Below are 71,772 nucleotides of genomic sequence, written 5' to 3' on the forward strand. Positions count from 1 at the left end.
CGTTAACATGTCTGAACGCATGTCTTTTGTAGCAAGAAGGGACAAGATTAACAACTAGAAATGGAACAAAAAAATAAAATCACAATCATCACCTTATCACCCTTGACAGACTAACTAATAAGCAAACAATCATAGCCCCTCAATATCCCGAACGAACATCCTCCACAGATACGAGTTGTGTGATCTCTTTGATAAAAATGAGTTAATGAGCACCTTGATACATATACTGATTATTACATTATGAAACCGGTCTAGGCAAAAAGTCCCAAATCAAGGCCACATACATGCCTTCCAGTCTACTCTACATGTTTCGAACCAAAATCTGTCCTACAGAATGAGATTTTCGATATGGGTCCTATATAGCCTCAGTTATATGTGCATATCATCCTCGGAAAAGACCAGCATATATCCAATGCCTTCAAAGGAACAAAAAGTGAGTTGGAAGTAAAATATGGTGAATTATGTTGTACACTGCCATGAAATGTTCCTGATATTATAATGGTCTCATTGCTACTGCTGCTAGGATCCTAGTTAACGAGGGTGCCCAAACTCATATTCGTTCAGGTAAAAGTTGTTATGGAATAAGTATCTAATATAACATAAGTACCACAGTTGCGGAAAGTTTCCAGCCCTGAATCCACCATGAATGGAAGTTATACACCTTTAAGGACACAACACAGTTCTCAGAGAAATAAACCGCACCACCTATTAATAGGTCAGCTCTTTATCAAACGTGAAGTAGGGGCACTAAAAAAGACCTTCAAAAGACACACACACCAAGCTCTCTGTTTATTTGGTTCCCAGGTAAGAGAAAAGTGAGAAGATGAAAATGAACTATGTTAAACCTTGACCATACAGTTATAATTTCAGTTGGAGTAAACTAAAACCCATAAAAGAGTTGAAGGAACTCAGAATTGTATCCTTTTCCTAAAAATTGTCAGCACGAAGAAAACTAAAAGTGTAAGAGAAAATATGGAGAGTAAATTGAAGAAGATAAAATACCTTGTAAGAAGTGGGATTGGGAGGGCTTGCTAGTGAGCTGTTAATGATGGAGATGTTTAAACTACCAAATGAAGATACCCATGAGAGTGAATTTGGCTTGCTGGTACGAGTTGAGTGAGTAGAGAAAGGTTCTTTAGAGATAAGGGACCTAGTTGAAGCAGCAGAACAAGACATCACACACGCCATCTGCTCTGCAAATGAAGAGCACTAAATAAGATCTTCAAAAGACGAACACAAAACGTCCTTTTTTAGTTGTCAGGAAAGAGAGAAAGAGGAAAATAAAGAGAGAAAAATGTTAAACCTTGACCAAAACAGAATCACAAATTTCAGTTGAGGCAACTATCAAGTTGGAAACTAAAACCCATAAAAAGAAAAGAAACACAAAAATTGAAGCCAACAAAAAAATTTCAGCCCTACGAAAACCAAAATGCAATAGAAAAATAGCTAGTTGAACTCCATGACCATAACATCCATTAGATAATTCTTCCTATACTTTTTCAGAACCTGAAAAAATATATACAAAAATTAAAATCTCAAACTACTATAAATAAACTTCAAATGTAGAAATGAAATTGCTCTATTAGTGCACTCCAGTAATTATCTATCTCCCTATTTTGAAACTTGAATTCAACAGCCATTATTTACATAAGATTCACTTGTAGGCAAGTGGGGTCGATTTGTTTTCCGGAGCAATATTCCCGGCATCACTATCTCCTTTCTTACTTTTTTGTCTAAATATTAAAGTTTAATTGGCGAGGGCGAGCCTTGGCGCAACGGTAAAAACGTTGTTGCCGTGTGACCTGAGGTCACGGGTTCGAGTCTTAGGAGCGGCCTCTTGCCAATTAAATTGGCAAGGGAAGGCTTGCCCCCAATACACCCTTGTGGTGGGACCCCTCCCCGGACCCTCGCTCAGCGGGGACGCGTAATGCGACCGGGCCGCCCTTTTTTTTTTTTTTTATTAAAGTTTAATTGGCAGGGGAAGGCTTGCCCCCAGTACACCCTTGTGGTGGGACCCCTCCCCGGACCCTCGCTCAGCGGGGACGCGTAGTGCGACCGGGCCGCCCTTTTATTAAAGTTTAATTTAAATATATTTGACAAATATTCGTATGACTCACTCAATTCAATCATCTCCTTCTCATTAAACAAATGTTACTTCCTTCTCTTCTCTCCCTCTGGTAAACATGTTAAGTTATTGCAATTATGTAAACCCCTTTGCTGTTCTTGGATGATCCAATTCTATTCTTGTCAACTACTTAATCAGGCTACATGTTTGGAAGGAAAGGATAGTATGGTAGATGTATTGCAAGTCTGCAATCAATAAGAATGAAGCCAATTTTTTTACTCTTTTTTTTAAACTTAGATTTATATACCAATGTGGGAAAATTCATTCTCAAGAGATAGAAAATTCAGAAAAGAATTAGGCATTACATTGGTTTGGATCATCTCCTCCATTTCATGTATTTCCACATAAAATCGAAACCAAACTTTTGGTGAGTAATCATTAGATAAAATGCAAGAAATTAAAAGAATCATCATTTTATTCAATAAGCCTTTTCCTTCATTTTCTTACAATACAAACTGTTTCCCCCCTTCTTTCTATTAAACAAATCTATAATTTTTGTGAATGCTCAGTCAGAATGGATATTCATCTGGATCCTATATCTGATAAGCATTAACATAAGAAAAGAAAGTTCTAACATTGCACATCCTACCACATATCTCTGTACACATTTAACCAAAGGATGTAAAGAGCAGATAAGAAAATTTTAAATCAATCTTCAACAAAATCAATCTAGAAGCTAGGGAACAAGCTCAACTTCTCCAAGGTATGAACTAAAGTAAACAGAAAGCAAAAAATAACAAACAGAGAGAACAAGCTAAACCAAGAAAACTGAAGAAAAAAGAGTTCTCGTCAAAACAGAAATTTCACAAATCACAGCAAATACCAGACAGAAGTAGCAGACAATTGCTTGTAAACAGAAGAATTGATAGCAAACAGATGTCAATAGATGACAAAAAATGACCAATTTGAATTTTTTTAGTTCACACAATGTAAACAGAATATTTTACAACAGATACGAAGGAAGGGATTACGATTGAGGAACCTTTTAGAACGACGGGATGGAACGGCGACGATGAAACCCTGGAACGGCGACGATGGGACTGCGCGAAAATGAAACGGTGATGAAATTGTAATGGCTGAAGTTGGAGTCTTGACGCAAGGAGTAGGAGTGGAGTGACTGAGGCTGGAGATTGGATAACTTTGGATGAAATTGACAATCAAATAGAAATAGGTTTTCTAGGAATTGGCTTTTCAAAGTCACAATATATAGTCAATTAAAACTACGTAGTTTCGTGGTTAAAATAAAAATAAGTTACAAAATTAGTCGTACGATTATCCGAAAAGAATGAATTGGGAAAAGGTATAAAAGTACCCCTAACATTTACCGTCAGGAGTAATTTTACTTTTAATGTCTAAAATGATGCAATTTTACCTCTAACATTGGCAATCAAAAGCAATTTTAGCTCTAACGTTGTGAAGTTGGATCAATTTCAGACATTATTATAAAACACAAATATTTTGTTCCCTATTCTGCATCGATTGCATATCAGTTTGTTTTGAAAAAAAAAATCATATTTTCTATGATTTAATAATATAATTTGAGATTAATATCTATAAATTCGGTGAAATATTTTGAATTTTTTTATCAAACTCGTACAATAGACAGTATATTTTTTTAATTTTTCTTTACAATTTTTTCAAGGTTAATTACAAATCTGGAACAATTTGAAAGCTCATTTACATATTTAGCCTAGTTCTCTAATTTCTTACCAATCTAGACACTTTAACCTTATTTAGACAAAAATACCCCCATCTTTCTCATTCTCCCTTTAGTGTAGACAAAATCAAAGAACGGGTTTCCCTCTTCCCTTCTTCTCGTTTTCCCTCTCCCCTCCTTTTCTTTCTCATCATTTTCTACAACAATTTAGACAATATCCGAAGAACAATACAATACAATCCAAGAGGGAAAGCTTTGTTTATCCAACATTCCAATTCGAAAATCACGTAAGTTTTGTGTTGATCCTTACCTACATTTCAATTTCAAGTTCATACAATATAGTAAGATGATGAATCCTTGATGTATATGTCAAATGCAAATGAAATTAGCTTAGTTAACAGTAATGTCGAACCCAGATTTTGCTGTTTGAATTCGCATTGTCGTTGAAAATGACGTATATCAGTACGTCTCTGCAATTCCCGACACTTGCTGTGTTGTCGCGTTGAAATGTTGTGACCTAACGTGATAATGTGGAGAAGTGATTTCAATATTGTCGCATTATATTATAACGCGACAAACGTCAGTAGCCAACAGACTGTCGCGTTATATCATACACAAAAATACCTGCTGATTAAAATATTTTCGCATTATGAGATGAATGATGAGGACATATCCACTACGAGAGTGACAAGGGGAGCTAAAACGATGAAGGGGACAGAACCTGAGTGACACACCGTGTCACTTCAGCTCGACGTGCGGAGCTCGTGCGAAAAAACAGCGAAATATATGCGAGAGACTAGAACTGGACTCACACGTCGTATGGGTTATATGGCATGACGCGTGGCGTGGGGTCCATTGAGATGCCTTCTTCGCTAAGCTGATTTGAGGAGACAAAAGCTGCCATCAATTTATTTACTGTTTTGTCACCCCACTATTTACTGTTATGCCATTAGCTCTATTTTCCTTACTGCCATTTACATCAATCATCTCATTCTACCCCTATTCTCTTCTGCTTAAATTGTAACCCTAATAGGGGTATTTTAGTATCTTTATCTAACCTAAAGGGAGGTATATAATCCTCTTATATTCTAATGAAATATAACATTTATGAAATGAATATTTCTAGCCTCATTGTTGAGAGCTTTTATCAAAAACTCTTGGAATTAACTCCTTCAAGTATAGGCTTGAGAAAAAGTTATGTGTGGATTTAAAAAATCCTCACTTGGAAACCAATCAGTATCATTGGGATAAAGTATAAATTTAATTATATGATTATTAGAAGTTAATTTAGTCTTTACCTATGGTGTAAATTTGAGCCAAACATTTGCCACCTAGTGTAATTTCAAACCTAATTAATGGAATATAAGTTTTTTGTTTGTTAACGTAGCCAAAACGTTGGAGGTTAAAGGGTTATCGGAACATGAAATTTCACATATAAAAATTTATTTTCCATTGCCCTGATACGTACCTTAATCTTGACTGCTATCTTATACTTCTTACTTAGAATGTTTATCTTTTTTCAGTTTATACATCATTTTCCTTTCCTTTATTGTGTATTATTTAATTGCAGCGGGCTCTAAGTTAGTTAGAAGTTTAGTAAGTGAGCCCTAAAAAAACAGAATTTTTGTTTTAGTAAGTGACCCCATTTCAACAGGAAAAAACCAGCAAACCGGAGTCAGACCGGTAAACCGGAGTGAGTTCTTTAATATTAATAGTTAATGCAAGTATGTGTAAAATTGGTCCTTCCAACGGATCAATCCTGTATTCGTCACTGTCCGTTATTAATCCAATTTGATGTCCGGTCCGGATTTTAAAACATTGTTGTTTAAGGTCGAACAACTATCATCATTGGTGGGAAATTGGTCTCGCATGCATGTCGATGAATATGTTCTGAGGAATCATGGTGTTGGAAAAATGTGGTAGAGGAGTAAACTCAGTCAGTTCAATTCGCATGTCACGTACTTTATTGGTAAAACCAGCTCCTGACGCACATCTTATGAATTATGATCATGCCAGTAAACTATATTATTATATTTGCATAATAGAATTGGTGAGCTGCTATATACCGCCATTAAATTCCTTTTCACCGTCACTTTTGGACTTTTTTGCCTTTCTCATAATTTTGATCAAAAACTGAAAATTCTCTCTCCAAAATCATAAACCCGGACAACAATAATTGAAATTATGAAAATAATTGATATGTGACAATCGAAAGTGGATGATTACGAGTCGGAAGCATTAAGATTTACATCTTTTTATCAAAGAACTCATGAAAATAATACATATTTTTCATGACTATTTTGCATTTTTCATCACAAAAAATAGGAAAATTTTTAATTTTTCGTCACAAAAAATTGAACGATTTAGTATTTTTCGTCACTAAAGTTTTTACAATTTTGCATATTTCAAAATTTAGTCTAAACGGATGCGGCATACCATCCCCACCATGGTGGGAACGGATGCGGCATTCATTCCCGACATGGTGGGAATGGTATGCCGCATCAGTTCCCACCATGGCTGGAACGGATGCGTCATACTATTCCCACCATGGCGGGAATGGATGTCGCATACCATTCCCACCATGACGGGAACGGATGCCGCATCCGTTTAGGCTAAATTTTGAATTTTCTCTCAAAAAAAATTTTCCAATTTTGACAAAAATTTTATGCCAAGGGCAAAATGGTCCAATGGGTACGATGATAAGGAATTTGGGTGCGGTATATAGCAATACCCTAGAATTGCTATAATGATTGGTAAAACTTACACATCAATACAAAATAGATTATTTTATCTTTTCTCTCATCATAGTTATTAGACTCGTACGAGTCGACAATTTAGGAGGATTTCGAGTCGACTCTATGGTCTGACTCGAAACCTTCCTGAATCGGCCTTGGCCGAATCGTTGGTGACTCGGCCGAGTCGGTTGAGTAATGGCACTGCTTGAAAAAAAAAACTTACAGACACGGGTGGAGCCAGAGGGGGCGGGAAGGGTCGACAGACCCTTCGGTGCCGGAAAACCCCATGGAAGGGAGCTTTACTAGGTCTGTCATGGCTGGATCCAACCATGGTTATGTTTCGAAGAAAATGAATTGGCGAGAGGAGGAAGAAGAAGAGGCTGTTTAAATTTCTCTTTTCTTGGCAATTGACCATTATATCCCTTAATTGTTTTGTAATTTATTACTTTCTAATTTAAAGTTAACCAACCAGTGGTTTAGACTTGAATATAACGTACAATAGATAGGTGTAGCTCCTTTATTTCAAATTTAATAGAGTACAGATAAAATTAGCTCCTATTTTATATGGCTGCTTTTTAGGAAGGAGAGATAGCTTTAATTTGAATTTTAATTTAAATATTTAAATGATAACTTGATATAATTTCTATTTAAATATTAAAATTTCATTTTTAGGTTCATATTTAAAGTTAAATATGGTTAATATTTTATTATTTTATAATATTTTAAAATTGATCCGTATCTTACGATTTGATTCATGAGTCTTGATTCACAAAATGAGATTTCGAGTCACGAGTTGTATCTCAATTTAACAACTATGCTCTCATCTACATTACTTTTAGCAATATTTAAAAAAAATATTGTAATACTAATCAACTCTAAAAGTTGCTACCATAAGCATTTTTTTATATTAAAAAAGGAAAAAAAAAATAAGGGTGTCAAAGAGGTGTCAAAAATTGGTAATATTGTCATAATCACTTTGACCATCTTTGTTATTTTAATGCAAGACACTCTTTCAAGCACCCTCCACCTCATCGAACATATTTTTAAGGACCTTGCATTAGAGATGCTCTAACAGCCGCTTTAGTAAGTCCATCTTTGTTGTTAATAATGCAATTATTTAAAATGAATATAAAATTAAGGCTTAATACATCATTTGCCCTATGAACTTATCCAAAAAGGTTGATTGACCTTCTGAACTTTCAAAATGTCCTGATAACCCCCTCAACTTAATAAAATATTCAATTAGCTCCTTGAACTTATGTAAAATGTAACTAATTAATCACTCGTTCGCAAAAAAATAAGTTAAATGCGGAAATATATTTCACGCATTATAAGAATGTTTACATAATTCAAAAATAGATTAAAAATAAAGTTATTGTTTGCTCAACTATACAACTTGTCTTCTCTAATATTAGAACCATATACCTCGATTTTGGACGTTTTTTTTTATTAAAGATTGGTTAGCGAGGAAGGGTAAGCGGCGGACATCCCAGCTATGCTGGCACCCCCACCACAGACCCAAAAAATCCCCGAACCAAATTTATTAAAAGAGTAAATAAATGTCATAATACAAAAAGAAAAAAGAATAAAATGAAGCTAAAAAATTAGGAAAAGCGATAAACGCAACGTCCTACACGATCATGAAAAAAGACCGATCCACAAAAATCTGGGACAACATCCCACCAAGTCGAAGCTGTTGCCGTCCGTCCATAATTTGCAAGCGAATCCGCAACATGATTTCCTTCACGAAAAATATGAGACACCACAAAAGCCACAGAATCGGTCTGATTTAAACAATTGAACCATTTTTGTCTAAGCAACCAAGGGACCGAACAAGATTTAGATTTGAACATCTGCACAACATACATTGAGTCGCTTTCAAGCCAAATTTTCCACCAACCTTTGCTGATAGCCATGTCAATGGCGTAAATAGCAGCAGATAGTTCAGCAAGATAAGCAAAGGAACTTTCAATCGAAAAGGCAAACGCACCAAGGCACATGCCAGTATGCGAGCGATAAATACCTCCGCAACCCGCAGGACCAGGAGCACCCATGACAGACGCATCAGTATTGATCTTAATCCAATCCCTCGGAGGTGGTTGCCAAAAAATCGAAGTAATGTGCGGAGCCTTAGCAAGACGCTTTTCAATCCCGAGCTCACCTAAGATTTGAAGTTCAACTAGCGAATTCCAAACGGAGCCCCGTCCAGTGTGAGCAGATTCACGAACAGCTCCCCAAATCCGTCTCAGCGTGATGGAAGTATCAACCCTCTCATCCTCAAAAATGGACCTATTACGAGCAAGCCATAGAGCCCAAATTGTATTAACAATTGCAGCCGCCCATAAATCAGCGATTTGAGTACTGAAACGTTGAATAACAACATGATCAACTAGATTCTTAAGAGTCGAGTCTGTGTTAATTCGTCTTCCAAACAATGAGCTAACACCATGCCAAATAAATTTAGAAAACCGACAGGAGACAAAAAGGTGGTCCAACGTTTCAGAATCTAATAAGCACAAACTGCAACGAGAAACAACTTGACAGCCACGCAACTGAAGCTGATCATGTGTTGGCAAATACCCAAGATAAGCCCGCCATCCAATAAGCGAGTGTGCAGGAGGAACACTCTGACACCTTAAAAAACGACTCCAAGGCTGTTGAGTAGGAGGAAATCTAAGCCAAGCGTACAAGAGCTTAACAGTTAAAACCCCACTCGTAGCAGGCTTCCAAACACAAATATCAACATCGTCCCTACCCCGCCTAATATTCCGCAATCTATTCTCCACATCCGCAGGTAACACGGGCAGATTGTGCCAATTATTACCATCCAAATAATCCTCCACCAAATCAAAACAACGACGCTGTTGACTAGCAGATAGGCCAACCTGTGCAGCCAGTGAAGGATGCATCCAGGCCCCATTCCAAAAATTAAGTTCAGAGTGCTGACCAATCCACCAAAAACAGTGATGCTCAACTTCAGAATAAATGGATTTTATCGAGCCCCAAATAGAAGAATTCATGATATAATGTCGTGACTGTCCCGCTTTATTGAGAAAACGAGTTCTAAGTAAGTTAAAGCAGAGAGACTTTTCTTGAAGAAGACCCCAAGCCATCTTTCCATTCAATGCTTTGTTTAGAATAGATAGATTCTTGATTCCAAGACCTCCATCCTTGAAGTTTTGACAACAAATTTTCCAAGGGACGGTGACAAGCTTCTTGCAATTAATGGACCCAGACCAAATAAAATTCCTCATATGCCTAGTCATACGTGTAAGCAGCGCAGAGGGCCACTTATAAATGCTAAAAGAGTGAATGGAGCTACCAGTAATTACAGAATTTACCAGAGCCACTCTCCCAGCCATAGACAAACAATGCCCTTTCCATTTAGCAAAGTGAGCAAGCACCCTATCCATCAAACTAGTCAGATGTCGTGTCTTTGGTAAACCAAAAAACAAAGGGACTCCAAGATAGCGAAATGGAACAGACCCTTGACGAATACCAATAATATCAGCAAGACGATTACCACGTCCAGAAGAAACAAAGGAGCCCAGAAATAATTCAGATTTGTTCCAACTAACACACTGACCCGAGATAGATCCATACAACTCAAATACACCTTTAATAACAGCTAGATTACTCGAAGAGGCTCTGCAGAAGAGAAGAATGTCATCAGCATAAAATAAATGAGTCGGAAACACCTTTGCAGAAGTATATTGCATTGGAGCAAGTCGCCCAGTATCCACGAGGTGAAGCAACCAACGACTAAGAAAGTCCTCGGTAATACCAAACAATATAGGAGACAGCGGATTGCCTTGTCGAACCCCTCTTGAACATCTGAAATATCCACTAATGGCTCCATTGTTCAAAATTGAAATCCGAGATGCAGATAAAACATTCAGAATCCAGTCTCTGAATTGAATAGAGAAACCAAAAGCGTCCATCACGGCAAGTAAAAAATTCCAATTTAAAGTGTCAAAAGCTTTCCTGATGTCAACCTTCAAGGCTAAGTTCCCTCCAAAACACTTTTTACGAAGCATATTAGTGCCTTCAGAAGCAAGCGAAATGCATTGGTGAATACTTCGTCCAGGAATAAATCCAAATTGATTCTAAGAAACAATGCGAGATGCAATAGAAGCGAGTCTATCAGCCAAATTTTTTGCAATTATTTTATAACTAAAGTTGCTCATTGCAATAGGCCTATACTGATCAAGAGATATCGCACCCTCCACCTTCGGGATAAGGACCATAATACTGGAGCACAGGCCATGATGTATCATGCCACTCATAAAGAAGCTTTTGACAACAGCAAACACATCAGCACCAACAATATCCCAAAAAGACTGAAAAAAGACCCCAGAAAACCCATCAGGTCCAGGAGAACTACTGCTATCCATTGCAAAGACTGCCATACGAACTTCATTCATATCCGGACAACGAGTAAGCAAATCATTATCCAAGTCAGAGACAAGATGTGGAACAACCTCATAAACTAGATCATAATTCTGCGGTAAGACCTCGTCATTTTTAAAAAGACTTGAATAAAATTCAGCAATATGCGCCCCAATTTGATTCGGATTGAAGACCAGCTCATCCTCAATTTGAAGCACCGAAATCCCAGAGGCAGCAGCTCGAATAGATGCCATACGATGGAAGAAGCTGGTATTTCGATCTCCCTCCTTAAGCCATCTAACTCTGCTCTTGTCACGCAAAAAAGCCTCCTTTCTATGCAAAATATTATCCAAGTGTGCATGAGCATTCATCTCCTCATGATGTAGTTCAGGAGTAAACCTATTCTTAGAGATTTCTGCCTGCACACGGGCTAGATCCGTCTCAGCATCAGTGAGACACATATCAATGTTACCAAAAACCACTTTATTCCAGTGACGAAGCACCGACCGAAGTTGCCTGAGTTTATCGCATAAAGCTTGCATAGGAGGTAAGCTAAGATGCATTCCATTCCAAAAATCAGCAATCACCTCCCTAATCCCCGGATGCAGAATCCACATAGACTGAAATCTGAATCTAGAGATAGGGCGATTCCCCTTGGAGCAGCTAAACATCAAAGGGCAATGGTCAGAGTGATGTCGCGGCAAAGCCAAACTGCAAATCGATTCCCAGAAGTCCGACAATAAAGTAGATAATAAAACTCTATCCAGCCGACATTCAACCCGCGTAGAGCCAAACCTACCATTAGACCAAGTAAAGAAGGCCCCATGAGTAGGACCATCAACAAAAGAACCAGAATCAATAAAATCACGAAACTCCCTACAAGGACGCAAAGCAGGAGCCCGTCCCGATTTCTCATGAGATCCAAGGACAGAATTAAAATCTCCAAGAAGCACCCAATGCCCATTCAACCTATTTTGATGAGCCAAAATATCATCAAACATAGTGACACGTCTATTTGCCCAAATGCTCCCGTAAACAAAGCAGACAAAAGTATTTAAATTAGACAAACTCAGAATAACAAATTGTTCATGTCTGAAACAAATATTGGTAACCATGGAAGAATTAATCTTTGCAAAAACCCATAGAGTTGGAAGCTCCTTATTGTTCATAGCAATTAAAGACAAACCAAGCCTTCTCCAGAAGGCCTCATTAACAGAACTGAACTCCACCATAGGCTCAGCTAAACAAAGAAAATCCGGTTTATGAAGAGAACACAAATGATGCAAGTAACCCTGAGTATCCCTATTAAGAATACCCCTACAATTCTAGTAAAGAAAGATCATTTAAAACGGACCGGAGGTTTACTGGCTCGTTTGTTTCGAGCTGGCAAATTCTCCGTTGTTGTCATAATTTTTTCCCTCCGCCTTACTTTCTTAGTGCTAATTGTGTTCCAGCTATTGTCATCCTCCTCTGCCATATCAGCCCAGGATTTAGTACGGGATGATGATTCAGATGCTGAATCAGCTCCCTCATATCTAGTGAGAATATTGTCCATTCCAGGTGAATCTGGCCTATCAGTTTTATCACAACTGAATTCATCCTCCTTCCTAAGTTGCGGGCTGCCAGGTAGAACAACCTCCACCACACAACCAGTATCAACAGGAGGCCTAAGCTCAGAAACAATCCGTGAAGTGGCATGTTGAACAGGCACCTCGGTCTGAATTGCATTAGGCTTTTTCACAAACTTCCTCTCCTGTGAAACCATTGTACGTTTTTTTTCAATAACCGGAGCCTCTAGAACCTTTTCCAATGGTTTTTTATTTTTCCTGCAGTCATAAGCCATGTGGCCAATGTTTGAACAAACTTTACAGAAGCTTGGTAATCTCTCATACACCACATCAATCCAAATTTGTTTTCCTTCTCTCTCAATACCCATTTTAATAGGAAGCTCATTCATCAAATCCATATCAATTAACATTCTAGCATAATGACCAAACTCACCTTCAAGAGTGGTATTATCAAATCGTATAAGCCCTCCAATACCCTTTGAAATATCTGAAAGAATTTGAGGATCCCAATACTCCCATGGAAGAGAATATAATCTAACCCAAACCTGAGCATTTGTAGACTTCTCAGCATAGGGGTCAAAGTCCGGAACCCATGGTTGCAAACGGAAAGTACCTGGCTTAGTATTGATAATGCCCCGTGCTAACAACTGATTCTTGATCTCCTGGGATCCCAAAACCACATGAAAAAAGCCTCTCCCGATAGATATCAGTCGCCAAGAATCCTTCAAACCCCAAACCTTTGTTAAAGTTTCCTTAAGAGAAAGAACCTTCCATGGGGCATCTCCTTTGTTTAAGATTAACCTGCCAATCAGAGATGAGGAGCAAAGGGCCGTACGCCTATCATAGGCAGATTGAGAAATTCTAACCGACCGAAGACCGCCAATATCAGAAATCACAGCAGACGAGCAAGGAGTCGGATCTAGATTCCCAGCAAGGACCTTCGCAAATGACTTGCCCTGCACCGCCAAATTAGGCTTTCTCAAAGGATCCTGTGAAATCGAAGCAATCTGTGGTTGCGGGATACGCGATTGCGAATTATGAAAAGGGGCCTTTGGATTAAAGAGAACCTCTATACCGAGGTAGTTATCTAGATAATCCATGGTGAATATTTTTTTTCTTTTTTTTACAATACATATTCCGCATTTAACATACTTTTTTTACAACTGACACTAGTGGAAAAATGGACATTTACATTAACCCTTATAAAGTACGATGAAAAAGATTTATTTGCATCAGCCCTTTATTTGAGACCAATACAAATATCATGATATTTAGTATTTGCATCGGTCTTTTAACAAAAACCGATATAAATAACTGTTTTATTTGTATCGGCTCTTTTTTTTTTTTTTTGGTAGAAAAGGAAAAGAAAAATGAATAACAACAAACTACCCAGGAATTAGCCTAGGGAAGCTAACCCCAATCCTATCTTCTAAGAGAAGATGAGAGATGAAACTAGGGGAAACAGGAAGGGTAGTAACGCCTAACGTCCCTTCATGGCCCGCCGCCGCCAAGCGATCAGCAACACGATTCTGCTCTCTAAAAATGTGTCTGAATTCTACGAACTCAAAGGAGGAGCAAAGCCTTATAATAGCTTTGATGAGGTTGCGACTGTTAAGACCCATAGAATGATTCTCAGAAATCATTTTGATTGCTTCCAAATTATCAGACTCCACAGAGAGCCTCTTAACACCCAGCCTTTTAGCAAGATTGATTCCAGTAAGAATAGCCCAGAGCTCCGCAGAAAAGGAAGAACCCAACCCTAAATTCTGGGAGAACCCAGAAAGCCAGACGCCCCCTACATCTCTAAGCACACCTCCAGCCGCAATCTTACCGTTACTGAGGCAGGAACCATCAGTATTCAGCTTCACAACCCCCTCTCTTGGCCTGCTCCATCCCACGAGATGGACATCACAACACTGAGAGGCTCTGGCAAGGGACTCTCCTTTGAAACTATCGATAATAGAGAAAAGTTTTTTCGAGAAGAAATCAGCTAAGTTTGTCATAAAAACAGTTTTATCTCCAAAAATCTCCTCGTTTCTCCATTTCCAAACTTGGTGACAGATAATAGCAAAGAAAATGTCACCATGCTCCATGTATGGAAGCAACTTTCCTCTAACACCATCAGAGAACCAGTCGACCTCAGAATGTGCCATGAAGGAAGAGAAAATATGGTGTGGGAGAATTTTCCTCCAAACCTCTTTACTATTAGAGCAATCTCTAAGAGCATGGCACAAAGTCTCAACATGGCCTCTGCATCTACTGCAAGCTCCAGAATCAGCCAAGTGCCTTCTGTGCCTATCCGAATTAGTAAGAAGCCTGTCCTTAACGCCCAGCCACAGGAAACTCCTAATACGGAAAGGAACTTTAAGGGTCCAAATCGACTTCCACACATCCGAGGGAGGATCAGATCTAAAGAGAGAGAAAGCTTCAAAGGCCGATTTGCAAGAATAAACTCCATTGTTAGTCAGCGCCCAACAGTGCCTATCCAAGTCTTCCTCTTGATTACTCACCTTCACTCCCCGCATTCTAAGGAGAGTCTCAAGGCTAAAGAAAGTATCAAACTTTGACCAGATCCAGTCCCCTTCCGAGTCAACCACATCGACAATCCTCCAGTTGCGTATATCACTAGGCGGGGGGGAAGAACACACCTCAATTAACGGTTTATCCCCAATCCAGTTATCAAACCAGAAACTAATGGACTTACCATTCCCCACCTCCAGGCCAACTCCCGAGCAGAACTCATCAAACACAGCACTAAGTCCTTTCCAGAGGAAGGAACAATTAGCAACTCTCTCTTTCGGGCCCCCGAAGATTTGGTCTTTCCGATACTTACCACAAAGGAGGCGAACCCAAAGAGAGGAGGGGTTTTGCCACATACGCCAAAGGAGTTTCATTAATAAAACTTTATTATTGTCCTTTGCTTTCCTAATACCCAGACCCCCAGAATCTTTAGGCTGGCAAACCTCACTCCAAGGCACAAGATGGATCTTCCTGCCCTCCGCAGCTTCCCCCCACAGGAACCTACGGTTAATCTTGTCAAGATCATTAAGCACAGGATCCGGAAGCTTACAAGCCTGCATGATGTGATTGGGAGCAGCACAATTAACAGATTGAAATTAACGTGAGGCGGCCAGCGAGAGACAGAGTCTTGGCTTTCCAAGTGGCACACTTCGAATTAGCTTTATCCAAAGTCTCTTTGAAGGAGCCTTTAGACACACGCTCACTATGGAGGGGAACGCCCAGATACTTCCCAAGAGAATCAGTAAGAGGAATACCTGAGAGATCACTTAATCTCTTACAGACTCTCTGATTCATATTCTTAGAGCACATCATCCTAGATTTCTGGATATTAAGCTTCTGCCCAGAGGCCGAACAAAAACAATCCAGAATATCCATAATGACTCTCAACTGCTCCTCATTACCCTCAAGAAAGATAAGGACATCATCTGCAAAGAATAAGTGAGTCACCTGAGGACAGAAGCTGTTGATCGCCACAGGGTGGAAACTCCCATTAAAAAGACCGATACAAATATCAATCGAATCATTTGCATCGACTCCTTAAAAGAGACGGATGCAAATAATGCAAATAATACAATTATTTGTATTAGTGAATCATTTGCATCGTGGACCGATGCAAGTGTTTTTTAAATATAAATTTGGATTTTAGGTTTAATTTTTCTGGTTTGAAGCCGCCTCCCACCTCCCTCTTCTCCTCACAATACGGAAACCCAACTCCCTTCCATTGCTGTGTTTTCCACCTCCGACTACCTCATTCTGTTCTCCGTTCTCCTGCTCATCTTCCGGCTTTGAGTCTCCTCCTAGCGACGGTGTTTTCCTTCGGCGATGGTGACTCCGGTAAGAAATAACTATTTGAGTTTGAGTTTGCATATCTATGAAAAATTTGATTTCCAAAATTCTTTCGTAAGACGTTGCTCATTCTCGCGCCTTAGCTTTCTTTCTCAGATGACCTCTCTCTCTCTCTTCAAGAATCCATTTTATGTAGTGGTTCGATTCTAGGGTTCCCTGGCAGAAATCCAGGTCCATTTCTGGTTTTGAGATGTGAAAATTCAAGTGATTGAAGCATAATTTAGGTGAACCCTGTCAATCTCTCTCTGAATTGAAAGTAAAGGTGTGTATTTCTCTTCTTTCTCGTCCGTCTTCAGCCTCCTTACTTTAATTTTAGGAACTTGCTTTCAAAGTTTTATTTCTCTAGTATGATTATGTTATTGTCACTAAGTAGTGCACTACTACATTCTGTTGCAGATGGAAGCTCTGTATGCTAAACTCTACAACAAGTACGATATTGTAAAGGTTTCTCCTTAATTTTTTAGTTAGAGCAGCTTCTATCATAATATTGTTTTGAGTTGTTCTCATTTTGGATTTTAAGCGAGTTTTTTGGGGTTCAGTGTCTAGTTAATTTAAATCTTCTTTTTCTTCATCTTCTTTAGTTTTCCCGTCTACTGCTACGCCTGCATGTAATGTTGACTGTGCCAATCTTAAGTTTGCTTTCTATCTTGACATTGTATTTATGTTAATTACTGCATTTATAAGCATTACGGCAGCCCAAGAAGTGCCTTTGGGTTTGTCCAATAGATCTCCACTCATTGCTGATGAAGCATCAGGACAGACAAATCATGTAGAATAGGCTTTCCTCTAGGAGCTGTTTGGGACATTTAAATATTTCACATGGCCTGTATGGACAATATTGTTGGTAACTGCTCTAAATTGGGAAAAAAATAAAGGAAAAAAATTATGGCAAAAAGGCCAGATGTTAGTGCTAAGAATACAGACATCATCTGTGCTGCAGTGTCTAGCTTAGATAAGTTTAACGATGATGGGAGCTTTATGGGCAAAATTGTTTCACAGCATGATAATGATCCTGCTGGTTCAACTAACCAAGATGAAAATGTGGAGTCAAAAGTCATCACTTCTGAAATGAACAAACCTACTGAAAGCATTTCAACAGTTAATGAAACATCAAGTGCAAACCAGTTGGCAGCTAAGGCCTTGCAGCTTCGTATGAAAGGGACGCATGAAAAAGCTGACAAACTTATGGTAAAACTAATCACAATTTTACATTTCTTCTCTTATTTTTTGGATTGCTAACTATCACTATGAAAGCCACACATTGATGAACACTCTCTTTACTATATCCGAGTTTTTTTAAAATCGAGATGTACAATCTTTAACTTTGAACTATGGATGTATAAAACTGAATGTGAAAACTTCATTTTTTTTGTGCTTTTGATGCTATAACGTTTAAAATCATAAGTTTTCCCTTAGGTTAACAATTGTTTCTTGGTTGATTTGTGCACTATGATGTATTATTGAGGTAGGAAGAAATCCGTTGTTTCTTGTTAAAATGAATAATATCATGGATTTGGTACTGCTTGTTTCTGTTTCTTACTCAATATTGAATTACAGAGAACTGCAAATATAGTTTAGCTAGTGACTTAAGCCTTAGGACTCGTGAGCTCTGTTACTGAAAATATTTTAAAAGTTGAACAACATAATTGCATTACTGTTGTATGAAAGTGGTCATTATCTGAAACAGACTTTGCAACTACTATTTCAACTCATGCATGAGCCTTTGACTTTATTGACTGGTTGGAGAAATTTCCATTTGCTTGTTTTTCTTTAATAGCAAGAAGCTGAGAGAATAAAAGGAAAGCAGGCTGCTGGAGAAAATTCAAGCAGACCTCAACACGTTGGGAGAACCAACATGTAATCTCAGATATTCTAGTTTTCATACCTTTTCTGTATTTAACATGGATGTCATCTTTGCTTGTATTGTTAGTTTTGGATGGAGTGACGCAAGTGGATGTTGATATCGATTAGTAAACATGTATCATAATGCATCCTTTTTTTGCTTTTGTTTGATTTTGAATTGGCTGTTTGGTTTCTTAGTGCAACTCCTAGAATATTCACTTTTTTTTTTCTTTTCACCTGGCTCACTGCCTTAAAAAATTGTACCATTTCCAATTTCTAATGTTCTCCCTCACTCTCTGGCTATTTTGCAATTCTTGTACTGTGGTGCCATAATTTTTTTCCTTGATTCTTTTTAGGAATGTTGCTTATAACCTCCTATGTGGCATACCACATTGGCTATATAGGTCATGATCCACCATCAACTGGCATTCTAATTGCAGCAGTAGTGATATTTGCCGTTCTTGGTGTCCCATTGGCTGTAAGTTGCTTACTTTGCCACATTTCAGCATATATGGTCTTCTAATAATTTTTCTAGTCACATTTAAGTCGGTATTCAAGAAACAGAAAAGAACAAAAACAAAGAAAGATACAAGACGTGAAATCATACAGATCCTCTGTTATTAAATATGATGCTACTCTAAGTATCACATTTTTAATGGTTTTGGTTTCAATATTGTTAATTAATCCCCTTTCAAGAAGGCCCAAATTATGGACTATCTTGTGCTCTAGGTTTAATATGCCCAGGAAGTCCTTGAAATTAGGGGTAGAAAAGTTAGAATATACTGATTGGCCTTAAAATTCATCTCATAGAATAACTGCTTGTTCTTGAGTCTTCTGAGCATGCTCTGTCCAGGGGATTATTTGTTATATGCTTGTCCAAGTATATCCTTTCAGAGTCTTACATAACGGAAGCTGATTTCATGTATTAGTTTTTGTAGATTAATTACAGTGTTGCAAATGAATGTGCTATCTACCAAATGGTTTCATCATCAGTACTCAATACACAATAGATAGAATGAGTATTTTTGAAAAGTTAAGGTAATATGCAGATTTAAAGTTAAGGCTTGGATTGATGAACAAACGCCTGCTCCAACTAGGCCTGGACATGGCTTACCTGTTGCTTTTAAAAAACTTAAAGCTGATGCTTTACAAGGTCATATGGAGTGGATGGTAAGTTACTTAATTACCTTTTTCTTTATTATTCAAATATTCATTTGGATTGGAAACCTAGCTAATTGTTGTTAATTCAATTGTATATAGTCAGAAGTAAATCATCTGGGTACCTTTTCTTTTTATTATTCAAATATTCATTTGGATTGGAAACCTAGTTAATTGGTGTTAATTCAATTGTATATAGTCAGAAGTTAATTCAATTGTTGTTAGTAAGCATATATATATATATATATATATATATATATCCAAAAGAAATTAGTAGAGGTAGATAGGAGGTTCAATCCCTTGATATTCAATTGCAATTAAAAGACAATTTATAGTAAGAATGAAGTATTTAGAGGAACAGAGTATTTTGGTACTTTTGTCATTGTGTCTTACTTTGAGTCACAAATGCTCATTAGAGTATGTTTAATCATTACAGAATTGGATCCCATTTCGGATAAGTTGTGTTTAATCATTATTTAATGGTGTCTAGTAAGTGTCATGAAAGAAACGAGTTTGTTGCTATGCTACTTTGTCATTGGAGCTCCATTCAATCCAAATTATTATTTTTTTAAATGAAAAACCATCGTATGCGTCGGCCCTATAAATGCGCGACACAAATGGTCGAAGTATTTGCAACGGCCCTTTAAAAAAGGTTGATGCAAATGAAGGGCCGATGCAAATTTGCATCAATCCGACGCAAATGCAGCCTCATTTGCATCAGCCCTCTTAAAGGAGCGATGCAAATGTAGCCTCATTTGCGTCGGCCCTTCTAAAGGGCCAAGGCAAATGCTTCAACCATTTGTGTCAAGAGCTTTTGTATCGCTCAAAAAGCGACGCAAATGGTCCTAAATAGCCGATGCAATTGACCAATTTTCCACGAATGATCAATTGATTACAATTTGTGCAAGTTTAGGGGGCTAAATGAACATTTTATGCAAGTTGAGGGGGCTATCGGGATACTTTGAAAGTTCAGGTGGCCAATCATGCTTTTTGGACAAGTTCAGGCGTAAATGATGTATTAAGCCTAAAATTAAAGGTTTGCTTTTATCATAATCATTAGGATAAGTAGTAGATGGTGTTGAATCTTGATGTGTCAAGTACAAGGATGCACGTTTCCCCAAAATATTATGTTGAATCTTCTTGTTCAGGAGAATATATTCTATCTACTTATATAGAGTTAATAATTAATTAGTGGCTTAACATGAAATGTATAACAAATTCCATAAATCCAACAACTTTTGCTCATCTCAATTATAAATTTCATCGGATCTAATTGACTTCGAATCTCACAATCCTGAAATCAAAATGGAAGTTGAAAGAATTAGTGAGATGTTAATTAAGCCTAGTTCATCAACTCCTCCTCATCTCAGAACTTACAAAATTTCTCTTTTAGATCAATTTATGCCACCCATTTACATTCCCATCATTCTTTTCTATCCCAATCAACTACTTCCTAATAACACTTCATTACTGCTAAAGCAATCCTTGTCCGAAACCCTAACTCGATTTTACCCTCTTGCAGGAAAGATCAAAGACGATCACCTCATCGACTGCAACGACGAAGGTTCGTACTACGTTAATGCCAGAGTCAATAACATTTCTCTATCTGATTATCTCAACCCGTCTGATCCGACACCAACATTGCATAAACTATTGCCAAAACAAGTCCGGCTTCAAGAAGCAAGTCCGGGATCATACGTTTCTATGATACAAGAGACACGTTTTCGTTGCGGCGGGATAGCCATTGGTGTACAATTCTCACACATGGCTATGGATGGAGTAGCAGTAGCTTCCTTTCTAAAAACTTGGGCTAAAGTGGCTAATAAATCAGTAGAAGCAGCACATGTTTTACCATATTTTGATGCTGTATCTGTGTTTCCACACTATGATGAGTTTCCGCGAGAGGTGATGCTATCGAGCAACAAATTGTTGATGAGACTCGGGAAAGTTGTCACGAAAAGGTTTATGTTCGAGCCATCATCGCTCGAGTTGCTTAAAGTTAAAGCAACGAGTTCAAGCGTCGAAAATCCAACCCGAGTCGAAGTTGTTTCTGCACTTCTCTGCAAATCCATGAAGGGTATTCATGTTAATAAGACGATGGCACTTACAGTCTCTGTGAATCTACGGACAAGAGCGAACCCTCCATTCCCGGAATGTTCAATGGGAAACATTCTGTGGCCTACAACAGCAATGTTACCAAATGAAACTGAGGTGAAGAGCTTAGTTGAGTCCATAAGAGGAACAATTAGGAAAATAGATTCAGAATCTGTGAAGAACATACAAGGAATTGGAGGTTTTGTGAAACTTGCAAGTCATATGTCCAAGGAGTTGGGAAGTGGGAAATCATTGGAACATGTTGTTTGTACTAGTTGGTGTAATTTTGGGTTGTATGGTGTTGATTTTGGATGGGGGAAGCCATTGTGGGTTTCTTGTGCTGGTTCAGAAAGTAATTCTGAAGCTCCATACTTCAATTCAATAGTTTTAATGGATGCAAAAATGGAGAAAGGAATAGAGGCATGGGTGTATATGGATGAGGATGAGCTTTCTTTAATGGAGAAAGATGAGAATCTTCTTGCTTATGCTTCAGTTAATGCCAGTCCACTAAAACATGGTTTGTGATCTGAATCTGCATTAGTTTTTTTGCTTCTCAGAAATGAAACTATCTTTGAAGAGAAGCATCACAGCAACTTTTTTTTTCATGTGTTAATTTTTCATTTGTAATATGGTGGGTAGGGACCGATATTCAAATGATGTCATATCAGTTGTTGGGATGAGAGATGATGAGACATCATCTGAGTAGAAAACGGTTCTTGAAATCCGTAGAATTTTTCTATATATTATGTACTCTTGTAATTTTTAGTGGAACTTGGTGAAACATGGGTTTCATCAAGTATTCAATAAGTTTTAGCAAGTCCTCCCAACTTTGGATGAGTTGACCATTCATTAAACGAGTTGGATTTCTCTTATTTTGGTCAACTCATCATTTCATCATTTCCATTGCATTGAAATTAGGGTTTCAGTGTTAAATTCACGCCGAGGTTTTGAATTTGAAAAAACCTACAGATAAAATGAATTAGAGAGCAAGGATTTAGAGAGACGTTTTAGTAATTGCATAAGGGTTAAATGTGTTTTAATAATTGCATGAGAAGTGGGTATTACTTTTTTAAATTGGTAGAATGAAAAACACTAATGTGACGCGTTGATTTTGGATTGATCGATCATAATTACCAGTTGTACATTGTACAGTACGACGTACACTAAAATATGAAAGATGTTAATATTATACATCACGTATGCAATTTACTCATGTTTCTTATGCAATTTACTCATGTTTCTTATTGATGTCTAAATTTCAACTAACTTGTAATGTTATACCATCAATTTTACTATTTTTAACATTCTAAGCAAAATTACTATATTGATTAATAATGTTAGGATATTTTCGCTCCTTATTCTTCTAATTATATAGGATAAAGTTCAAATTTGACCATATCCGTTTTTAGGAAGTGCAATTACCGTTAATGTACAAAATTATCTAATTTTACTCCTATTGTTTTCAATCAAGATCAGTTGTATAGACAACAACAACAACAAAGCCTTAGTCCCGAAATGATTCGGGATCGGCTAACATGAACCATCATATAAAACCGTCAAATCAAGTCGTGTCAGCGACACAAATTCGCTCCCTCCACTCCGTCCTATCCACTACCATATTTTCCTCAATTCCCAGTAAACTCATATCACTCCCGATCACCCTCCTCCAAGTTTGCTTAGGTCTTCCCCTACCCCTTACCACTACATCCCTTTGCCACTCTTCGGTTCTCCTAACCGGCGCATCAAGCGCTCTACGTCTCACATGGCCAAACTACCTTAGTCGGTTTTCTCTCATTTTATTCTCAATAGATGTGACCCCTACTTTTGTCCTAATTATTTCATTACTCACTCGATACTTTCTCGTATGACCACACATCCATCTCAGCATACGCATCTCCGCCACCGACATCTTATGGGTGTGGCAGTGTTTCACTGCCCAACACTCCGTACCATATAACAATGTTGGTCTAATTGCCGTCCGATAGAATTTTCCCTTCAATCTATTAGGCATGCCGGGGTCACAAAGGAAACCCGTAGCACTCTTCCACTTCGACCAACCAGCTTTAATCCTATGAGCAACATCTCTATCTACTTCTCCATCCGTTTGGATAATAGATCCTAAATACCGGAAGCAATATGAGGCCTGAACAACTCTCCCATCTAGGGTGATTGTCCCTGCCTCCCTTCTCCTATGGCCGCTAAACTTACACTCCAAATATTCTGTCTTACTTTGGCTCAACTTAAAGCCTCTAGATTCTAGAGTTTGTCTCCATAGTTCCAACTTTCTCTCCACTCATTCTTTCGTCTCATCAACCAACATAATATCATCTGCAAACAGCATGCACCATGGTATACCATCTTGAAGTGAACTTGTTAGTTCATCCATAACGATGGCAAAAAGAAATGGGCTTAGTGCGGAACCTTGATGCACTCCAATCGTAATAGGAAACTCTTCAGTCTTTCCAACACTAGTACGTACACTCGTGCATGCTCCCTCATACATGTCCTTTATGATGTCAATATATTTCCGCGAAATGCCTTTCCTTATCAAGGCCCACCAAAGTACTTCCCTTGGTACCTTATCATATGCTTTCTCCAAGTCAATGAAAACCATATGCAAGTCTTTCTTCTTATTTCGATAGTGCTCCATTAATTGTCTCATTAGATGGATGGCTTCCATAGTTGATCTTCTCGGCATAAAGCCAAACTGGTTTTCCGAGATCTTCACCGTCCTCCTTAGCCTTTGTTCGATCACTCGCTCCCAAAGTTTCATAGTGTGACTCATTAATTTGATTCCCCGATAGTGTGCACAATTTTGGACATCGCCTTTGTTCTTATACAAAGGGATTAAGATACTTTTACTCCATTCTGATGGCATCTTATTGCTTCTCCAAATTTTGTTGAAGAACGTCGTCAACCATTCGATTCCTCTTTCTCCCAAACATCTCCAAATCTCAATAGGGATGCCATCAGGTCCTACTGCTTTCTTCAACTTCATCTTACTTAATGCCATTTTGACTTCACACTTTTGAATTCTCCGCAGGCATTCATGATTTATCATATCGTGATGGATACTTATATCTCCAACATCTTGTCTGCGATCTCCATTAAATAAGTCATCAAAATAGGACCTCCGCCGTTCCTTGATATCCTTATCTCCAACTAGGACTTTCTGGTCCACATCCTTCACACATTTAACTTTTCCGAGATCTCGCATCTTCCTATCTCTCATCCGAGCAATTCTATATATGTCTCTTTCCCCTTCTTTCGTATCCAATCTTGTATACAGATCCTGATTCACCTTTGCTCTAGCATCTCGTATGACCTTCTTTACTTCCCTTTTAGCCTCTTTGTATTTTTTGTAGTTCTCGTCACTCCTACATTTTTCCAATATTTTATAGGATTCTCGCTTACTCTTTACTGCTTGTCGTACTTCTTCTGTCCACCAAGATGTGTCCTTACCCTGTGGCATGCTACCTTTATATTCCCCTAGAACTTCCTTCGTTACTTCCCTTATACTATGCTCCATCTTAGTCCATATCGAATCTATATCTAAATCCATATTACAAGTCCAAACATCTTTTTTGGTCATCTCATCCATAAATTTTTGTTGATTCTCCCCTTGCGATTTCCACCACTTAATCTTAGTCTCTATTTGTGGTGTTTGTTTTCTTATACATTTCCTACTTCGAAAATCAAGCACCACTACTCTATGTTGGGTTGTCGTACTCTCACCAGGGTCACCTTACAATCAATATAACTCTTTCTCCAAGCACTCCTTACTAAGAAGAAGTCAATTTGGCTCGCATTACCGCCACTCCGATAAGTCACTAAGTGGGATGTTCTCTTCATAAACCATGTGTTCATGATACTCAAGTCATAGGCTGATGCAAATTCCAAAATATCATTTCCTGCTTCATTCTTATCTCCAAAACCATACCCTCCATGAACACTCTCAAACCCATCTCGCCTAGAACCCACGTGTCCATTGAGATCATCCCCAGTACCATTTTTTCATCCCTAGGAACCTGTTGCACCACTTCCTCTAAGTCCTCCCAAAAAGCTTGTCTTATAGAGACATCTAATCCTATTTGTGGCGCATATGCACTAATGACATTCACAACCTCATCCCCTATCACTAGCTTAACACTCATAATTCTATCGCTCTTCCTAGACACCGCTACTACATCATCAATATACTCCCTATCAATAAGAATACCTACTCCATTTCTACCCTTATCCTTTCTTGAGTACCAAAGCTTATAACCCCAAGGAGCTATCTCTCTAGCCTTGGCTCCAACCCACTTGGTTTCTTGTAGGCACATTATATTTATTCTCCTCCTCTTCATAACATCTACAATTTCAGCTAATCTTCTTGTTAAAGAACCTATGTTCCATATCCCAAAGCGTAACCTACTATCCTTACCCCTACCCCTACCATTATCGTGGAATAGCTTATTTACCCGCAACCCTTGCATATTTGACACCACCTCCGGGTCCTGGGGTGGCGCGCCGCTTCGGGGTGACGACCTAGCAACCCTTGCACATTTATCACTACACCCGGGTCTAGGAAGTGCAGCGCGTCGCTGAGTAGGGAATGCCCCAACGGTATTTATAGTATGGTTCATGTCATAAGATGTGGATAAGTTTTACACTGGCCGCCACAAACCTACCGCAACCCTCCTCCTTTGTCCGGGCTTGGGACCGGCTGTAAAGGCCACCAAGTGACCCTCACAGGCGGAGTTATCAGTTGTATAGACCTAATAAAAAAATTAAACAAACTGGTTTTACTGTTATTTGACTACCATATCGATCTTCTAAACAAAATTATTGATAAACTAAAACAATTCATGCATTTTGGCCGAGTATTTGTAAGTGGTAATATACTAAAAAAAATTATGTAGTTTTTTTTGTGTGATTAATTTATATGGCAAGTTATTTGTAATTGTGTCAGTAAAACAATAAATATTTTTTGACATAGCTGACATATAGAAAATCAGATATAACAGTTAAATAACAAGTCAAATCATAGTAAACTAATACATTCAAATTTTCTATTAGGTATGGTAAAATGAATATTGCTTGGAAATGTTCTGAGTAAAATTTTATTATTTCATACATTAAGAATACATTTAGACTTTTCTAAAAATAATAGACGAGTACCATGTATTACTCGATGAGTAATTGTTCAATTAAGCTCATGAATTTGACTTAAAGGTGTTATTCATGGAGTAACATAATTACTTAGCTAGTAGCAACAAATTCCAAAATTTAGAAGGCATCCTCACTTTTTGTAATTCAACCCCGATTCCACCTAAAAGTTAGAGTCTCCTGATAAAGACCGAAGATAATCGTTGATAAAGGAGTTTAAGTTAATCCAAATAGGTTTAAGTTGTATTTAAATCTATATAGGAGATCTTGCAAGTATAAATAAGTGGTTTTAGTTTTAGTTTAAAAAAGTCATTTTTATGTTATTTTATTACACTCTTTATGTAGTTCGTTTTATTATTATTGTTTAAGTTTTTCAAATCTATGTTTTTTTCAAAAAATTTGCGCACAATGCGTTTACATTAAAGAAGAAAGAAAAATCTCCGTCAAACCCGGATGTGATTCGAACCCATGACCTCCTAAAGCATAGGTAAACTCTCAACCACTAGGCTAAGAGCTTCACCACATCAATTACCTAGAGTTTATAGTTTATTCATTGAGATATAAACAAACATCAATTTTAATATTACTTTCATTCAGTTTTGGTTTTTTTCGGATTCATTTTTTCTTACTCACCTCTTATTTTCTTCCTCATCCTTTATCTATTTTGTTATAACTTTCACACTCATCACGAACTAACTCACTGATAGTTAGTGCTATAAAAAAACCTAATCGAATTTGTAATTAGCTTCTATTTTGATCCAAGTCGATAGTTACAAATTAGAAAAATGGAATTATGTGATTTATTTGCTAATTAAATAAATAATTAATATTTACCTAGTTATGATTAGTAATTCTGGTTGACCGAAACTTGAATTACTATCGGAACAACATAGTTTAGACCCGTGTCTATGTAGTGTGGTTTTGGGGTTTTGATTTTAGGACTTAAATTATGAAGTTAATTCACAAGAACCTAATGCTTTCTTTATATCTTCAAGGCTTAATATATTGTTTTTCTCCTGAACTTTTTTTATTACCGCCCTAAACTTTCAAAATGTTCTGATAGCTCTTTCAAGTTGCGTTAAATATAATTAATTAATCACTCGGTTGTAAAAAAATAAATAAATTAATGCGTCTTAGAAAAAAGTAAAACGACCAATTACAATAAATCATGGACCAAATATGACTAAATAATAGCTCAGGAACCATATAACAACATTTTGAATAAATCGAGAGCAAGCCATCGAGAAATGGCTTGAGTTTATTTAGCAAGGTACAACCTGGTGCAACTCATCCACAGCTGGGAGGAGTTACTAAAACTTATTGAGTACTTGTGAAACTCATGTTTCACCAAGTTACATAAAGGTTTCAAGAGTATATAATATATAAAAAAATTCTACAATATTACAAGAATGATGCCACATCATCCCAATTGCTGATGTGGCATCATTTAAATACTTCATCTATATATAAAAAAATTCTACAATATTACAAGAATGATGCCACATCATCCCAATTGCTGATGTGGCATCATTTAAATACTTCATCTTAATTGCTGATGTGCCATCATTTAAATATTGGTCCAGATCCACCTGAAAAATTAACTCAGTTTGAAAAAGGTTGCTGTTTTTGAATCAATTAAATCTAATGATGTTTCTCTTCAAAGATAATTTGATTTCTGAGAAGCAAAAAAACTAATGAAGATTCAGATCACAGACCATGTTTTAGTGGACTGGCATTAACTGAAGCATAAGCAAGAAGATTCTCATCTTTCTCCATTAAAGAAAGCTCATCCTCATCCATATACACCCATGCCTCTATTCCTTTCTCCATTTTTGCATCCATTAAAACTATTGAATTGAAGTATGGAGCTTCAGAATTACTTTCTGAACCAGCACAAGAAACCCACAATGGCTTCCCCCATCCAAAATCAACACCATACAACCCAAAATTACACCAACTAGTACAAACAACATGTTCCAATGATTTCCCACTTCCCAACTCCTTGGACATATGACTTGCAAGTTTCACAAAACCTCCAATTCTTCTTCACAGATTCTGAATCTATTTTCCTAATTGTTCCTCTTATGGACTCAACTAAGCTCTTCACCTCAGTTTCATTTGGTAACATTGCTGTTGTAGACCAGACAAGGTTTCCCATTGAACATTCCGGGAACGGAGGGTTCGCTCTTGTCCGTAGATTCACAGGGACTGTAAGTGCCAACGGCTTATTTTCTTCGGAAACACAAACATCCTTCATGGATTTGCACAGAAGTGCAGAAACAACTTCCACTCGGGTTGGATTTTGGATGCCTGAACTCGTTGCTTTCACTTTAAGCAACTCGAGTGATGATGGTTCGAACATAAACCTTTTCGTGACAACTTTCCCAAGTTTCATCGAAATTTTTTTGCTCGATAACATCGCCTCTCGCGGAAACTTATCATACTGTGGAAACACAGATGAAGCATCAAAATATGGTAAAACATGTGCTGTTTCTACTGATGTATTAGCTACTTCAGCCCAAGTTTTTAGAAAAGAAGCTACTGCTACTCCATCCATAGCCATGTGTGCGAATTGAACTCCAATGGCTATCCCGCCGCATCGAAAACATGTTTCTTGTATCATAGAAACGTAAGATCCCCGACTTGCTTCTTCAAATAGGACTTGTTTTGGCAATAGTTTATACAATGTTGATGTCGGATCAGACCGGTTGAGATAATCAGATAGAGAAATGTTATTGACTCTGGAATTAACGTAGTACAAACCTTCGTCGTTGCAGTCGATGAGGTGATAGTCTTTGATCTTTCCTGCAAGAGGGTAAAATCGAGTTAAGGTTTCGGACAAGGATTGCTTTAGCAGTAATGATGTGTTATTAGGAAGTAGTTGATTGGGATAGAAAAGAATGATGGGAATGTAAATGGGTGGCATAAATTGATCTAAAAGAGAAATTTTATGAGTTCTGAGATGAGAAGGAGTTGATGAACTAGGCTTAATCAACATCTCACTAATTCTTTCAACTTCCATTTTGATTTCAGGATTCTGAGGTTCAAAGTTAATTAGATCTGACGAAATTTATAATTGAGATGAGCAAAAGTTGTTCGTTTTATGGAATTTATTATACATTTCATGTTAAGCTACTAGTTATTAACTCTATATAATGACAAAACGGTAAGAGTTAATTATCTGACACATTGCTACCTTTCTTTGTGTACATAATATATTTATTAATGAAAGCTTGACACATCAACATTCAACACCATCTACTGACGTGTTAAAGCTGCTATTGGCCGACTCTAATAAGGACGTTACTTTTATCATAAAGTAGGTGAAAGTTGGAAAAGTTTTATTATTATTGTTTCTTTTTTCATCTAAAAAACTACTTATCCTAATGATTAGGAAGTTCGTGACCGAACTAGGAGTGGTGCCTCATATTGTGAATCTCATTACTTTGTACTGTGATATTAATGGAGCCATTGCACAAGCAAAGGAACCACGGTTTCATAATGCATCCAAACACTATCTCAAGCGATATCATCTTATCAGAGAGATTATAGCCGGAGGAGATGTGAGAATAGAAAGAGTACCTACAGAGGACAGCGTTGCAGATCCATTGACGAAGGCGTTAACCCAAAGAGTTCATGTTCGTCATTTGAATTCTTCTGGGATTAGTTTTAGAAACAATTGGTTTTAGTCCAAGTGGTAAGCTTATAGACATGAACCAAAATATGAATATCGTGGGGGCGTTCCCTACTCAGCGACACGCTGCACTTCATAGACCCGGGTGTAGTGAAAAATGTGCAAGGGTTGCTAGGTCGTCGCTCCGAAGCGGCACACCACCTCGGTGCCCGGGGTGGTGTGAAATGTGCAAGGGTCCCCGCATGATGAATGCATGCGGGTAAATAAGCTAGTCCACGATAATGGTAATGGTAGGGGTAGTAGGTTACGCATAAGCTCTTTGACAGGAAGATTAGTTGAAATTGTAGATGTTATGAAGAGGAGGAGAATAAATATAATGTGCCTACAAGAAACCAAGTGGGTTGGAGCCAAGGCCAGAGAGATAGCTCCTTGGGGTTATAAGCTTTGGTACTCAGGAAAGGATAAGGAACGAAATGTAGTACATATTCTTATTGATCGGGACTATATTGATGATGTAGTAGCGGTGTCTAGAAAGAGCGATAGAATTATGAGTATTAAACTTGTGATAGGGGATGAGGTTGATAATGTCATAAGAGCATATGCACCACAAATAGGATTAGATGCCTCTATAAAACAAGCTTTTTGGGAGGACCTGGAGGAAGTGGTGCAACAGGTTCCTAGGGATGATAAGATGGTACTGGGTGGTGATCTCAATGGACATGTGGGTTCTAGGTGAGATGGGTTTGAAAGTGTTCATGGAGGTTTTGGTTTTGGAGATAGGAATGAAGCAATTCGCATCAGCCTATGACTTGAGTATCATGAACACTTGGTTTACGAAAAGAACCTCCCACTTAGTGACTTATCTGAGTGGCGGTAATGCGAGCCAAATTGACTTCTTCCTTGTAAGGAGTGCTTGGAGAAAAAGCTATATTGAATGTAAGGTGATCCCTGGTAAGAGTACGACAACTCAACATAGAGTAGTGGTGTTTGATTTTCAAAGTAGGAGATGTATAAGAAAACGAATACCACAAATAGAGACTAAGATTAAGTGGTGGAAACTGCAAGGGGGAACCAACAAAAATTTGTGGATGAGATGGCCACAAAAGATATTTGGACTTGTAATATGGATTTAGATATAGATTCAGTATGGACTAAGATGGAGCATAGTATAAGGGAAGTAGCGAAGGAAGTTCTAGGGGAATCTAATGGTAGCATGCCACCGGGTAAGGACACATTTTAGTGGACAGAAGAAGTACGGCAAACAATAAAGAGTAAGCGATACCTATAAAATATTGGGAAAATGCAAGAGTGACGAGAACTACGAAAAGTACAAAGAGGCTAAAAGGGAAGCAAAGAAGGTCATACGAGATGCTAGAGCAAAGGTGAATCGGGATTTATATACAAGATTGGATACGAAGGAAGGGGAAAAAGACATATATAGAATTGCTCGGATAAGAGAAAGGAAGACACGAGATCTCGGAAAAGTTAAATGTGTGAAGGATGTGGACCAAAAAGTCCTAGTTGGAGATAAGGATATCAAGGAGCGATGTAGGTCCTATTTTGATGACTTATTTAATGGAGATCGCGGACAAGATGTTGGAGATATAAGTATCCCTTACGATATGATAAATCATGACTGCATGCGGAGAATTAAAGAGGGTGAAGTCAGAATGACATTAAATAAGATGAGATTGAAGAAAGCAGTAGGACCTGATGGCATCCCTATCAAGATTTGGAGATGTTTGGAAGAGAGAGGAATCGAATGGTTGACGACGTTGTTCAACAAGATTTGGAGAAACATCAGAATGGAGGAAAAGTATCTTAATCCCTTTGTATAAGAACAAAGACGGTGTCCAAGATTGTTCCAACTATCGAGGAATCAAATTAATGTGTCACACTATGAAATTTTGGGAGCGAGTGATCGAACAAAGGCTAAGGAGGACGGTGAAGATCTTGAAAAACCAGTTTGGCTTTATGCCAGGAAGATCGACTATGGAGGCCATCCATCTAATGAGACAATTAATGGAGCACTATCGAAATAAGAAGAAAGACTTGCATATGGTTTTCATTGACTTGGAGAAGGCATATGATAAGGTACCAAGTGAAGTACTTTGGTGGGCCTTAATAAGGAAAGACATTTCGCGGAAATATATTGACATCATAAATGACATGTATGAGGGAGTGTGTACGAGTGTACGTACCAGTGTTGGGAAGACTGAAGAGTTCCCTATTACGATTGGAGTGCATCAAGGTTCTGCACTTAGCCCATTTCTTTTTGCCATCGTTATAGATGAATCAACGAGTTCACTTCAAGATGGTATACCATGGTGTATGTTGTTTGCAGATGATATTGTGTTGGTTGATGAGACGAAAGAAGGCGTGGAGAGGAAGTTGGAACTATGGAGACAAACTTTGGAATCTAGAGGCTTTAAGTTGAGCCGAAGTAAGACGGGATATTTGGAGTGTAAGTTTAGTGGCGATAGGAGTAGGGAGGCAGGGACAATCACCCTGAATGGGAGGGTTGTCCAGGGCTTGAATTGCTTCTGTTATTTAGGGTCTGTTATTCAAACCATAGTTGTTAAAGGCGCGCCTCGGCTAAGGCTGCAGCCTTAGCGCCTCTGGAGCCCAAAGGCGGGCGCGGTCAGTCAGGCGCGTGCCTTAGTGCGCCTTAAGCCAGGCGCAAGGCGCACGCCTTGGCGCGCCTCAGCTACCTTGGGGTATTTTAGGGTTGAGGGTACTTAGGGTTTTGAGGGTATTTTAGGGTCTTTTAAGTTCAGAAAATAAAAGAAAAGCATGGATAGACAAAGATCGACAGTTTTTACTTCACATATCGCAACAGTTAACTCATGCCTTAGTAGTTAACTAGAACTTAACTCATGCATTTTATGGTTTTATTGTTGTTATTTGACTATTTGTGATTATTTGTGACTAGTATTATGAATTTATGATATTTTTTTTTGTGCGCCTCGGGTCGCTCGGGCGCGCACCTTAAGTTGCGCCTTAGTGCGCCTTGCACCTTTAATAACTATGATTCAAACGAATGGAGAAGTGGATCGAGATATTGCTCATAGGATCAAATCTGGTTAGTCGAAGTGGAAGAGAGCTATGGGTTTCCTTTGTGACCTTGGCATGCCTAATAGATTGAAGGGAAAATTCTACCGCACGGCAATTAGACCTGCATTGTTATATGGTACGGAGTGTTGGGCAGTGAAACACTGTCACATTCATAAGATGTCGGTGACGGAGATGCGTATGTTGAGTTGAGATGGATGTGTGGTCATACGAGAAAGGATCGGGTGAATAATGAAATAATTAGAGCAAAAGTAGGGTTTGCATCTATTGAGAATAAAATGAGAGAAAACCGACTAAGGTGGTTTGACCATGTAAGACGAAGAGCGCTTGATGCACCGATTAGGAGAACTGAAGAATGGCAAAGGGATGCAATGGTGAGGGGTAGGGAAAGACCTAAGCAAACTTGGAAGAGGGTGATTGAAAGTGATATGAGTTTATTGGGGATTGAGGAAAATATGACAGTGGATAGAGCGGAGTGGAGGGAGAGAATTTATGTCGCTAACGTAACTTGATTTCACGGTTTCGTATAACCGTTTATATTAGCCGACCCCGAATCATTTCGGGACTAAGGCTTTATTGTTGTTGTATTGTTGGCTTCTTTCTTTGTCTGCATAATATACTTATAAATCTAATTAATGAAAGCTTGACACATCAAGATCCAACACCACCTAATAAGGACGTTACTTTTATCATAAAGTAGGTGAAAGTTGGGAAAGTTTTATTATTATTGTTTTTTTTTCTTCTAAAAAACTACTTATCCTAATGATTATGATAAAAATAAACCTTTAATTTTATATTCATTTCTAAATAATTGCATTATTAACAACAAAAACTGACTTACCAAAACGCTTTTTAAGAGCATCTCCAACATTTTTAAGTTAGAATTTGAGAAGATAGAGTTAAAAACTAATTCCAATAGCTTCTCAGTTACTACTAAGAATAATTTATTATTGAGGAGTCTCCCTTCTCTCATTATTGGTACATATAACAATTTTAATAATAAAACAATAAATAAGGAATATTGTGTGGAGATAATATGTATTAGTCACTGGATTAAGAGTCTCCTAGAAATGCCCTTAGCTAACTAGTTGCAAAGCATATGCAACAAACCTACCTTAATTGAGAGAAATGTCCCGTGTGAAGTTCTACACTGGACCAGGTGACCAAGTTGATCAGATTCACCCATCAAATAGCTTTTGCATTGATTAGAGGTGAAAAGGATCCTGAGGCCCATCTTTCATTTTTTGGGTGCATTAAACCCTGATCTTTTAGGGAAATTTACACAGACATTCAAATATGAAAAATTATTTATAACTATATCAAGTACTAATCTAAATAATGTCAAACTAAACTAAGTAAATAATTGTTTTCATATATTTTAAGTAGATTTTATGAATTAGGGATCTAAAATATATTTTTTAAGGTTTATGATTTATGAATTGAGATCTAAAATTTATAAAATTAGGGTACAAAATTATACATATATAGAAATTAGTGACATATTAAGCATTAAGTTTTGTAATATGATTTAATTGTAATTTTATAAGTAGATATGATTTTGATCTAAAAAGCCTGATCTTTTATTTAGACACATTGAGCCCCTCATCTTTTATTTTCCGTGACATTAAGCTCTTACTTGTTAAATTGGTTAGTTGTGAGTATCTAATATAGTTAAAAAAGTGTTATTAATTTCATCTATAGTTTGAAATTATATTTTTTACAACTCGAAATAAGGTTTCTATAGTTTTCCTATAGCCACATTACATATTAAAAACCGTTTCCAACTGTTAAAAATGAAAATTTCTAAAACAGAAATGAATAACACTTTGCCAATCGAGTTTTATATTCAAAAATAACTTTGTTGGTCGTCAGGGGCTTAATATGACAGAAAATAAAAGAACATGGGCTTAAGGTGTCCAAATAAAAAAGCAAGGGCTTAATACACCAAAAAATGAAAGACCAGGGACCTCGGGATGCTTTTTGCCTTAATTTTAGATCAAAAGTTAGTGCCATCCAAATTCAAAGCTAAAAACCGAAAACATATTCTTAACTTCAGACTTTCTCAGTCACAATCACTCCATTGTAAACTATGCATTTAACTAGAAGACACTCTCTTTGGTTCTTTCTACATACTGCAAACATAAGATATCGAAAAAAGATAGTGATACGCGAAAATGCCTAAGAAGAATTACCAATAATTATAGCAATCTTATTATGCAAATATAATAATATAGTTTTCTGGCATGATCATAATTCATAAGATGTGGGTTTGGAGCTGATTTTACCAATAAAGTACGCGACATGCGAACTGAACTGAACTGACTGAGTTTGCTCCTCTACAACATTTTTCCAACACCATGATTCCTCGGAACAGATTCATCGACATGCACGTGAGACCAATTTCCCACCAATGATGATAATTGTTCGACCTTATCATACAATCCAAGGAGCCCACCAGTGTGTATGAAAAATATGCTTCTCCCTTCCCACTTGTTTGGATTCTCAGTCATGTCTTTCCTCATTCCATATGCAGCTTTTCCCACTAAATTATTTATACAAATAAACAGTTAATACTCAGAGTACTAGAAGTTATTGAATCTAGTTGATCTCCATATTTTATCAGACTGTGAAACATGTTTGGCATTAACAACATACATATCCTAAACTAAGATGATAAACAAAGCAAAACATACAAAAGAATCATATTACTGTCCCGGTCTACCTGTAAACTGGATCCAGAACAACACCAGTAGATATAGCAACTTCCTTCACAAACTGAAGCTCATGAGAGGTGTTCATTGCATAGCCCAGACCTTTGGCCTATAGTAAGGGAGAAAACGTCAAGGACAGTAATATGATTATTTTGTGTTTTATCCTTCACAAAAAGATTCATGGAAACATTGTCCATTTCCTGAGGCATGGTAATGTCTATCGGACAATCATAATAAACGGTAATTAATAAAAAAAGAAAAGAGGAATGTGAATCCTTAGACAAGAAGCTACCACTCTGTACTATAGTTTTATTAGAAAAACCTAGACCATTCAATGACATTATTGGCATATATTCAACAGACAGATTTCAGACAATTAATTATGTCACCATATAAAACAAAGAATTTGAACAAATTAACAATTCTCGGCTAATGCGACGAAGAACTTACATTTTGTATGTTGACAAAATCATGTGAGTTAAGTATTGCTGCACGTCCATCAGTTAGGCCTTGAATAACGCTGTGAAAATAATCCGAGTCACCACAAAACAGAGAATGCATGAACCTGCAAAGAAAAATAAGATGCAAGTAGAGTTAATTTATGTACCAGACAGAAACTTAATCGCAAAAATATTATTAACTTTTGCAAAATTTGTAGACGGACACATTCTGATGCCTAAATCCAATTGCCTAGACTATTCTTAATGGCAACCACATGAGTTAACCGAGTCCATGTATCCCATTTAATTAGATATCACTATCAATGAATCAAGAGCAGAACACGTATCACCTGCCAAAATCCTGATATGTAACTCTTATATTTGGACTCATAGAGTGATCTCCAAATGTATGATTGAAAAACCCAAAAATGTTTAGTTTCTCAGTAGCTAAAATCCCTCAGGTACAACTTTTGTCCCTTTTGTAATAACTATTACATTAATGCATACCAGAAACTGATTCAACCTCCACATTTTTGTATAATGAAGTCAAGTGAAAGGAACTTTCAGATGCTGTAATATTATGTTTCCATATCAAAACTAATAAAAGAAAAAAAGCGAATTGCTAAGGCCATAAAACAGGAATAGGATGAAGAGAAAATACAGTATAGAAACTAGACAAACAGACTAGAGAAAAACCTGCAATGTCATCAAATTTTAAAGCGCCGCTGCTAGCCTGAACTTGTTCAATTTCCCTGATTGCCTCAATGTAACCCCTGGATGAAATTCACATACATGAAACTCACACAAACAACTCTGCTAGCTCTGTGTAGTTATTGAAGTTGTCTAGATTAGAGTTCCACAACTTTAAAACATATATTATCATAATTAAAGGTGTACAATTTGGAGGGACTAAAGTGTCTTTCAAATAACCAAAGTATAAAGCATTGAACACATTTTGGAGATAAAATTTGACAATTTAAAATCTTAGAAACAAGTATTATTAATATTAGACTTAGGACACCAAACATCAAATTGAAGAAGATCAATCTGGTGTAATTAACAAATGTGAAGTTAAGTGTAATAGAAAGAATATGAGTTTGGAACAATGCTAAATTCAGTACATAAAAAGAAATTCTACATTCTACACGGAATTTCACAACCTGCAATTCTAAAACTGTGACCTAGGAAACAGCTATCAAATTACAGATAGCGTTTTTTCTTTCAGAGAAAGGAGATGATATCTTTCACAACTTGTCAGAAGAATCCCTAAGAACAAGTAGATGAAAGAAAAACCACAAAAAAAAAGAAGAAATAGAAAAAATTATTACAGCGAAAGTGAGGTTGGAATGCAACAAACTTATAAATATGCAACATTTACATTATATTAGCCGACTGCAAATGAATAATACACAATAAAGGAAAGGAAAATGATGAAAATGAAGTATAAACAGAAAGAGATTAACCTTAGACGAAAGAAGTATAAGATATCAGTCAAGATTAAGGTACGTAGCAGGGCAATGGTCTGAATTTCTCCAATGGTAATGATACAATCAGCACCATTTTCCACTGCATCACCCATCAAAGAATTCTAACTTCGTCAATTGAATGCCGGAGATCTCATCGCGCTAAACGTATAATAAATTAAAAGAAATTCATCAAAATTCCATTAAAATTAAAACGAGAAAAAAAAAATTGATCGGATGAATTCATAATTTGATTACCTTCAACCAAAACCCGTTGCCTTTGGGAAAATTAGGAAATTTTCAGAGATGAATTGGGGTAGGAAGATGAGATAGAGAGAATGGGTGAGAAGGAAAGGGATTCAGATGGGAAGGCCAGGAAGGAGCAGTGTAGGGTTTGTGGGTGAAGAAGTCGAGAGAGGTGTTGTATTTGTTGTGTTCTTCCGATTCCATCACTTCACTTGGGAAGTAGCAATTGAAGCAACGGAGAGTGGAGATTTCAAAGGGAGTTTGGGTCTGAAAGTGTTGTTGAGGGAGAAATATGGAGCACAGAAGCAATCTGATTTTATGCTTATCAATTTATTTTTTATTGTTTTTTATATTAATTTTGTGTGCTCCAGTGGAAACTCAAGACACGGGTAAGAGCTTGATTGGGGAGGGATTAGAAGGGTGAGTAAGGTAAGGGTTAGTATGGGTTGATAGAAACCTTTGTTTGGGAGAAGGAAAGGTTAGTAAGGGTTTCTACAAACCCATATTTGGAACACAAAAAATTAGGAGTGTAAGAGTTTAGAGGGGTTTTGAAGGGTTTCTTTTTAAAAAATTGCATCCAATTTTGAACCCTCCAATTTGGTGGGTTTGGAAGGGTTAGAAATTACCCTTACTTCCCTTTTCCTACCTTTCCCTACCCTTCTCTACCCTTCCTTTATTAACCCTTCCCTACCCTTCATCCAATCAAGTAGGGGCGGATCTAGGGGGGGTAAGGGAGGGTCTCCCGACCCTCCGACCCTCCGGAACACCCTTGACGAATAGTGGTTCAGTCCCGAGAAGCCCCCCCAAAATAGTTAAAATTAATACTTATAATGTAGAATGTAATTATATAACATGAAACTAAGTTTGCATAGTTGATTGTAGTGATAATTAAAGGCATCTCTATATCCAAGTGGTCTTGTGTTCAAATCTCCCTCTCTTCACTTTTTATCTCATTTTCAAATCTCCCTCTCTTCACTTTTTATCTCATTTTAATTTTTTCCCTTAAACCTCAATCTCCTTTAAAAATATCAATATTAAGTATAATTTTTAGGGATAAAATTGCTCTTGGCTGCCAATATTAAGGGTAAAATTGCACCATTTTATACGTTAGAGGTAAAATTATTCTTAGGTGTAAACATTAGAGTATTTTTGCACCTTATCCTTACTTCATATTGAATATCAGTTGTTTTGTACCTTAATTTTTCCAATATGATCAAATTTACCCTTATATTATCAAAAATTTGAAAATTTCGATTTGACTACTATGAATCAAAGCCTTAAGTCGTTATTAAAAAAAAATCTTCATGCAATTGAGCCCCTCCGGACCTTGAGCTCTGGCTCCGCCACTGCAATCAAGCCCTAAGGACACGGGAGAAAATCTCTTGTTCCAACTTCAGCAGCAGTAGCAGAAAGGAAAAAAAAATCTCACTTAATTAAAATAATATATTTTGTGAATCAAGAGAACCCGTACAATGAAAAAGAACCACTTTTTAAAAAAGATATGAAAAATGACACTGAAATAGTGCCATCATATTTTCTCCCTAAGGATATAAATAGGGAATATTCTCCAATGAACCGGATGAAATTAGGCAATTAAAGTTGTCATCTCGTGATTATCCGCGTGAATATAGGAATGAACGTCTAATGAATTTGGAATTCCTTTCTATTGGTCCACGTAGTAAGGGCGATTACATTATTGTTGTGACATGCTTATTGGTCACGTGTTCGGTATGGTTATTTGTCTATTATCAGATGTCCTTCTCCCCACCCCCATTTAGCCGATCGAAGGTATTTAGAGCTTCGTTAAGCTCCTAGGTAGGAAAATCGAAGTTTAGCCTAATTTTGTGGTTCAGCGGAAGCCGAAATATAATTTGATGTGTAAAACCAAGGACGTTGCAACCAAGGACGTTGAAACCAAGAATCGCTTCTGTATGAGTTGATGGCTCCTAAAACAAAGCTTACCAAGTGTTCGAATCCCTGGACCTAGGATCAACCCTCCATCTTAACCGTTGTGCAATTGCTAGCCTTGGTGGATATGTACCCAAAACTCTAAAAAATGGAGGTCCATTTCCTGTTTGAAAATCACCGCGCCCACTTTGGATTGGATGTGCGCTAAAGACTCTTCATCGTGTTAATGGGGTGGGATGTGAGATTTCCACTCTCACACAGTATTACAGACATTCTCCAAGATTTCAACCTGACTCCAAGCCAAATATCACTTAACGTGTGGATATAGTTATTGGCCCTTGCGAAGATTTATGAAGACTTGGACCTGATGTTGACTAGAGCTCTATTATGTAAGTTTTGGTGACCATACTAAGAAGAAGACAAGTGATGTTAGCCGGGGGTGTTGGGCTTTTTTACCAAGAAGAAAGAAAGTGTTAAAGGCTTCAAATACAATTGGTTCTGGGTAGAGCCATAGGGGTATTTTACCCATATCTTTTAGTATGGTTTTCAAGATTATTTCATGTCGTTTTGAGTCAATTTGATAGTTTTAATTTTCATTTCGTCAACTTTTAGTTTTTATTTACTTTTATAGCACTTGTTAATGTTTTTATTTAATTTATGTCATTTTTAATAAAAAAAATCTTTCCAAATTTAATTAAGGCTTATTTTAATCCAATTTTCACGTAATTAATTTACCAAAAACTAATCAATTTGACTTGGTATTTAAAAAAGCTTTTTGGTAAATTAAACTAAGGGATATGGAAGAAAATCTGTTGTCCTTATTTAAGTGTCCTCTTCCATATTCCTCTCACAAAAAGTGGTCCCTAATTCAAATTTGTAACCTCTAGAGATATTTTAGCTGTTATATTTTATTTGAATTTTATAGTTAGGATTTGTTTTCTTTACCTATTTAAAGACTTGGATTTCCATCCCCAAAGGCAATCAGTTTTTAGCTAATCCAAAAAGCCATGCAATTTTAGATTTTATTATTGAGTGTCGAGTTATATTTGTAAAATCTCTATCACTTTGAGAATCACATGAGCTTCCCACATTCTTCAATTGTCATCTGCAAAAGCTATGTCTATCACTAACCACAAGTTCTCAGGTTGCCACCCCAAGTTTGGAGAGAAGACTGATTGAGTCGGCATGTTCCAAAAGGGATTTTTACCTTCTTACTCTTGTCTAATTTTATAGATCTCTCTATGAATTTCGAATTGGTTGCAAGCCCCGTGTCACATACAATAGGAAGAAGAAGGACTAAAATGGTTATTAACCAGTTAGCTAGGTCCTTTATGCTTTTTAGTGGCCTAGGTTGTGTTGTTCTCCTGCTGTGAGTTTGTTATGCATTTTAGATGATTGCTTTTGCTATTTTGGATGTATTCATAAAAGTAAGGCCAGCTGTCATACCAGCTGTCCCCTCATCATTGTACTACACTGCTTTATATGGGTCATGCCTTTTGAGAGGCAAGACATCAATGAAGAATATTATTCCTAATTCCTTCTACTTTCTCTCTTATTCTGTATTCTCTCTTTCTCTCTTCTCCTTCTCTCTTTCTAAATTCTAAACTGATTCTCTACATCAGAACCATTAGTCCTGACATTGGTATCAGAGATACTCGTTTCTCCGGCCAACTTGTATGGTAAACGCTAAAACCAGAGCAGCAAAACAAGTTCAAGCAGCCATGGAAGCTTTAGAACTCCAGTTGAAGGAGCTCACTACCCAGTTTCATAACAGATCAGAAGCCACAGCAGAAAAGTTAGAAAAAATGGAGGCTCATTTTGAAGCCATTCAAACAGCTCAACAAAAGAGGATTGAATCTATTCTTTTAGAGCAAAACCAACTGAGGAAAGATCAGATCGATTCTCAACAATCTCTTGAAGATTTAGTTCATAAATCCATCACCACCCTTGCCAAACTCATTCAACCACAAACTGAATCCAATCTCTCACCTCTCAAAACACCCAACCTAAACATTGACCCAAATAAGGGAATTCTGGGCAGTTTCCCTGCTTCCTCTTCAGGAGAATCTAATATTGCCAAACCTCAAACTCCAATTCCTACTCTTAACAAACTACTACCTAAATGTGAGTTACCTTCATTTGATGGTACAGAAGTGGAAAACTGGGTGAGCAAGTGCTCTAAATATTTTCAACTTTTTGAAGTTGATAATTCAAAGAAGGTAGCCCTGACTGGGCTGTATCTTCAGGGAAAGGCTGAGAAGTGGTATAAGAACTGGATTCCCAGTCATCCACATGCTACTTGGGAAGAATTTGTTGAGGAGATCGAAAAGCGATTTCAGGAAACAAAAGTGGAGGATATAGTAGAATTACTATACCAGCTTAAGCAGACTTCAACTGTGGTGGAGTATCAAGATCAGTTTGAATCCCTCAAACTAAGAATGGAGAAGGTCCACCCCACTACAACGGAATCCTTCTTTGTTTCTAGTTTTATCACTGGCCTGAAACCTGAGATTAAATCTGCAGTCAGATCTAAGGAGCCTGCTGATATTTTCACAGCTATCAAACAAGCCAAGTATGAGGAGATTCATCTCCAAAATATTATGGAAGCAGTTAAACCTAAACCTACCTATCGTTCGCCTAATCCAATTAAACCCTGGACTGCAAATCCATATTCCAGACCCACACCTACAACCCCAATCACCACCACTACACCTGGGTATAAATTACCTGAACCAAAAACTGCTGTTTCCACTTCTAATCCTGCCCTGAAACGTATCCCTGGTGCTTGTTGGACTTGTGGTGACAAGTTTTTCCCAGGTCATCGTTGCACTAATAAGAAGTTGAATCTTCTTCAAGCAGTTGTTGAAGAAGCTGATGAGGATGAGGAGATACAGGAGGAGAACAGTACAGAAGTGGATGCTGAACCTGAAAAGGTAGAGCAAATCTCCCTGTCCATTCATGCTTTAGATGGAGGCAAGAATGATAACACCTTAAGACTTAAGGGCATTTTACATAAGAAACCTATCATGATATTGATAGACAGTGGTAGTACACACAGTTTCGTAGATCAGAAACTGGCTCAGGAATTGAAGCTGCCCTTGATTCAGGTGAAACCTGCAGCAGTATCTGTGGCTGATGGCAGGCAATTGCTTGTCCAGACAAAATGTAATGACTGCCAATGGTCCATGAACCACAACAGGTTTTCTTTTACCCTTAGAGTCTTAGCTCTTGGTGATTATGATATAATTTTTGGTTCTGACTGGATGCGTGCTCATTCTCCTGTGACTTTTGATTTTGAGAAAAATAAGCTAATCATTTATAAGGAACAAAAGGCTATAGAATTGCAGGGCATCTTAGCTTCTCATTCCCTTAAACCTATGTCATTAAAGGCCATGAATAAACTAGTAACTAAGGGATAGAAGGGAGTTACATCAAGCTTATTTCTCTTATCTCTCACAGAAATTGAACCTAATCAAGTATCCTCACAACAACCCAAACCTTCAGAATCCTTACCAATTACACCTCCTGCTTTCACTCCCTTGGTTCACCACTACAATCACCTATTTCAAACACCATCTACATTACCTCCATCTAGATCACACGATCATGCTATCACTCTAAAAAATGCCACAGATCCCATCAATGTGAGACCCTATCGGTATTCTCATCATCAAAAGAATGAAATTGAACGGTTGGTGGAAGAGATGTTAAACAGTGGTGTTATCCAAGCTAGTCAAAGCCCCTATTCCTCCCCTGTTTTGCTAGTAAAAAAGAAAGAAGGAAGCTGGAGATTCTGTGTAGATTACAGAGAACTTAATAAAGCCACTATCAAGAATAAATTTCCTATTCCTGTAATCCAGGAGTTAATAGATGAACTAAAGGGAGCTACACTCTTTACTAAATTGGATCTCAGGGCAGGGTATCATCAGATAAAGATGAAGGTGGAAGATGTTCATAAAACTGCATTTCGTACGCATTCAGGGCATTATGAATTTTTGGTCATGCCCTTTGGCCTGACTAATGCACCAGCCACATTTCAATCCCTCATGAATACTTTATTCCAACCGTATTTACGCAAATTTGTATTAGTTTTCTTTGATGATATACTAATCTATAGTGCCAATGCAGAGGAACATCTTTTACATCTTGAGATTGTGTTTCAGTTAATGCTTGATCAACAGTTGTATGCTAAGGCATCCAAATGTGATATAGCTGTTCCTCAAGTAGCCTATTTGGGCCATGTATTGTCTCAAGAAGGAGTAGCAACAGATCCAGCTAAAATATCTGCTATGCTGGATTGGCCTTTACCAGTAACACTTAAAGGATTGCGAGGATTCTTGGGCTTAACAGGCTACTACAGGCGTTTTATCAAGGGATATGGCTCTATTAGCAAACCCTTAACTGATCTCTTAAAGAAAAATCAGTTCAGTTGGACATCAGCAGCTACTGAGGCATTCCTAGCACTTAAGAAGTTGATGACTCAAGCTCCAGTTTTGGCCCTTCCTAACTTCAGCTTACCTTTTGTTCTAGAGTGTGATGCTAGTGGAACAGGAATAGGAGCTGTCCTGATGCAACAAGGCAAACCTATCTGCTTCCTTTCTAAGGCTTTAAGTCCACGCAACCAACAATTGTCAGCTTATGAGCGGGAATTATTGGCTATACTTCATGCTTGCACCACATGGCGCCATTACCTAGAGAATTCTCCATTTGTGATCAAAACCGATCATGAAAGTATCAAGCATCTGCTTGAACAGAAACTCCATACATACTTACAACATAAAGGGGTCTCCAAGTTGCTAGGATTGGAGTACACCATCCAATATAAAAAGGGAGTTCACAACAGGGTTGCTGATGCCCTTTCTCGACAACAAGAAGATTCTGCCCACTTATTGGCTCTTTCTATGGTTATTCTTACTTGGTTAGAGGAAATACATTCTTCTTATCAAGGTGATTCTATTGCTTCTACCCTCCTGCAACAGCTCACTATTCAACCTAATAGTGATCCTAAGTATTCATTATAGAATGGAATTCTCAGATTCAAGACTCGAATCTACATTGGCAGTTCTACAGGGTTGCGACAGCAAGTTCTGCAAGCTTGCCATAACTCTTCATTTGGGGGACATTCAGGCATTAAGGGCACATTAGTTCGGTTGCAGCAGAATTTCTATTGGCCTCGTCTTCACAAGGATGTTATTTCTTGGGTGGCTAATTGTGACATTTGTCAAAGGTGCAAGGCTGACCATGTAGCCTACCCTGGTCTCTTACAGCCACTTCCTATACCTCAAGCTGCTTGGCAAGACATTGCCATGGACTTTATTGAAAAGTTGCCTAAATCTAAAGGGTATGACACCATACTGGTGATTGTTGACAGATATTCTAAAGGTGGTCATTTTATTCCCTTATCACATCCCTTCAATGCTGCTACTGTGGCTCAGGTATTCTTGGACCAAGTGTTTAAATTACATGGCATGCCTCGCTCTATCGTTTCTGACAGGGATAAAATTTTTACTGGTACTTTTTGGAAAGAGTTTATGAAGCTCTTAGGGACCACTCTACATTATTCTAGTGCCTATCATCCTCAGACGGATGGCCAATCTGAGCGATTGAACCAGTGCCTTGAGAACTATTTGCGTTGTATGTGTTTCCTTACTCCAAAAAAATGGGCCAATTGGTTAAGTCTTGCAGAGTATTGGTACAATACTAGTTACCATAGCTCTTTAAAAATGAGCCCCTTTCAAGCTCTCTATGGAATTGTTCCACAGCTTCCAGTCCTTCCTATTACTACATCTCCTGTTGCAGCAGTGGAAGATCTCTTACAGGCCAGGGATAAAATGAGTTCTCTTCTTCGAGAATGCTTAGCTAAGGCACAGAATCGAATGAAACAACAAGTAGATAAGAAGAGGTCAGACAGAGAATTTAAAGTGGGGGATATGGTGTTTCTTAAACTTCAACCCTACAGGCAATCTACTGTCATCTCTCGCAACTCTCTCAAGCTTACTGCTAAATACTTTGGGCCCTATCCTATTCTAGAGAGGATTGGCAAGGTTGCATATAAGCTTGCTTTGCCAGAAGGTAGCAGAATCCACCCTGTATTCCATGTCTCTCTCCTTAAAAAGCAACTCAGCCCTGCTACACCAGTGTTGACTACTTTGCCTCCTCCATTCAATGATGAATGGGAGTTGACCCCTCTAAAAGTGATCAACACAAGGAATGTTATTCGTGGGGACACTTCTGTGTATCAACTACTCATTTTCTGGAATGGACTGTCCGCTGTGGATGCTACTTGGGAAGATGCTGCTACTATTCGCCAGCAATTTCCAGCCTTTTATCATTCTTGGGGACAAGAATGTGCTAAAGGGGGAGGAATTGTCACATACAATAGGAAGAAGAATGACTAAAATGGTTATTAACCAGTTAGCTAGGTCCTTTATGCTTTTTAGTGGCCTAGGTTGTGTTGTTCTCCTGCTGTGAGTTTGTTATGCATTTTAGATGATTGCTTTTGCTATTTTGGATGTATTCATAAAAGTAAGGCCAGCTGTCATACCAGCTGTCCCCTCATCATTGTACTACACTGCTTTATATGGGTCATGCCTTTTGAGAGGCAAGACATCAATGAAGAATATTATTCCTAATTCCTTCTACTTTCTCTCTTATTCTGTATTCTCTCTTTCTCTCTTCTCCTTCTCTCTTTCTAAATTCTAAACTGATTCTCTACATCAGAACCATTAGTCCTGACACCCCGTGACTTTATCTTTCCATCTTTTATACAAATATCAATTCAGTTTAATATTAACTGTTGTTTCATATTGTGAGTCTAATCTGCTTGTCTATGGGGGTGTTTCTGTTACTATCAAACGAAACCTTATGGATGAGCACAATATGATGCCACATGTATACACATGTGTTGTTAACCGATTATGACATGATGTATAAGTAGAAAACACACAATTGGATTTATGACTAAAAAGAGAATTCCGTTTATTATGTTCAAAACCTAAACATTAGCTTAATACAAGGACCTACGAACATGGTCCAATCTCCGAATTTAGAGTGTCTCTATTTTTTAAAAGATGACTTACTGGCCCTTTAACTTTTTATACTAATTTATTGACTATCTAAAATTACTTAAAGCGATACACATTACAATTTGTCCAAATCTTATCTTGCTATATCGCATAAATTTAGAAGATTAATTATATTACTTTAAACAAATTCAGAAACCTAACGAACGAAACTGACCAAATTCAAAGTATTGGTGATGTATGAAGCCTTAAGCTATGTTTTAGCAAGGTACAACCTGGTGAAACTCATCCAAAGTTGCAACAACTTAAAACTTATTGAATACTTGATGAAACCGACCTTTCACCAAGTTTCACTAAAGTTTTCAATAATATATATGTATATAAAGATTACAAATAAAAAATTGACACGTGTGAAAAAGGTTGAAGTTTTCTCAAAGATAATTTGACTTCCGAGAAGCCAAAAAAACTAATGAAGATTGAGATCACAAACCATGTTTTAGTGGACTGGCATTAATGGAAGCATAAGCAAGAAGATCCTCATCTTTCTCCATTAAAGAAAGCTCATCCTCATCCATATACACCCATGCCTCTATTCCTTTCTCCATTTTTGCATCCATTAAAACAATTGAATTAAAATATGGAGTTTTAGAATTACCTTCTGCACCAACACAAGAAACCCACAATGGCTTTCCCCATCCAAAATCAACATCATACAACCCAAAATTACACCAACTAGTACAAGCAACATGTTCCAATGATTTCCCATTACCCAACTCCTTGGACATCTGATTTGACAGCTTAACAAAACCTCCACGTCCTTGTATGTTCTTCACATATTCTGAATCTATTTTCCTAATTGTTCCTCTTATGGACTCAACTAAGCTCTTCATCTCATTTTCATTTGGTAATATTGCTGTTGTAGGCCACACTATGTTTCCCATTGAACATTCCGGGAATGGAGGGTTCGCTCTTGTCCGTAGATTCACAGAGACTATAAGTGCCATCGGCTTATTTTCTTCGGAAACACGAATACCCTTCATGGATTTGCAGAGAAGTGCAGAAACAACTTCGACTCGGGTTGGATTTTCGACGCTTGAACTCGTTGCTTTCGCTTTAAGCAACTCGAGCGATGATGGTTCGAACATAAACCTTTTCGTGACTACTTTCCCGAGTCTCATCGACAATTTGTTGCTCGATAACATCGCCTCTCGCGGAAACTCATCATAGTGTGGAAACACAGATACAGCATCAAAATATGGTAAAACATGTGCTGCTTCTACTGAATTATTAGCTACTTTAGCCCAAGTTTTTAGAAAAGAAGCTACTGCTACTCCATCCATAGCCATGTGTGAGAATTGTACACCAATGGCTATCCCGCCGCAACGAAAACGTGTTTCTTGTATCATAGAAACATAAGATCCCGGACTTGCTTCTTGAAACAGGACATCTTTTGGCAATAGTTTATACAATGTTGATGTCGGATCAGACTGATTGAGATAATCAGATAGAGAAATGTTATTGACTCTGGCATTCACGTAGTACGAACCTTTGTCATTGCAGTCGATGAGGTGATCATCTTTGATCTTTCCTGCAAGAGGGTAAAATCGAGTTAAGGTTTCGGACAAGGATTGCTTTAGCAGTAATGATGTGTTATTAGGAAGTAGTTGATTGGGATAGAAAAGAATGATGGGAATGTAAATAGGGGGCATAAATTGATCTAAAAGAGAAATTTTGTAATTTCTGAGATGAGAAGGAGTTGATGAACTAGGCTTAATCAAGATCTCACTAATTCTTTCAACTTCCATTTTGATTTCAGGATTCTGAGGTTCAAAGTCAATTAGATCTGATGAAATTTATAATTGAGATGAGCAAATTTAAAAGAATATATATATATATATATATATATATATATAAAACAAGAGTTAATAGCTGGCTATTAATTATCTGACACATTGCTAGCTTCCTTGTTTACACAATATTTGGGGAAGTGTGCATCCTTATAAATCTATTAATGAAAGCTTGACACATCAAGATTCAACACCACCTACTGATGTGTTAAGCTGCTATTGGCAGACTCTAATAAGGATGTGCTTTTATCATAAAGTAGGTGAAAGTTGGGGAAAAGTTTTATTATTATTGTTTTTTTTTTCTAAAAAAAAAACTACTTATCCGTATGATAAAAATATTTTAGGGAAATTTACAAAATTGACACAATGGAGAAGCTTATTTACATTTTTAGACTTATTTAAACATATGCTACGAAACTAGACTCTTTTAATACATTTTTCCGAAAATACTGGTATTCGCACAAACCCATCACCAATTTTGCTGGTGTACCTGCTGCTGAATCACCCAAAAGTGGTGCTGCCGCCATCGCCTGAGTCGCTGCCGGCTACTTCTTCGAAGCTTTAAGAATCTCAGAGCTTCACCTTTCACCTTGGCATTTAACTAATTGCAAAATCAGTAAAATGCGATTTGCGAAATCATAAAATGCGATTCGAAAATCATAAATGGCAGATGAACACTGAAGCCACAAATGAAAAGTTCTAAAGCAATAAATCATACGAATACAACCTAAATGAGTTTGAAGATCATCAATATACCCATTAACCCTAACCAAACATAACACATTCAATCCATCCTAAATCACCACAAAATCAAACAGCAATGAGAAGGTGTTGGGTTTATGCGAATAAGGGTATTCTTGGCAAAATATACTCGAAGAGTCTAGTTTGATAGTATATTTCTAAAGGAATCTAAAAATGTAAATGTGTCTCTCTATTTGGCCAGTTTTGTAAATTTCCCTTAATTTTATATTCATTTCTAAATAATTGCATTATTAACAACAAAGATTGGCTTACCAAAGCGCCTCTTAAGCTAACTAATTGCTAAGCATATGCAACAAACCTACCTTAATTGAGAGAAATGTCCCTTGTGAAGTTTTACAGTGGACCGGGTGACCAAGTTGATCAGATTCACCTATCAACTATCAAATAGCTTTTGTATTGATTTTTAGATCAAAAGTTAGTGCCATCCAATTCAAAGCTAAAAACCCAAAAACATATTCTTAGCTTCAGCCTTTCTCAGTCACAATCACTCCATTATAAACTATGCATTTAGCTAGAAGACACTCTCTTTGGTTCTTTCTACTTACTGCAAACATAAGATATCGAAAAAAATCATTTTCCCTTTTTAGTTGGAACTTTAGGCGGTTCTCGAAAAAAAATACGGAAAATGCATAAGACGAATTAGCAATAAGTATAGCAACCTTATTATGCAAATATAATAATATAGTTTTCTGGTATGATCATAATTCATAAGATGTGTGTTTGGAGCTGGTTTTACCAATAAAGTACGCGACATGCAAACTGAACTGACTGTGACTGAGTTTGCTCCTCTACAACATTTTTCCAACACTGTGATTCCTCGGAACAGATTCATCGACATGCATGCGAGATCAATTTCCCGCCAAGGAGCCCACCAGTGTGTATGAAAAGTATCTTTCTCCCTTCCCACTTGTTTGCATTCTCTGCCATGCCTTTCATCATTCCTTATGAAGCTTTCCCACTACATTATTTATACAAATAAACAGTTAATACTCAGAGCACCAGAAGTTATTGAATCTAGTTGATCTCCATATGTGAGAAATGTTTGGCATCAACAACATATGTATCCTAAACTAAGATTGAAGATGATAAACAAAGCAAAACATACGAAAGAATCATATTACTGTCCCGGTCTACCTGTAAACTGGAGCTAGAACAACACCAGTAGATATAGCAACTTCCTTCACAAACTGAAGCTCATCAGAGGTGTTCATTGCCTAGCCCAGACCTTTGGCCTGTAGTAAGGGAGAAACGTCAAGTGTAGTAATATGATTATTTCGTGTTTTATCCTTCACAGAACTAAAAAGATTCATGGTCCACTTCATATTAACATCTGACACACCCCCACACGCGAAAGCCCACTTGGGCTTGAAGCGTGACAACACAGGCCCAAATCACCATATCCTGCAAATAACTCAACAAATGGGGCTGCCAGGAATCGAACCCTGGACCACTTGGTCACACTGGCTCGAACCGTTTTAGCTAAAAGCTCGAGCTGATAGTTAAAGGTCAACTTCATATTAATATCTGACACATAGAAATATTGTTCATTTCCTGAGGTACAACTTTTGTCCCTTTTGTAAGTATGACATTAATGCATACCATACACTGATTCAACCTCTACACTTTTGTATAATGAAGTCAAGTGAAAGGAACTTTCAGATGCTGCAATTTTATGTTTTAATATCAAAACTAATAAAAAAAAAAAACGAATTGCTAAGGCCATAAAACAAGAATAGAATGAAGAGAAAAGACAGTATAGAAACTAGACAAACAGACTACAGAAAAACCTGCCACAAGCTACCACAATGTCATCAAATTTTAATGTGCCCCTGCTAGCCTGAACTTGTTCAATTTCCCTGGATGAAATTGACATACATGAAACTCACACAAACAACTCTGCTAGCTCTGTGTAGTTATTGAAATTGTCTAGATTAGAGTTCCACAACTCTAGAACATATATTATCATAATTAAAGGTGTACAATTTGGAGGGACTAAAGTGTCTTTCAAGTAACCAAAGTATAAAGCATTGAACACATTTTGGAGATCAAATTTGACAATTTAAAATCTTAGGAAACAAGTATTATTAATATTAGACTAAGGACACCAAACATCAAATGACAGAAGATCACTCTCGTGTAGTTAACAAATGAGAAGTTAACTGTAATAGAGAAACAACACCAGAGATCTCTTCAAAGCAAACAGAAATATAAGTTTGGAACAATGCTAAATTCAGTAGATAAAAACAAATTCTACATTCTACACGGAATTTCACAACCTGCAACTTCTAAAATTGGGACCTAGGAAACAGTTATCAAATTGCAGATAACGTTTTTTCTTTCAGAGAAACGATATGATATCTTTCATAACTTGTCAAAAGAATCCCTAAGAACAAGTAGATGAAAGAAAAACCAAAAAAAAAAAAAAAAAAAAAAAATTATTACAGCGAAAGTGAGGTTGCAATGCAACAACATTTACATTATATTAGCCCACTGCAAATGAATAATACACAATAAAGGAAAGGAAAATGATGAAAATGAAGTATAAGATAGCAGCCAAGATAAAGGTACGTAGCAGGGCAATGGTTGTTCTGAGTTCCTCCAATCGTAATGATACAATCACCCATCAAAAATTCTAACTCTGTCACTTTGTTACCGCTCAATTGAATGCGCTATATGTATAATAAACTAAAAGAAATTCATCAAAATTCCATTAAAATTAAAACGAGAAAAAGAAATTGATCGGATGAATCCATAATTTGCTCACCTTCAACCAAATCTCGGTGCCTTTGGGCAAATTAGGAAATTTCCAGAGATGAATTGGGGTAGGAAAGATGAGGTAGAGAGAATGGGTGAGAAGGAAAGGGATTGAGATGGGATGGCCACTAAGGAGGAGTGTAGGGTTTGTCGGTGAAGAAGACGAGAGAGGTTCCGATTCCATCACTTCACTTGGGAATTAGCAATTTAAGCAACAGAGAGTGGAGATTTCAAAGGGAGTTTTCCACAGTTATAGTTAGACACAACAGCAACTTTTATTTATTGTCTTAATTTTCACAACCATTTCTTCTAAAATATCATTATGAAATATTTTAACCCATACAAAATGATTGAATATATTAAAGGACCTTAAATTTAGTCTTAAACATGTTTCAACTTGTTTAAAATGATATGATTAACTCTCTAATGCTATGCGGGAGAGTAAGAGGTGTTTTGGGCAAGTTGAAACACGTATGGAAACAAGTTCAATCGGGCGTTAGGTCACTTTAAGCAAGTTCAAGGGCCAATAGTTCTGTCACATCCGACCCTAAACGACCTCAATCGGCATCGGACGTGAAATAGAAAGATCATAAGCACAAATTTAACCCAATATCATTATATTACAATTGCAATATCAAAGTTCTAACCATAATTCTAATAATAAGCAGCAAACTTCCAAATCTCGCCTAATCGGTCGGTAACCTTCTCTATATCCTGTACTTTATCACCTAAAAACATTAAAACATTTAAAAACGTGAGATAAAAATCACAGTAAGAAATTATCAACTATAAAAACCAACTTTACTTAACATAGCTACATATATACATTTATAAAGGGATTTAATCAAAACCTTATAAAATATACTCAAAACTTAAGTTCATAAAATAAAATTTGTGTATGTGTATCCATCCTCGAATTCCACCCGTGTAGATCATAACATCAACCATAACAATATCGAAATATCTCATTTATATCTCGTTCCTTGCCTAACAGTTAGGAGTACCAGCCGTGCACTCTGGCCATACCGCCATTAGGTATGGTCTTACAAATACAACTCCTACATCGGGCAATCCTAGATGAACAAAACCATTTAAATTTTCGAAATATCACAACTCATAAAAATCATATTTGGACTTCAATCCAAAATAATAACAACAATAACCGCAACAGATTTCTCAATCCAAAACAATTCGTAAGAAATCATCAAATTCATTTTATTCAATATATATACATTGAAACCAAAAACATATATGTATATATGTAAATCAACCAAATTAAGCCTTAAATCAACATAATCAAGTAAAATCTGAAAATCACATAGAAGCATAGTCAATAGCTTCATTTGAACCATAATTTCACAATAAAAAGTAAAATCATGAAAAATCCCAATTTTACAAAATTCCTACATAACCTTAAAATATCACTTTCTGAAAATTCTTTGATTATATATAGGGATAATTACTAATCTAGCCCAATGAAGAACCCCACTTTACATATCTAACCCACCTTCCTTTCATTTTACCAAATTAGACAAATAAACCCATTTTGGATAAAACTACCCTTATTTTAGTTTGAAGGTTCATCTCCTACCTCCCGCTCCTTCCACTTCCACTTCCTCACCTGACGTTTCCCATTCAACTTCATTGTGGTTCATCTTCTTCATTTTCAGTTCGTTTCAACTGCATTTTACGTTTTGAACTCATCACTATATATAATCCGGGTTGTTCTTCTCTACATTTTCATTTTCATTTTCTCCTACCTCGACATTTTCATCTCCGGTTTCTTTCTTCCCTGCGAAGCGCGACTGTGATGGCAAGAAAACGGAAGGCGACGGCGACGGCGGCGGCGGCAAGCAAAGAGGAAGGATGGACAAATCATAAGGTAAGCATGCATCATCTTCTTCCCTGTTACCGCCATTAATGGTTTAAATGCGCTCGTATGTTAACTGTATGTAGATATGGTCGCATTTGTTACCTAAATGCGCTCAAATGCGACAAGGTATAATAGGCGAACATAGTGTCGCATTTGTTACCTAAATGCGACACATGCGACGAGCCATTCCATTAAACTGTCGCATTTATTACCTAAATGCGCTCAAATGCGACATTATACACCATGAAACATTGTCGCATTTGAGCGCATTCACAGACGAATGCGACATGATTGTAAGCCTTATACATAGAATATGTCAGTTTTGTTAGAGAATTTAATGTGTGTATGTTTAAAATTGTTACAGCATGATCCCAGTGAATCTAAAAAGAGAAAACATAGTTCCATTTTCAAATATCCCAAGGCGGTTAATTCGGATGCTCAAGTAACAGTCAGGTTTAATATGGATTCTGGGGTCATGATAAAGAAGTATTTGAGTGAAAAGCAGCTAGAAATGTATAGGAAAACATGTTTTGGTCAATATTTGGATATGAAAGTTGCTAGTTTCTCTGCTGGAATAGTGCATCATGTCCTATCACGGGAGATTAAACATAAAGAAAGTAAACACAGGGAGATGTGGTTCAGGGTGAGGGGAGTTGATATGCGGTTTAGAGATTGGGAGTTTGGCCTGATAAGTGGTTTAAGGTTTGGGGTAAACATTGGGGAATTCATGGAAAGAATGTATGAATTAGAGATGTCGCATAGGTTGCGAAATAAGTACTTCAAGAAATACGAGACAATAACGACAATTCACTTCTTTGAAGTTTTGAAAAGTGTACAATGGAAGAAGAAGGATGCGACCGACCGATTTAACCAAGATGCTGTGATGATTGCCATGTTGTACTTTGTGCATAGCAATGTATTGGATAATGCTAACGAGAGGCATGCAAAGGATTGGGTTTTGGATCTTGCAGATTATCCAAGCCTGTTTAATGAGTTTCCATGGGGGACGTTGGCTTGGGAGGAGACGTATAGGTTCTTGGACTGGGCCATTAGCAAAAGACTGAAGCAATTAGAGGCAAATGCAGCGGGAAATAGGAAACGTGTGCCATATCAACTTATTGGATTTGCACACGTATTCCAGGTATGATTTGTGTATAATTTGTGTATGATTTGTCTATATATGTTTAGTGTTTGAATGCGCCCAATTTCCATCTGTGTCGCATTTATAATGGAATGCGCTCAAATGCGACATGATTGAGTTATAACCGTGTCGCAGTCGAGCGCATTGAAAATGGAATGCGACATGATTAGGTTATAAACCGTGTCGCATTCGAGCGCATTGAAATTGGAATGCGACATGATTAGGTTATAACCATGTCGCATTCGAGCGCATTCAAATGGAATGCGACAATGTTATAATTCTTATCAATGGATACCTCTTATTTGCAGACTTGGATTATTGAGTTGTGGAATGTGACTCATGCATATTACACAATGAGAAGTGGCAACCCACTTCCACGCTTGTTTAGATGGTCCCAGAGAATAGTCCCCTCAAACAAAGCAATCAAAGAAACGTTTTCTGTAAGTGGAATGAGATTCGTGTGTTTCTCTTTACTTTGTATTTGTTTACCAATACATTGCTATTTTTTTTTCAATGTAAGGTTGCTGATCCTCCAGACGCATGTCTTATGGTTGAGGATAGAGAGAAAGAGTTCGATTGGTACACGTATTTGGTGGACCATGTTGAAGGACGGGAAGTTGATATAAATGCTATATTTGCCCCAATAATGAAAGGTAAGGAGAAGGTTGAAGCTGAGGAAGAGGAAGGTGATGGGGAGGAGGAAAGTGATGAGGAGGAAGGTGATGAGGAGGAAGGTGATGAAGAGGAGGGTGATGATGGAGGTGATGGAGGTGATGATGAAGAGGGTGGTGAGGAAGGGGATGAAGTTGATAGATATATCATTGCATCACGGTCACAAACGACCGAGATAAAACAACTTCAAAAAGTTCTAACGGATGTGCTTGAGAGGCATCATACGTGGTGCAAGGGACAATTTAGTAAGGTCGACAGTAGGTTAGACAACCTAGATGAACGGGTATCATTGATTGAGGGAGATATAAAAGAATTAAAGGCGATGGGTCGACCCAATGCTAATGTGGAGAATGAGGAGGCTGAGGCCAGTAAAATTCGGGAGGAGCCAATGGTCGAAGAGGGGCGGATGAAAGATGGAAAGGAACAAGAGGCAGGTATGGTTCAAGAGGAGCCGATGAAAGATGGAAAGGAACAAGAGGCAGATATGGTTCAAGATGAGGAGGTTCAGAATGTTATTGTGGTACCAGACGATTCTGTGCAGGAGGAAGTTGCGCAATTAGATGAGGTTGTCCATCTTGATGATTCTGTGCCTGAGGAAGTGACACCAAAGTTGCAGCAAGAGGTATAAGTTGGTTGAATTTATACATATCGTATCTCTGTGTCGCATTCTGTAGTGGAATGCGCTTGAATGCGACAAGATTTTGCACTATGGCTTGTCGCATTAGAGCGCATTCATCTCCAATGCGACAAGATGTTGCACTATGGCTTGTCGCATTAGAGCGCATTCATCTCCAATGCGACAAGATGTTGCACTATGGCTTGTCGCATTAGAGCGCATTCATCTCCAATGCGACAAGATGTTGCACTATGGCTTGTCGCATTAGAGCGCATTCATCTCCAATGCGACAAGATGTTGCACTATGGCTTGTTGAATTACAGCTTTCACGTATGAATTATTCATTACCATGTTTTTGTAGGTGGTTGATCCAAAAGAAGATAAAGGTCGAGGGACCGGAAAAGATGAAGTTAAGGAAAATACTCGAGGAGGTATAGTTCCAACCCGAGGTGGAGGCATAGTTAGAGGTAAAGGAGCAGGACGTGGAACAAAAGTAGTACGTGGAAAAGGTAAACGGGTTGCTAAGGTTAGCAAGTATTTGAATTCGCCGTGGACCGATCCATTAAAGTACACCGATCCAGTAGCATTATATGGTGGCCATATCAAGTCCGGATTTGAGGAAAGACCAGTCATTTGTAATGTTGATGATCAGCGCCACCGAATAGATGCATGTTTGATAGAAGAGCTGGAATCGTGGATCAACGGGCCTGAATCAACTCAGGGAATACGTTTGAAAGGTTTAGAAATATACAGTTTGGATGTAAAATTTTTCAATACACTTCGGGATGTGGGGACGTATATCTGGAATGAGGTAACCTTAATCTTATATCATATTCATTTGTAAGTATGTGACTTTTACTGTATTAAATGTTTGCATAATCTTATTGTAGCATATCAATGGTTGGCTGTATTTACTTAGACGACAGTCAGTACAAACTGATGTGGCTGCAGAATGGACCACTGTTGATACTGACTTTGTTGGATGTATGTGCCAAGCCATGTTTGTGAAGGGGTTCAATGAACCGGGGTGGGATAGTGAAGACTATTTCGTACGAAGAGTAAAAGGTGATGCAGATAATTTTGTACGCCCTTGGCACACAGTGAAGAGAGTGTTTATTCCGATAAATTACAAGCAAGAGAACTAGATCCTAGGAGTGTTCGAGTTAGGGAATATGCACTTATATATATATGACAGTCTTGTATCAAACATGTCGGAGCAACCTTTGGATGCGGTTCTCCAAACACCCTTGCAAGTCATTGTTAGAGTAATGGAATTGAGTGGCTATTTCGTAGATGGACGGGAAAATGTGCGACGAATGATCACTTGGAGCAGAGTTACAGGGGTGCCACAACAAATGTCCGGCTCAAATGACTGTGGCGTTTGGACTTGCATAAACGCACAATTCTTAAGTGGATTACATGATCTCCCGCATGACGACTCTTATGTATATCCATACAATTCTACGGATGGCGCTTTCTTTCGTTTACGACTTACGGTTGAGTTGTTTCATGGACGTTTGTTAGACTTCAAATGATATTGTACTCTGATTCATGATGTTGTTATATATGTAATATTTATGCACAATTTGTTATAAACCTTGTCGCATTTGAAAGGAATGCGCTCAAATGCGACGTCAAGTATTCACAATGAATTTCCTGAGTCGCATTTGAGCGCATTCAACGCAAAAATGCGACTAGGATTCTTCTAAACCCTGTCGCATTTGAATGGAATGCGCTCAAATGCGACGCGAAGTATTCACAATGAATTTCCTGAGTCGCATTTGAGCGCATTCAACGCACAAATGCGACTAGGATTCTTATAAACGCTGTCGCATTTGAGTGGAATGCGCTCAAATGCGACGTGAAGTATTCACAATTTGTACAAGATAACAAGATAAAGTATTATACAATATAAATTTGTTTGTCCCCAATAGAATCATACAAGCACATGATAAAGACAAATGATCATAAATGCTTCGAGGTAGTAGTGTTAGAACAACTTGCTGAACTTGAGATTACACTAGGAAGCCGACTAGTGTTTGGAAGCATGGATGGACAATTCAAACGATTATGACCGATGCTTCCGCATCTGCTACACCTTGTGCGAATTACGTCTTCACCCACAGATGGCCTTCTTTTTTGACCTTTTGGTCGACCAGCAGACCGTCCCTCCTTCTTAGGAGGAAGCACTTTCATAGGATTCTCGTTCACTTTCCATTCTGATTGATGACCAAGTGGATATATCGACTCACCCCATGCCAACTTAACTGACTCGTTGGTGTAGTAGCGATGTACCCACCTATAGGCGTTATCCATCCTATGTTTGGAAGCAATTTTGCATACGTGTTCACATGGAAATTGTGCTAGTTGCCATTTCCTGCACGTACATGTTCCTGCATTTAAATCAACAAGTCCCCCCTTAACCCGATCACCGATTTGAAAGGTGTGATTATCCACAGGGAAATATGAACAATGTATCGTTGTCTCTACACGCTTTATCATCCTTTCTTCCGGCTTCCTTGCCAAATAGCCCACACGTTCTTCTGCAGAAACATATTAATCTCGTAAATAATTACGTATGTCTAAATAAAATAAAATAAAATAGAATACACGTTTATAACCTGCTTCTGTACGTCTCTCGTAAAACCATTTTTGTAGTGTCATGCGTATGAACTCAACCAACATTGTGATTGGTAGACGTCTAGCCTCCACCATTAACGCGTTGAATGATTATGCCACATTCGTCGTGATAATGTTATATCGACGACCACAGAAGAATGCACGGGACCATTTCTCTTTTCCAGCTTGCAGTAAATATTCGGCAGCACCGGAATGTAGTGAACGAAGTGTTGCAAAGGATTCCTCAAAATCAGATACCCGATAGGATTTTGCACATTTCCAAAATGCCTCATCTATCTTACGAATTCCACGAAATTTGGCCTTAACATTTTGTTGCAGATGACGTGCGCACGCCCCGTGAACAGCACGCCCCGGCAACAACATGAACGATTCCTCCGGGGAACCACTTTGTGCTTCCAATGCCCAGTGTCTTGCTCTCCAAGCTTGCATATAAGAAAGATTGACGGAAAAATCTCGTTCAAAATCAAAAACAATATCCTTTGGTCGATGCACCCGATTTTCCAAATCAAACCTGCTTCGGAGTAGTATCCCTGCAACACGTTTCCCCGCTTACCTATGGTGCGGACATATCTGATCTCTCCCACAAGCATGCATGTCCATACCATCTATTCTTGAAAGCCTGAACAAATTGGAACCTGGAATGACGATCCCTCTAGCCCTCCAATTGCATTTGCCCACATCCTTACATTTCACCTCAAACAAAGACTTGTTTGATTTGTAAACCTTCCATTCAAACTTATTTTCAATTGCATATTTTCCAAGTGAATCTTGCAATTCAACTTTGTTTGAAAATATATCATTGACCCTCAAAGCAGTACCTCTGTTTGATTGTTTAGGTGCAATCATATTCACGGGCGCATCGCATGACTTTGGACACCATCGAAATGGATCAGTCATCCTTTTCATTCTATCTTCATCGCCATCCTCATATGGGATACGTTGGACGCATTTAGATTGCTTAACTGTTTCGTGAACACTTTTAACAGGAATTTCATTCTGAGTGGTATCTTCATTCTCCACATTAGCACCATTATCGTAACAATAATCATTATCATAATGCTCATCATAATGATCGTGATTATCATTATTCATATAATCATCGATGCCATTTCCACAATCGTTGTCATCCTTACCATGTATAGGAGCATCCAGTTCGATGGTGGGATCATTACTTACTACTTCCGTTGGTTTGCTTTGACCAACATGTCCATCCTTGTTAGGTCGCAATGTTGAAGCTTGTATTGTTCGCATGTTTAGAGTAGCATACAATGGAATCAAATCGGTCGGATTCATTCGGCAGTACTCTATGAATCCCATGACATCTCCATCGTCAGCAATATCTGCTATCCCACCACGTAGTTTATTTGGACCATATGTCGCCTGCATTGACATTTGGAGATCATACGAGGTTGAGTCAACGCGGAGTGCACCATAAACTTTCTCTTTCAACTTTTGCAAGTCAATATCTATTGGCAAAACCAACAACTTCGCTTTACCACCCACGTATGTCATCACTTTTCCTTCTGTAGTCCACTGTCCGTTCCAAGATAAAAAACACGTACACCTCTCTTTGGTTGACATACTTCTACATTTAGTAAAATGGACACGTGATCAAAACATAATAAAGCCAATTCATATGTAAATGAAGCTCAAATGCGACATGATACACCAAAATGCGACTCAAATGCGACAAGCTATACCAAAATGCGACTGCCAAATGCGACATGGTACATCAAATGCGACCGCCAAATGCGACCGCAAATGCGACATGGATATGAATGCGACAAGCTATATATTAGTCCTTGTCGCATTTTATTATCTGTGTCGCATTTGACCACCGAATGCGACAGATCGGGAGACAATGGCGGAATCGGAAAATGTCAAGATTCAAACAAATGTATTCGAAAACCAACTGTGTATTTCTAGTAATATGTATGAAAAATGAGGGAATGATACTTACATGAACTTGAATGGGGTATGGATATCTTTAGATCTTGGGTTGAGTTGATAAATTTTTCTGTGAGAATGTGAAAGTAAATGAAAGGGAAAGAGGAGATGGTTGTTATATGAGAATAAGGGTAGTTTTGTCCAAAATGGGTTTATTTGTCTAATTTGGTAAAATGAAAGGAATGTGGGTTAGATATGTAAAGTGGGGTTCTTCATTAGGCTAGATTAGTAATTATCCCTTATATATATCTATATACATAAAAACTCAAAATATAGTTGATAGTTACTTACCTTGGTTATTAACTGAAGAAAATACACTCGTTCAATTCTCGTCTAAATTCTGTCTAAGACTTTTCCCTTCCAAACACTTCCAAAATTCAAAAACTCTTTGGTTAGGACTTAGATCTATACATAAGGATGCTATGGTTCCAATTTTGAGTGATTCGGACGGTCGAATCTCCGTAAATCAAAGAAACAGTGGAGAAACGGTTCAGGAACGATAAAAATGACGAAGAAACGGAAAGAAGAAGAAAAAGAAAAGAAAAGCAACAAAATCAGATATAATCTTTTATAAATATCCAGTTTGGTCCTCCATCTTTATATAATCTTTTACAAATTACTCTAACTTTTAATTTACACATAAACCCATCAAATTAACTCCAAACTTTGCCCATATCACCAAATTAACTTCACACACCTAATAATTATAATATATATTAATACCAAGGTATAAATTCTAGAAATCTAGACCCAGACGTGACAAGTTCACTCCACTTTAAGTAAGTTTGGGGGTTCAAAATTCAGGGGGCAATCGATTTTCTGAGCCAAGTACAGGGGCCTTGGTTTATTAAGCCAAAAAAACATAACATAAATAATAATCAAGTGAGACAGTAAGAAGTGAATGGAATTCAATTTGAAGAACACGTTTTTAGTAGACTAAAATGAATGAAAACAAAGACTAACTTGGTTATAGCAGAATCGAAGCCTGTTAAGTTGCTTATTTCCACCAAAGAAGAAGTAGCAGTTGTTAGACGAGGTGCCGCGGTCTAATCTCCCGGGCGGACCGGGGGGTGGACACCTCATGGCGACGTAAGCGGTGATTGGCGCCGAAAGCAACCAATCGTGGAATCAAGCTGCTCGACAGGACCGGAGCTCGGAGATATGGAAGAGTCGCCACCCACGAATGGGAAAATGAACACCGATCCCTTGCGGGAGACCGGTGTGGGTTCGGGAAACTTAGGTACGAGCCGAGAAGGCTAGCTCCTTTCCGGAGAAAGGCTACTAGGCACCCCGACATCGTCCGGTTATGAACCACCGGCCTCCTACTCAGCATGTTAGGCGATAACGGACTAATCGTATATTTCTTTAAGTTTAAAATTCATTTGAAACCTTTTCTTTCTCGTTTTGAAAACCGTTTTGAGCATACATTATTGAAAAGCCATTTTTAGTAAAGAATCACCCATTTACATCAGTTCAATATACATAGGAAAGAGAGGGGGAGAAGGAAGAATTGATTTATTTGTAACGTGATTTATGCTTCGTGTCACATACTAATTCTATACTAATTCACTTCCCCAAAACGAGTTTATTTACATGGTTCGTACCTTAATCGCCGTTGGAACGATTTAGGTACGTTTCAAAATCCCGTTTAATGATGTTCACTCGAATCGCCGTTGGAACGACTCGGGCGTTGAAAATGTTGGGATAAAAGCCTTTGATAAGAAAACGTGGTTAAACATACAAGTCAATTTTATTTTGTACAAATACTTTAAGAAAACGATTCAAAACTTCATTATTTACAATGAAAACGATTTTAATTACAAGGTTCGGTTAATCCGTCGTTGGAACGGACTAAGGTTTTAAAACGTGATGTTTTGGAAATGATCTAAAGATGTCAAGAAAATATTATTTGCACTTTGAGAACCTCTAGAAAAGCTTTTAGTTTAAATAATCAAATTGAAAACTCTTTTTGGTGATTTATTTCCCCCTTTTGACTCAATGGACTCTTTACTTGTCATAATTACAACAATAAACATATTAAATCAAAATTCACTCCAAATAAAGCCCATTTGAAATATGGACCCATAAATGTCCAAAGAATAAAGAAAATAATATAGACATATTATATACATTTTAGCCAAAAAACCCATGAAATATTTATAGAGAAAATAAGGATAAGTGAAAAGATACTATGTAATAAACATATAAGAAATGATAATAAAAATACTAAATATAATACATTTTTACTTCAAACATGTGAAAATAATAGATAAAGCTCCTAAATAAGAAAATAACATTTATCCCCAAAATAGTTTCACCTAATAATAAATAGTGTAACCCAAATAGCCCAAAAACTATATATATACATACATAATGTACTTTAAATATCAAAATAACACCAATTTATCCACAAAATATCTACTAATTAATTACTTCCAAAACACCCAAGTAAATAACATTCTAAAATAAAATCCATTATCATTTAAAGGAAGGAAAAAGAAAATATATATATACACGTACTTATATTAGATTAAATCCAAAAAATGATATATAAATATTCTAAATAACTATATGTACTAACTACCCAAAAATAGTTTGAAAGTATTTATTACATAAATATACATATATGTACAAAGGATCAAAAGCTTAAAAGTTGAGAAAGAGGGACCAAAACAGCATTTTTTACATTCCAGCAGATTTACCGACGGAAAATCCGTCGTAATCAGCAATTAGTGACAGAAAATACAAATTACAGCAGCACTCCAATTATTTCCAGATTTATTCAAAAGCTTTAAATTAAGTCTAATTCAATCGTTTTGGATTTCCGAACTACCAAAAATGGATCATAGTCAATAACGGAAGTTCCTAAAACGACGTTTTTATTTTAAAACATTATTCGGAAATTTTTTTAAATTAAAACTTATAATTACAACGTTTTTAATAGCCGAACTACCTTTTTATCGGATCACGGTTCGTATTGGGATATCGAAACGAGGTTTTTTATTTTAAAACAAAACCAAATTTTATTCAACACGAGACGAAAATTAAATAAATACACAAAATTAAATAAAACGTGGTAAATAAATAAGTAGCTAAATAAATAAAATTATAACATAAAAATAAATAAAGGAAAAGAAATAAATTAAATAAAATAAAACGAGTCTAGTCCTCGGATAATACCTTAAGTTCGGCATTGACGATTGAAGTCGGTTGATTCCACGAATCGTGCTTTCCCGGTATTTTTTGTGTTTTTAGTAAAATCTTAACTTTTAGGAAATTCGGAATTTTTAGGAAAAAAAATGTTTTTTCCCAAAAAAAAGTCACTTCTCTCTCTAAAATGTTAGAGTGAGAAATTCCTCTCCCAAAAATCCCCTCCTCCAAATGCATGGGGATCCGTGCCTTTTATAGGCATTAGATCCCCGGACGGAATGGGCGACGCCCGAGCAAGATCGGGCGTCGCCTAAAGGGGTTGGGCGGCCACCCAAGCCATGTTGTGCTATCGTCCAACAGAGTTGGGCGAGCGCCCAACAATCGTTGGGCGCGCGCCCCATCGACGTTGGGCGTTCGCCCAACGTCGTTGGGCGCTCGCCCAACGTCGTTGGGCGCTCGCCCAACGGCTGTCGGGCGTGCTCGCCTGACGCCCGCCGGGACGCGTCTCACACCGTCAGGCGCACACGCCCCGTGGCTGTCGAGCGCGCGCTCCGCGCCGCCGAGCTCGTGCGTCCAACGGACGTCGAGGGCGCGCCACTCGCAGTCGGACGCGTGCATCCAGCGGACGTCGAGCACGCGCCCCGTGCTGTCGGGCGGGCATCCGACCATCATAGGACGCGCGTCAGCTACCGCTAGGCACTCGCACCGCGCCGCTGAGCACTCGCGAGCCGCCCAATCGACGACCGCGAACCATCGCAACTTCTCCTTCCTTATTATATATTATTTTTTGTTTTTAAAACTTCCGGAATCAACCGTTTCAACCGTCTTGTTTACAGGTTTTCGTCACAGGTCCTCCGACTCGGTGTCTACAGTTGCCCCTACTTTCCTATTTTGACAATGATGTGTGTGTTTTGAAAACGTTTTTTGCTAACGCAACACATGCAATGTAAAACATATAAAAGTAAAAGACACGTAAAGAGTAGGAGGAAGAATACCTGACCTTCGCGCTGCGCGTTCCGGTGTCGTTCTCCGATTCTTTCTAGCCTCGCCTCTGAATCGGCCGTCGGTGGATGTTCTTCTTACGGACCCTAGCCTGAGTTGACTGTGGGTAAAATTGGCCCGAAAGCAACCTCGGTCGTGGACCGTAGGTAAGATGGCTAAAAAGCTACCTCGGTCGTGAACCGTAGGTAAGATGGCTAAAAAGCTACCTCGGTCGTGAACCGTAGGTAAGATGGCTAAAAAGCTACCTCGGTCGTGAACCGTAGGTAATATGGCTGAAAAGCTACCTCGGTCGTGAACCGTAGGTAAGATGGCTAAAAAGCTACCTCGGTCGTGAACCGTAGGTAAGATGGCTAAAAAGCTACCTCGGTCGTGAACCGTAGGTAAGATGGCTAAAAAGCTACCTCGGTCGTGAACCGTAGGTAAGATGGCTAAAAAGCTACCTCGGTCGTGAACCATAGGTAAGATGGCTGAAAAGCTACCTCGGTCGTGAACCGTATGTAAGATGGCTGAAAAGCTACCTCGGCCGTGAACCGTAGGTAAGATGGCTAAAAAGCTACCTCGGTCGTGAACCGTAGGTAAGATGGCTAAAAAGCTACCTCGATCGTGAACCGTAGGTAAGATGGCTAAAAAGCTACCTCGGTCGTGAACCGTAGGTAAGATGGCTCAAGGGCAAAAAGGTTCTTTCTAACGATTCTCAATTCTTTCAAAACACCGTTGTCTGTATTTTCTCACTGGAGCTAGTGTCCTGGAGGTTCGAATGGTTTGGTAGGAATGTCTTTTTGGTTCGGAATGATTCACATTGTCCATTATTTTTCTGTTGACTGTCGTCTGTATTTTGACTGGTGCCACTGTTCTGTAAAAATTAGCTGTCATCGGGAGTTCATATCTTGACAGTATTGGTCACTGTCTGGGAGAAACGCAGGCTGAAACGGACTGCAAATCGGAGGTCTGTGCGCCTGATAATTAATTATTTACTTTTTACCTTTATGTCACATCGTACTTTTTTCACTATTTACGGGAATGTCATTCCTCTTTCCTATATAAGGTGGTGGGGTTCCATTTCAACCCCACACCTTCTCTTTCTTCTCTCTCTCTAGATTTTGATTTGGATTATTCTCGGGATGGATTTGGATGAATGCGATGGCACGAAAGGCATGGAGGAGGTTTACGTGAACCTTGCTAGAGTGGACCCTTTCCACGACCCTACGACGCATCTGAGCCGGACACGCTACAACGAGGTAAGTACTTTCTCACTTTTTCGTTATTTGGTTCAAATTCTAGGCTTTAGTATCCTTATCCGAACATGATTTGCATGCTACCCTTTAGATTGCCTTAGAGGACTCTAGTTAGAAAACGTGAATTTCTTTACTTACAAGTAACACTTGTTTACTTTTGAGTAAGAATGTGCGCCATATGCATTGTGAATAGTAAAACTACGACTTTATGCATGCTAACAGTAAAAATAACATGAATAGTGAACGTGAATAGTAAAAAACGTCAATAGTGCACGTGGATAGCGAGCACGTGAATAGTAAAAGCGTGAATGGTGCACGTGAATAGTAAAAACTTAACTAATGCCCGTGAATAGTAAAAACTTAACTAATGCCCGTGAATAGTAAAAACGTGAATAATGCATGTGAATAGTAAAAACTTAACTAATGTCCGTGAATAGTAAAAACCTTAACTAATGCACGTGAATAGTAAAAACCTAACTAATCCACGTGAATAGTAAAAACTTAACTAATGCACGCGAATAGTAAAAACTTGACTAATGCTCCTTGTCAGTGCGGACGAGAGTGGATTAAAGAATAAAGAATTAACTAAATCCTACATAAATGACCCTAAGGAGAGATTTTACAGAAAATTGGTCCAAATTGACCAGACGTCTCTAGGTTAGATTCTGACCGAAAGAATAACTAGTCTTAACGTGTTTTCATCAAATGCAAGCTTAGGAACCATATTTAAACTTTCCTGTATTGTTCTTTCTAGTTCCTCGAGATTTTCGGGACCACGACCGAGATCCACGTGTGGTATTCTATGTTAGGCGCCGCGGCGAGAGCCCGTGTGCGTGAGTTGGGCTTTGAGCCCTTTATTTCAGCGCTGCCCCGCACCAATGGGGTGTGCGATCGCTTTGGACTGCGGGCCCTATGCGAGAGGTGGGTTGATTCGACCCATACCTTCCACCTTTCTTTCGGGGAGATGACCATCTCGCCCCGAGATTTCTCTTTGCTGACAGGGCTGCGGGGGAGTAGCATTCCAGTTCCCTTCTGCTTTGACATGATACGTCCGCGGGTCGACCGCGCTAGGCTAGCCGCTTTGATTGGGCCAGGAGTTTACCCAGGTGCCAAATCCTGTCTAGCGAAGTTCATTTCTACCGCGAGCCTCTTGAGTCACCGAGATTTTTGTGAGACGGATGACGCTGACTTGGCTGTCCGTAGCTTCCTAGTGTACACTTTGAGTGAGACGATTTTCCGCACCAAGAGCGGGAAGGTACATGCTGGTCTTATTCAGGCTTTTAGTGATTTGGACGCGGCGGCGACTTATGATTAGGCGGGAGCGGGCTTAACCTTCCTATATAAGTTTTTGGATTTGACTTGCCGGAAGCGCAAGGACTTCGGAGGTTACACTTTCGCTCTTCTGGTATGTGTGCACCCTGGACCTGTCCTTTTTACCTTCTTCACGCTTTCCGTTCGTAACGTTTGTTTTTACAAGCAGGTTTGGGCGTACGAGAGGCAGATTCTTCCTAGCAAGTCTCGGCGCCAGTCACGAGTACCGAGGCTCCCACTCATGACTCGGTGGGGAGAGTTCGATTTAGGCACAGAGAAGAGACGGACGGTGGCGCGGCTCTTAGACTAGATTGACTCGCGGACTTTGGGACAGGTAGATATCTTCTAGTCGCGCTAGATTCTTGTTTGATCTGACATGACCCCCCTTTTGTGTTTTCAGATCAAGTTCAGGTGGGACGACCTTGACTTCGGTCCCGATTATGCGTATGTTACCCTCATCTAGGAGCAGCAGTGCGTGCTTACCGGCCCTTGCGTGCGGGCCTGGTATTTAGGCGACCGGGGCATCACCGGGATTAGGGCCTCGCACTGGTCACCAGGCGAGATCCCCGTTTCCATGTTCGCGGTGCGGACCATGCCCTTGTCGGTTATCCGTCAGGACTTGACCCGTCGGTTCGTGGGTAGAGAGGTGTGGGTTCACGCCGGGGGCCGTGATCTTTACCTATCGACTTTGTTGAGCGCGAGGGATGCCCCAGCGGTGGCGATGGATGTGGATCCCGTGGCAGATGTGTTTTCGCGGGAGGCTGTCGCGGCAGTCTTCTGTCAGGAGGAGGTCCCGGTGAGTGGTTCAGCCTATTTACCTTTATTCACGAGATAGCTAGCGGTATTTATTATGTTTTCATTTGCAGGAGGGGTCCTGGAGGAGTGCTCATTTGTCAGACTTCTTCGATGGCGCTCGGGCTCAGACATCTGCGAGCGAGCCCCCCTACTATGTCGGTGAGTCCTCCAGCGCTGCCCGACCGGAGAGATCCTCTTTGGGTGTGCCCGTTCCGGACTACGGGAGAGATTTCGCGACCCTTTGTTATGATGAGTCCGGGGTAGCCTACGCGGGTGTCGAGATGGCTCCTCCCGTCTTCACATCGAGGGTACCATTTGACCCTTCCGACGCTTCTCAGACTACGAGAGAGACTTGTACTGACTACGTGGGGCTGTCCGGTTACCTCAGAGACCGCCTCAGCTTGCGCTGTGCCGACCACCTGGTATGTATCCTTGCCTTATTTTAGTGTAGTGGAATGCATGCATGTATGTATGATTTCTGTTCTTGCCTATGCTGCTTCTTTTTTTTTCACATCTGTTTTTCTTCTTTTTTTTGTTCCCTTTTTAGAGCGATCTTCACGCCCATGAGCGGAGACGGAGTGAGTCGGTGCGGAAGGCCGAGCCAGGGTTGGCCAGGTGTACCAAGAGCGGAACGACCACTGGTCGGAGGTGATGCGGAGGGAGACTGAGGGTCGCCTTGCTGTCGAGGAGAGAGCACGAGTCGCCGAGGAGAGACTCCGAGTTGCCGAGGAGGCCTTATCTGCAGAGCGGGCGTCACGCTTGAGGGATTTTGAGGACTACTGGGATATCCCTCCTTATTAGGCTTTATGGCTTTGTAGTAGTTTTTTATTAGGATTACCCCGATGTATATCTGATGTATAGGGAGCGGGGTGGATAGCATGTAGGCTTTTTATTGTGAAAAGTAAGGTAGGAAATGTATAACTCATGATTCATATTACCATGCATTCGGTAGATTATGATGATTCCAATCATTCTCGTCAAATATATTCATGCCTTTATTTATTTACAAACAACAGAAATACTTAGCCTCTTATACATTATTTTTGTAATTGCTCAAGTTATAACTACTGTTACCAGGACCCGCCTTTCGGTTTTCGGATCCCGGCGATTTTTCTCCTCTCCTTTTACTATCCCGGAATTTTCAAATGAGTGCCCTTTCGGGTTTTCACCCACTGGGATGTCCCTTATTATTGCATAGGCCGCCCTTTACGGGTTTTCAACCTATCGGGAATTTTTCCTTCTTTTTTTTTTTTTTACGAAAAGTATTTCTTAAGCCTATCCAGGTTGGTAGGTTCGGAGAATTCCATGCCGTCCATAGTAGTTAACTTCACCGCTCCTTTGCTTAGTATCTTCTTCACGAAGAATGGCCCTTCCCATTTAGGCTTAAACTTGCCCCTAGGGTCGGTGTGCGTCACACGGATCTGTTTCAGCACCATGTCCCCCTCTTTGATAGGGCTGGCCTTGACCTTTTTGTTGAAGGCTCGGGCCATCCTTCTCTGATATAGCTGCACATGGTAAAGGGCTTCCATCCTTTTCTCGTCAACCAAAGCCAACTGCTCATATCGCTTCTTCACCCATTCCGTCTCGAGAATCTCTGCTTCCACTGCGATTCTCAACGATCGCTTTTCGATCTCAATCGGGAAGACTGCTTCTGTTCCGTATACCAAGGAGAATGGCGTTGCCCCAGTTGAGGTTCTAACTGTCGTGCGATAAGCCCATAACGCAAGTGGGAGCTGCTCGTGCCAATTCCGATGTGATTCCACCGTTTTTACGAGAATTCTTTTAAGGTTCGTATTAGCTGCTTCTACTTCCCCATTAGCTTGTGGTCGATAAGGAGAAGACCTGTGATGTTCAATGCCATATTCTTGGAAGAGACTTCTTACTTCCCCTTGAAAGTGGACCCCGTTATCCATAATTATGTGATGATGTACTCCAAACCTGGTGATCAAGTGTTTCTCAATGAACTTCCTCATCTGCTTGGATCCCAATTTGCTAAACGACTCTGCCTCTACCCATTTGGTGAAGTAATCGATGGCGACTGCAATAAACTTGTGCCCATTTGAAGCATTAGGCCTTACCTCCCCAATGATGTCAATGCCCCAAGAAGCGAATGGCCAAATAGGTGCTAAAACATGTAATTCCATGGCTGGAAGATGACTACAATCGCCGTGGATCTGACAATCGTGGCATTTCTTCACATATTCGTTACAATCTCTTCCCATGGTGAGCCAATAGAAGCCTTGTCTGACAATTTTCTTGGCTAACACTGCTCCTCCCATATGGGCCCCGCAAATTCCCGAGTGTACTGATTCCATTGCTTCGCGGGCTTCTTCCATATCCAAGCACCTTAGCTGTAATCCATCGATGTGCCTTTTGTAAAGCAAGTCATTGTGGATGACGAACTGCTGAGCTAACCTCCTAATCACGGCCTGATCCCTAAGTTCCGATTCCGCCGGGTATGTTCCACTCTTCATGAAGTTTACGATATCGAAATACCACGGCTTTTCATCTGCCCCTAATAGCATCACGTCTTCGTAGCATGGTTTGTGAGATCTCCTCAATACCAACGGCTTCGAGGCAAGGTTTCGGGGATTATCCCAAACTGACACCAAAGTGGCCAAAGCATCCGCTGCCTGGTTCTGTGCTCAAGGGATATGATGAAAACGACATTCCTGGAATCTTTATGCCAACCCATCTAGCTGGTCTAGGTATGGACATAGCCTTTCTTCCCTCACTTCCCAGTTTCCTTGTGCTTGTTCGATGATCAGCTTTGAGTCGCCCCAAATTTCAACATATGATGCCCCTAGTGCTGCTAGTGATTCCAACCCATAGATGCATGCTTCGTATTCGGCCATATTGTTGGTGAGAGGGAAGGATAACTTCTTTGCCATCGGGATTCTTTCTCCTTCTGGTGAGGTAAGTAGTACTCCTACTCCGGCTCCATT

At 38.6% G+C, this 71,772-nt stretch overlaps 5 protein-coding genes and 1 pseudogene across 16 annotated transcripts in view; 2 read left to right on the forward strand and 4 right to left on the reverse strand.

Moving 5' to 3' along the window:
• LOC136202098 (uncharacterized) overlaps window positions 1-3,282 on the reverse strand; it is a 4,134-nt gene extending 852 nt beyond the window's left edge. The window contains exons 1-2 of one of the 2 annotated variants that reach the window (XM_065992568.1): window positions 3,108-3,282; window positions 1,003-1,188 (exon numbers count right to left, since the gene is read on the reverse strand). In XM_065992568.1, the coding sequence (XP_065848640.1) occupies window positions 1,003-1,188 (186 nt within the window). In that variant the 5' untranslated portion in view covers window positions 3,108-3,282. Of the gene's footprint in view, window positions 1-1,002; window positions 1,194-3,107 lie in introns of both variants that reach the window. The other variant, XM_065992567.1, reaches the window with a different exon arrangement.
• Window positions 3,283-16,167: 12,885 nt separating this feature from the next.
• On the forward strand, window positions 16,168-20,992 carry LOC136202023 (uncharacterized). 5 transcript variants are annotated; one of them, XM_065992468.1, is made up of 8 exons: window positions 16,168-16,329; window positions 16,425-16,603; window positions 16,738-16,785; window positions 17,341-17,529; window positions 18,119-18,198; window positions 18,588-18,661; window positions 19,233-19,353; window positions 20,864-20,992. In XM_065992468.1, exons 3-6 carry the CDS (start codon window positions 16,738-16,740, stop codon window positions 18,592-18,594), a joined length of 324 nt encoding a protein of 107 aa, XP_065848540.1. In that variant the 5' UTR covers window positions 16,168-16,329; window positions 16,425-16,603; the 3' UTR covers window positions 18,595-18,661; window positions 19,233-19,353; window positions 20,864-20,992. The 5 variants fall into 5 exon arrangements, with proteins under 5 accessions (XP_065848540.1, XP_065848543.1, XP_065848538.1 ...); XM_065992471.1 differs by having other exon boundaries at window positions 16,738-16,779; XM_065992466.1 differs by having other exon boundaries at window positions 16,738-17,529.
• LOC136202022 (stemmadenine O-acetyltransferase-like) lies at window positions 20,436-22,185 on the forward strand. Its single transcript, XM_065992465.1, has one exon. It carries the CDS (start codon window positions 20,647-20,649, stop codon window positions 21,958-21,960), a length of 1,314 nt encoding a protein of 437 aa, XP_065848537.1. The 5' UTR covers window positions 20,436-20,646; the 3' UTR covers window positions 21,961-22,185.
• A 5,601-nt stretch (window positions 22,186-27,786) lies between these two features.
• LOC136203992 (stemmadenine O-acetyltransferase-like) lies at window positions 27,787-29,608 on the reverse strand (annotated as a pseudogene).
• On the reverse strand, window positions 29,253-38,449 carry LOC136202704 (bifunctional D-cysteine desulfhydrase/1-aminocyclopropane-1-carboxylate deaminase, mitochondrial-like). Of its 2 annotated transcripts, XM_065993485.1 has the most exons (7): window positions 38,165-38,449; window positions 37,907-38,068; window positions 37,140-37,216; window positions 36,454-36,568; window positions 36,015-36,112; window positions 35,578-35,834; window positions 29,253-29,391 (listed from the first exon to the last, which is right to left on the reverse strand). In XM_065993485.1, the coding sequence occupies exons 4-6, from the start codon at window positions 36,562-36,564 to the stop codon at window positions 35,795-35,797; spliced, it is 249 nt and encodes an 82-aa protein (XP_065849557.1). In that variant the 5' UTR covers window positions 36,565-36,568; window positions 37,140-37,216; window positions 37,907-38,068; window positions 38,165-38,449; the 3' UTR covers window positions 29,253-29,391; window positions 35,578-35,794. The 2 variants fall into 2 exon arrangements, with proteins under 2 accessions (XP_065849557.1, XP_065849555.1); XM_065993483.1 differs by lacking the exon at window positions 36,015-36,112.
• An 8,870-nt stretch (window positions 38,450-47,319) lies between these two features.
• On the reverse strand, window positions 47,320-52,700 carry LOC136203405 (stemmadenine O-acetyltransferase-like). Of its 6 annotated transcripts, XM_065994556.1 has the most exons (6): window positions 52,456-52,700; window positions 50,826-50,923; window positions 50,428-50,649; window positions 49,420-49,530; window positions 48,629-48,670; window positions 47,320-48,529 (listed from the first exon to the last, which is right to left on the reverse strand). In XM_065994556.1, the coding sequence occupies exons 4-6, from the start codon at window positions 49,454-49,456 to the stop codon at window positions 47,565-47,567; spliced, it is 1,044 nt and encodes a 347-aa protein (XP_065850628.1). In that variant the 5' UTR covers window positions 49,457-49,530; window positions 50,428-50,649; window positions 50,826-50,923; window positions 52,456-52,700; the 3' UTR covers window positions 47,320-47,564. The 6 variants fall into 6 exon arrangements, with proteins under 6 accessions (XP_065850628.1, XP_065850626.1, XP_065850624.1 ...); XM_065994554.1 differs by having other exon boundaries at window positions 47,320-48,670; window positions 49,420-49,518; XM_065994552.1 differs by having other exon boundaries at window positions 47,320-48,670.
• Window positions 52,701-71,772: the final 19,072 nt, after the last annotated feature.

Source organism: Euphorbia lathyris, chromosome 8 (genome assembly GCF_963576675.1).
Source record: "Euphorbia lathyris chromosome 8, ddEupLath1.1, whole genome shotgun sequence".
Classification (NCBI taxonomy): Eukaryota; Viridiplantae; Streptophyta; class Magnoliopsida; order Malpighiales; family Euphorbiaceae; genus Euphorbia; species Euphorbia lathyris.

What these genes read in the sequence shown, in the direction of transcription:
- LOC136203405 (XM_065994553.1), bottom strand. Translation starts at nt 49,456, where the DNA reads ATGGCGGCAGCACCACTTTTGGGTGATTCAGCAGCAG. An exon ending in TTTGGGTGATTCAGCAGCAG is followed by an intron (nt 48,671 to 49,419) that starts GTACACCAGCAA and finishes ACCCTCTTGCAG; the next exon opens with GAAAGATCAAAGATGATCAC.
- LOC136202023 (XM_065992466.1), top strand. Translation starts at nt 17,227, where the DNA reads ATGGCAAAAAGGCCAGATGTTAGTGCTAAGAATACAGACATCATCTGT. An exon ending in AAAAAGCTGACAAACTTATG is followed by an intron (nt 17,530 to 18,118) that starts GTAAAACTAATC and finishes TTTCTTTAATAG; the next exon opens with CAAGAAGCTGAGAGAATAAA.
- LOC136202022 (XM_065992465.1), top strand. Translation starts at nt 20,647, where the DNA reads ATGGAAGTTGAAAGAATTAGTGAGATGTTAATTAAGCCTAGTTCATCA.
- LOC136202704 (XM_065993483.1), bottom strand. Translation starts at nt 38,022, where the DNA reads ATGGGTGATGCAGTGGAAAATGGTGCTGATTGTATCATTACCATTGGA. An exon ending in TTATACTTCTTTCGTCTAAG is followed by an intron (nt 37,217 to 37,906) that starts GTTAATCTCTTT and finishes AATTTCATCCAG; the next exon opens with GGGTTACATTGAGGCAATCA. An exon ending in AAAATTTGATGACATTGCAG is followed by an intron (nt 36,569 to 37,139) that starts GTTTTTCTCTAG and finishes TTTTCTTTGCAG; the next exon opens with GTTCATGCATTCTCTGTTTT.